This window comes from Suricata suricatta, chromosome 7 (assembly GCF_006229205.1).
Source record: "Suricata suricatta isolate VVHF042 chromosome 7, meerkat_22Aug2017_6uvM2_HiC, whole genome shotgun sequence".
NCBI classification, from domain to species: Eukaryota; Metazoa; Chordata; class Mammalia; order Carnivora; family Herpestidae; genus Suricata; species Suricata suricatta.
In genome coordinates, this window is record NC_043706.1 from 86,136,704 (window position 1) to 86,208,792 (window position 72,089).

Sequence of the window (72,089 nt, forward strand, 5' to 3'; positions counted from 1 at the left end):
TAATTATTGAGAAACAACTTTGGCCTGTCACTTAGCAGAGACAAATAGTAGCAATATTGAATATGATTGAGGAGATGGGGAACAAATGCTTTTATTCATTCTAGGTAGGAAGTTTCATGGGGTAGCTTTTTGGAAAGTATTTTTGCAACATATTTTCAAAGTTTTAAAAACTGGGTACTCTTGGGGCACCTGGTGGCTCAGTCGGTTAAGTGTCCGACTTCTGCTCAGGCATGATCTCAAGGTTCGTGTGTTTGAGCCCTGAACCGGGCTCTGTGCTGATGGCTCAGAGCCTAGACCCTGCTTTGGATTCTGTATCTCCCTCTCTTTCTCTGCCCCTCCCCCACTCAAGCTCTGTCTCTAGAAAATAAACAAATGTTAAAAAAAAACTTTAAAAAAATCCTGGGGTACCCCTTGATTTCTTTCTTTCTATAAATATGTTCCAAAAAAGTAGTTAAAAACTCAAATACATACAGAGTCCACCACTGCAATATTAGTTATAACCTCAAAAAAAACCTGGGAGTAATCTACATTTAAAACATTGAAGGGGTGCCTGGGTGGCTCAGTCAGTTGAGTGTCTGGCTTTGGCTCAGGTCATGATCTCACGGTTCATGGGTTCAAGCCCCACATCAGGGTCTGTGCTGACAGCTAGCTTAGAGCCTGGAGCCTGTTTCAGATTCTGTGTCTCTGTCTTTCTCTGACCCTCCCCAGCTCGTGCTATCTCTGTCTCTCAAAAAATAAATAAAAAACAGAAAAAAAATTAAAAAAAACATTGAAAAATGTATACCATGGTCCAGTATATGTTAAAAGTACATGCTTAGAAAAACAATATGGAAAATACTGTGATTTTATTTTTTATTTCTAAATTTTCTATCTATATTATTTTTCTAATAAAATAAATATTATTATAATAAAATAGTAGCAATAATTATCTCAGGCTGCTGAATTTGGGATGATTTTTATTTTCTTCTAAAAAATTACTTATTTGTTTCCAAAATTCTCTATAGTAAGCATTTTAAGTGCCTTATAAATTCAAAGAAGAAATAAAGATTATTTAAAAACTCATCTTGAAAGCAAGAATATATTCAAAATCCTTTCAAATTATAATAATTCTGTGAATCAAGAATGAACTTATTCATGTAGAAAAGACACTTGGTAGGACCAGCAGTCTTTAGAATCTGTAGTTATTTGCTTGATAACACTTATGGGATTTTGATTCATTGAAAGAGAAGATGGAATTGAGTATTATTCTTTGAACTTTCAAATATTCTTAAAATGCACTACAAATTTTTGAAGTTTAGAGATTGGTTTACAGAGCTCCAAACTTTACATTAAGCACTTGCAATATTTACCAAATGCTGTTCTGATAGATTCATAGTAAGACATTTGAAACCACATTAAATCTTTTTATCTTATTTACTTATATTTTTTCCACATTAAATCGTTTTTTTTCCAGAAATAGAATTTAGTGATTCGTCACTTATATATAACACCCAGTGCTCATCCCAACAAGTGCTCTCCTTAATGCCTATGGTCCATTTAGCCCATCCCCCCACCTAACACCCTGCCAGCAACTCTCAGTTTATTCTCTGTATTTAAGAATCTCTTATGGTTTGCCTCCCTCTTAATTTTTATCTTATTTTTGCTTCTCTTCCCCTATGTTCATCTATTTTGCTTCTAAAATTCCACGTATGACTGAAATCATATATTTTTCTTTCTCTGATGTATTTCGCTTAGCATAATACACTCTAGTTTCATCCACATTGTAGCAAATGGCAAGATTTCATGCTTTTTGATCACTGAGTAATATTCTATTGTGTATGTGTGTGTGTCTGTATACATATATATATACAAATATATATATATATATACACCTCATCTTCTTTATTCACACTGTCTTAAGAAATGCAAATCAGATGTCTTTTAGAAAACCCTAGCTAAAACCTAGGTAAAGTCAAAATGTCTGCAAACATTTTAATACACAAGTTTTATGGCAGTACTTTATTGCAGTCCTAAAAAAAAAAAAACGAGGAGAGGAGAAGTTTAAAGAGATTGTAAAGTATCTCAATTACAAATCTTTTCATGGTGTACATGAGAAATCTTCCTATACGTTAACATTTAGATATATATCTTTCCATGCCCATATGTGACTGTGGGTATAAATATATGTGTGTGTATTTATGTACATCCATGTACATGTATGTACACACCTGTATATTTATACCCACAGTCACATATGGGCATGGAAACTTCAAAAAATATATATACACACACAACACATACACACAGACACCCCAACATCCCTTCAAAGTATTGCCTTCTTTTCTTTCTATTTATTCCATCAATTGAGTGTTACCTGGACACCTGTTATGTGATAGCTACTTAAGTTTCACCAGTGCTAAGATGAGTTAGATATGTTCTGGTTGGAGGAATTTGCAAGTGTAGTGGGTAAGACAAGTACATAAATGTTATTACTGGTTTTGCTATTAATAATAGAGGACCCTACAGAGTAGTAAGTACCAACAAAGAAATGATTAATTTGGCTTACTTTGGGTGTGGGAGTGTAAAGAAATAGCATTTACATTGGGTCTGAAGAGCAGGAGTTTGTTAGGTGGAGAGCAAAAGGGTATTCTAGGTAGCAGGAATGGCACATAAAAAAGCCTGGATTAGTGAAAGGATACCCTATGTATTATGACTGTCCAAATTGTAACGTAAGTAGAGGAGAATGGCCGTTAGGGTTCAATTGTGAAGGGCTTTTATAGACCAGGCTATATTTAAGTCTCAATCACAGTCACCTGGGACATGACCATTATCAAGCCCCTCAAGGTTCAAGGGTCATCTTGTCATCTGTCTGATCCAGTTATCCCAGAAGCATCCGTTTGGCAATGCAAATAAGGCTGCCTCTGCGCAGAAAGAATCCTCCATTCCTGCTGAGGAAGTGCTTTCCTTGAACTTATTTGTCTCTTCAGGTGTACCTTCTTCAGAATCAAATAGTAAACAACACCCACAGTGCTTTCACGAGACCTTCTCATTTGCAATGACCCAGGAAACCCAGCTTTGTTAATAAGCACTGAACACCTACTCAGGCTGGCAACTGGGTCAAAATGTTAATTACTCTCCAATAGCCACATTTTTTTCTCTCTTCATTTGCTTTTTCACCTCCTCAGAGACTTTAATCAAGTTTGAATTTTCCTTACTGCTGAGACTAGTGTAGTGTTAAAAATAAGTTAGCCCTTTGCCTGTCTCCTGGGCACCTATAATCTCAGGCGTCATTAGATTCTCTCCCTTTCCAAGTTAATTATATTCAGTGTGAGCTTGAATTTTCAAATCCATCTGGTTTCTCCATCTCTGGAGATAGTTTATTTATATCTACTATTTTAAATAGAAAAGAGATGGAACAACAGTTTCCTCATACTCTAAGCATTTTGAGTTTGATGCAATAGCCATTTCCTTTAGAATAAAATCAGTGGGAAAGAATTTATTTCACAGCATCTCTGTCTTTAAGCACTGACCAAAAAACTGTCCAGTGTGACTAAGGCATGTCTCTGTTATTGTATCCTATAGGCACTTATCACAATTTATAATTATACATGTATTTCTGTGTTCACATTTTTGATGCTAAGCAGACCATAAACTCTGTAAGGGCAGGAAAATGTTTTGTTCATTAATTTATCTGAAACTTAACATCCTATATGGAGTATGCTAGATTCTCAGTAAATCTTTATAAAATAAAGGAAGAAAGGAAGGAATCAAGGTTTATAATAACTGCACTATTTTAGAGGCTTACAATTTTTTTTAATCACTAAGGGCCATTTTAGGAATTTTTATCTTCATGGATGCTATTTTGGTTACTTATTGCCATGGAACAAATTGCCCAAAGCTTATTACTTAAATAACAATTATTTTTCACAATTTTGTGGATTGGTTGAGTGGTCCCTTTGTTGCTCTCACCTGGGTCACTCAAATGACTATGAATGTTGGGCAGTCAGCTGGACTGTAAGGTCCTAGATAGTCTCAGTCACATCTGGGAGTTGGTGTTGGCTACCAGCTGAGTGCCTCAGTTTTCAGTTTTTCTCCACATGGCTTCTCCTCCTCTAGTAGGCTTGACTAGCTTTTTACATGGTGTCTCAGTGCAGGGTTCAAAGAGGGCACAGGTTGATGCTGCAAGCTCTCATTAGGGCCTACACTTTGGAACTTACACAATGTCACTTCTGCTACAATCTTTTGGTCAAAGGCAGTCACAAGATCAGCCTAGCTTCAAGAGATGAGGAAGTAGCCTATACTTCTCAATAGGAGCATTTATAGAATATTGTTCATGTGGTTTTCAATTTGTAGAGTATTTTAAAGTGATGATGATAATGAAGATGATGAGAGTGATGATGGCACTTTAAGTAGTTACAATAACCAGTGTTCTAAGTGCTCTGTTTACAGCTCAAAAAAAAATGAATTGGATGATATGGTCATCCTCAATTTATAGATGAGGAACTGAGGGTTAGAACAGTTAAAGAACTTGCTCAAAGTATTACAGCCTGTAAGCAGAAATTTAGTGATGCAAACACAGGTTGATTAACTTTATAGCCTATAGTTTTCTCTTCCTTCCCTTTCTCTCTACTCTTTATGAAGTAATTAGTCCCTGCTTTCTGTTATGTCTTTCCATGTCAACATCAATGCTGATTTAATGATTGTTGTCACTGGGTTGCTAATAAACAATAGAGTTGAATAAATAAGTTGATGTGTATGCATTGTTAGTTACTACTGATAGCCTGATTTTCGTAATTGCTAAAAGAATGGGTTCAGCTCTTTTTATTTTTAAAATTGATTTAAGAACAGACAGACAAAAACTCTATTTAATGAAGTCAGATTGCAGCTTGTCTTCCTCCTGGGTTATCATTCCAACTGGTAACTTTCCCATAGGCTAGAAATCTCAAAACAATTTCGTCTTTTCTTCTTCAGTCTGCATAACCAACTTTATTTTTGGAAAGTTTCTCCTGTATCCTTTTTTTGTATTTCTATTGGACATAACTTCTTGCAGCTCAGAGTGGGGTCTGTGGACCAGCAATAGTGGCTCAACTGGGAACTTATATGCAGAATCTCAGACTGCACCTAGAACTGCGAAATCAGAATCCACATTTTTTAAGAAAGAGAGAAGGCAAACAAAATTAGAAATGAAAGAGGAGGGGCGCCTGGGTAGCTCAGTTGGTTGAGTGTCCTCTTGATTTTGGCTCAGGTCATGATCCAAAGCAATGATCTCAGGTCATGGGATCAAGCCCCACATTGAGCTCCATGCTGAGCCTGCTAGGGATTCTCTCTCTCCCCCTCTGCCACTCTCTCCTGCTCAAGCTCTCTCTCTCTCTCTCTCAAATAAAAACTGACAATAAAATCAGAAATGAAAGGAGACATTACAACAAAAATAAAAAGAACAATAAGAACAAAGAATCAATGAACATTAGCAATCATATGCCAACAAATTAGGTAACCTAATAGAAATTTCTAGAATCATGCAACTTATTAAGATTGAATCAAGAAGAAATACAAAGCCTAAGCAGACTATTAATGAGTAAAGAGATTGAGTCATAAAACAAAACAAAAACCAACCAAACAAAAAATTCCTAATAAGGAAAACTCCAGAACCAAATGGCTTTACTGGTGAATTCCACCAAACATTTAAAGAATTAATGTATATCCTTCTTAAAACAGAAGAGGAGAGAATATTTCCAAGCATATTTCATGAGGCCAATATGCTCAGACACCAAAGATACAATAAGAAAAGTACAGGTCAATGTTTCTAATAAAATGAGATGCAAAAGTCCTCAATAAAATGCTAACAAACTAAATTTAACAGCACATTAAAAGGATCATGCACCATGATCAAATGGAATTTATCCCTAGGATTCAAGGACGGTTCAACACACATAAATTGTGTTATGTGATATACTATATTAACAGAATGAAAGGTAGAAAACACATGATTATTTTAATAGATACAGAAAAAGCATTTGATAATATTCAACATCCATTCAAAATAAAAACTCTCAATAAAATAGGTTTAGAAGGAACACAATAAAGGCCATAAATGAAAGGCTGGCAGCTAACATCATTCAATGGTGAAAAACTAAAAGCTTTTCCTTTAAGATTTAGTAAGAGGCAAGGATGCCCCCTCTTGACACTTCTATTCAACCTACTACTTAAAGTCCTAGCCAGAGAAATTAGATAAGAATATGAAATAAAAAACACCAAATTGGAAAGGAAGAAGGAAAATTAATCACTATTTGCAGATGACATGATCATATATGCAGAAAACTCTGATTCAGCAAAAACTTATATCTAATAAATAAATTTAATAAAATTGCAGTATATAAAATCAACATACAGAAATCAGTGGCTTTTCTATACACTAACAACAAGCTATCTGAAAAGGAAATTAATAAAATGATTTCATTTGCAATACCAACTAAAAGAATAAAACAGGAATACATTTAGCCAAAGAGGTAAAGGGCTTATGCATTGAAAATATAAAATATGGATTAATGATATTAAAGAAAACGCAGATAAATAGAAATATATTCTTCATCATGGATTGGAAATAATATTGCTAAAATGTCCATACTACCCAAAGTGATCTCTATATTCAGTGCCATCTCTATCAAAATCCCAATGGCATTCTTTTCAGAAAGAGAAAAAAGAATTCTAAAGTTCCATGGAAAAATAAATGACCCCAAATAGCCGAAGCAATGTTGAGCAAGAAGAACAAAGCTGGAGGTATCAAAATATATTTAAAAAGATACAGTAATTAAAACAGTGTCTAACTTGCATAAGACAGACATGCAAACCAATGAAATGGGATAGAAAGCCCAGAAACAAATCCCATGCACTTATGGCCAACTGCCTTTGACAGGGATGCCACAAACACACAATGGAGAAACGATAATCTCTTTAATAGTGTTGGAAAAACTGAATATCCACAAGCAGAAGGAAGTTGGACTCATCTCACACCAAGTGGAAATGTCAGATAATTGGTATAAAATCAACTTAGAATGGATTAAAGTCTTAGTGTAAGATTTGAAATGTGAAACTACAGGAAGAAAACAGGGAAAAATCTTAACATTGGTGTTGGCATTGATTTCATGGCTATTACACCAAATGTACAGATAATGAAAGCAAAAATAGTCGAGTGGGATTGCATCAAAGTACACAGCTCCTGCATAGCAAAGGAAACAGTAAATGGAGTGAAGAAAGAGCTTATAGAATGGGAGGAAATATTTTCAAACCGTAAATCTTATAGGGATTGACATCTAAAATATATAAGCAACTCAAACATCACAATAGCATGAAAATAAATAACCTAATTAAAAATGGGGCAAAGGACCTGAATAGACATTCTCCGAAGAAGATACGTGAATGGACAACAGGTAGAGAAAAATCTACTCAACTTTGCCAGTCACCAGAGAAATGCAAATTGAAACCACAGTGAGATATCATTTCATATCTGCTAGAATACCTATTATCCAGAGACAAAAGATAAACATTGGCAAAGATATGGAGAAAGGGAACCTTTGGGAGAATGTAAGTCGGAATAGCCATTATGGAAAATGGTATGGTGGTTCTTGAAAAAACTAAAAATAGACCTGCCATATGATTTAGTGATGCCACTTCTTTAAAAAAAATTCAATGTTTATTTTTGAGAGAGGCAGAGACAGACCACAATCAGGGGAGGGTAGAGAGAGAGCAGGAAACCAGAATCCCAAGCAAATTCTAGGCTCTGAGCTGTCAGTACAGAGCCTGACACGCTTGAAGTCATGAATGATGAGATGACCTGAGCCAAAGTTGGATGCTCAGCCAACTGAGCCACCCAGGAGCACCAGTGTTCCCACTTCTCAGTATATATCCAAAATAAATGAAATCATTATCTTGAAGAGATATCTGCACCTGCATGTTTATTGCAGCATTATTCCCAACAGTCAAGATACAGAAAAAACCTAAATGTCCATGAACAGATGTATGAATAAAGAAAATGTGATACACACAGATCTCTCTCTCTCTCTCTCTCTCTCTCTCTGTCACACACACACACACACACACACACACACACACACACACATTATTCAGCCTTTAAAAAGAAGAAAATCCTTTCATTTGTGATAACATGGATGAACTTGGAGGACATTATGCCAACTGACATAAGTCAGACACAGAAAGATAAATATTGTATGATCTCACTTATGTGGAACCTAAAATAGTCAAATGAATAGAAGTAGTAAATGGCATGGTGGTTGCCAGGGGCCAAGAGGAAGGGTGAATGGGGGAGATTGTGATCAGAGTAAAAAGTTTCAGTTATACAAGGTGAGTAGGTTCTGGAGAGTTAATGCTGATAATATTAACAATACTGTGTTGTATACTTGAGGCTTGCTAAGTGAATAGATCTTAGTGTTCTCACCAATAACTAAATAATAAATAAATAGAGTATGTTAATTAACTTGATTGTCGTAATAGTTTCACAATGTATACATATATCAAAACATCAAGTTGTACATTCCTAATTGTCAGTTATACTTTAACTTAGCTGAAAAAAATCCTCTTTTATTTACTTTAGAATGCCCCCACTCTAAAGAGAGCTTTCATACTATCCCTCCTTTCTGATCATATACTCTAATAAACTTCTGCCTGCTGCTCATTTTATTTCATGTCCACCTCTTCATTCTTTGACGTGGCAAGACAACAAATCCCAGGTAGTAAGATAAAAAAGAAATCCTGCAACAGTGCAATTTATTTCAAAATTATTTATATATTTTTCTCAATCCTGTGTGTGAAAAAATCAAACATTTTGTGAGGTGTTTAGTTAACTTTAATCCTTTTATATGATTCATCATTTATGTGTTTAGATTTAGGCATTTATTAAGGAGGAAATCAGTTGGTAGAGAATTGTTTCATTGAATGATAGAGATAAGTACATTTAATCTTAGAAGAAAATGCAATGATGAGTTGTCAGTGTATTTTTTTTTCTCAATTTAGTGATGTGCACTTTACCCATATGTTAGTATTTTTGAACTAACTAGGATATACCTTACTATTAATGTGAATATTTAATGTTGTATTTTTGGTTCCCAAAAGCAGTTATTAGCTTATTTGTGCATTTTTAAAATGTTTATTTATTTTTGAGAGAGAGAGACAGCTTGAGCAGGGGAGGAGTAGAGAGAGAAGGAGACACAGAATCCAAAGCGCCAGGCTCTGAGCTGTCAGCACAGAGCCCAACACAGGATCTGAACCCACAAATTGTGAGATCATGACCTGAGCTGAAGCCAGTCACTTAAACAACTGAGCCACCCAGATGCCCCCAAATTAATTGTGCATTTTACCATCAATTGTTATTTTAGAATAGAGAAATCACTGGAGATTGTTTTCTGGTTCACCCAAGTAGGTAGAATTCATCTATAGGAAACACAGGAGACACTGGATTTTTAATTCTTGAGATTGGGTAATGTTTTAGGCATTAACATTTTTTCCCCTAGTGGAGCCCAGCATAATATCAAGGAGATACATTGTTATGTAAATACGTGTTAAAATACAAACATCAAACATCAAGATACCAATTGAGCATAGTCATTTGAATGGTCTTTGCTGTATTTGAGCTAATTGCTGAAAGGGCAAATGAAACCATACTATCCCTACTGGGTGAAGTCATAAAGGGTTCATAGCTATGACTGTTCCTAGCCTTAGGCAAAGGAGGAGGCTACCGGTTCAGTGAACTAAATTTTTGGTGTAGAGAGATATCAACAAAAAACTGGAGATAGGAAGAGAAAATATTGTTAATTTCTATATTTTGCCTTGGGCTCATTCCATAGAACTCTGTGAATGAAGGGGTGCCTGGGTGCCTCCGTTGGTTAAGGTTCTGACTTTGGCTCAGATCACGGTCTTCAGGGTGCAAGAGCCCTGCATCAGGCTTCCTGCCGTCAGCGCAGAGTCCACTTTAGATCCTTGGTCTCCCCCTCTCTCTGCTCCTCCCCTTTCACATTCCTCTCCCACCTCAAAAATATTTAAAAAAAGAATTCTGTTAAATAAATGGAAAATTAATCTCTGCCATCCTGACAAAGAAGTCAAAGCAAATTATGAAGAATCAGCTTTTTTTTTTTTATAATTCTACAACTTTTAAAAGATACAATCTTGATTTATTCACTGAACTCTCAGAAGTTTGTTAAAGCCATTAAGTGCTAACTTTAATTTTCTTACTAGCAGTTTTTCACTGTCCCCACAGGAAAGGGAAGTTTGGTGGAAAGAACTCAGGACTGGTTTTTGGCTGCCCATTAGGGTTGGGTCTCTGGATACACAGTGGATGTGTTAAAAATAACCTGGTCTTTCTGGGGGTTATTTTTCTCATCTGTAAAGTCTGATAATCTTTAAACTATCTTCAAGTCCAGATTGCATGACCCCTGTGACACCATAACTCATGACAAGCAGTGATATCTAGCACTTCCAGTATAATGTAGGTGCCTAGATTTCTGAGAATCTGGTGTGATGAGTGCTTTTTAACTATTAGCCATATTTAGGGTACATTTTACTAATTCTGAACTCTATGCTTTGTTCAAAAGAAACTTTATTAAGGAAATAAGAAATCCTTAAGAATACAAGCTGTAAGCTAGAAGTAAATTAATATTCAAGCATTATTCACTGATTTATATTAATTGGTCAAAATTTAAATGAGGTACCTAAAATTGAACAAGCATAGAAGAGGGATGCAGTTATGATTGTAAGTGATGACAAATACCCTAGTATTAATTAGATATGGGAAACTGATCATTAAATTGTCTTGAAAATAAAGAAGTATACATATCATGGGCAAAAAATACAAAACAGAGAACCTCTATCTGTCAAACAACCTCATCAAATTTGCATGTTTGTGTGTGTGTGTGTGTGTGTGTGCATGTGTACACTTAGACATAGAAAAACTATGTAAAGCACAAAAATTAATAGTCACCCTTTTTATTTTGTACTTTGATTAAATGCTCAAGTTATTTACAACTCTTAATAAATGTATATTGAAAGAAATCACTGACTAATTTACATACTGGAATTATTTGAGGCCTACTGGAAATGCTATTAGAAAAATGTTGGTTTAAAATCATTTTAATCTTTAAAATCACAATATATTTCATCTTAAAAAAGGCAATGGAGATAAACTCTTCAACTGCCTTTCAATTACCAAATGACAACATCTGTTTATGACCCATGGTGTTGGGTCTTCAGATGTCAGGGTTGTTCACTGAATGAACCCTGACAGTTGCACCACAGGAAAGTGAGAAGGAAGGCCCCTGGAATTGTAGCCATGACACAGCTTTTTATGAAATTGTGAAGGTGCATGGAGGCTCTGGGTGTAGCTCTGCAGAGCTCAGTTACAGAACTAAAATGTCTCAAATGTGACCTATATGTCTCATGTTTATCCGACCTTTCATCCAGATATACGTTTATATATTACCTTGTTTCAAAATGGTCTCTAAAAGATCTGGAGCCGAATACATTGGGTCAAAAGGCATGTGTCTTGACAATTGAAATATAAAAATGGAGATTAGGTTGTTAAAAAAAAGCTGGTCTCTGTGACTCTTTCATATAAAGGGTTGATAAAAATGAGCTTAAGACATCCATGGAGCAAGTGATTTTATGATTTAAGTGGAGGAGGAGGGCTTATATATTTCATCCACAAAGTAACAGCGTTTACCTTTGTTGGGAATACAAGCTTTAAAAGCATTTCTTTCTTTTCTTTCTGTACAAAATACATGTTTTATACAAACCCAAAGAAAAAAGAGAGATATAATGAACACCTACAAATTTAAGGGCTAATTACTTTTTGTACTATTGAGCAAACATATACTGTAACCTAAAGAGAGTGTATCTGAGTGTATGCTTAACATCCTGAAGAATACTATTATTAAAATGCATGTACTGGTTTTTGTAATTCATAAGCATGAGAACAAAGCTAAATGCAAAAGAATTTTCTTAAACCATCAACTAATTTCTTAATCAGTTCTTTCCTTATGGTGCTGTAGGAGAAAGGAAATCTTCCCCCCACCCCCACAAATTATTGACACCCTCTAGTATGAAAATACAGGTTGCCAAGGTATGGTTTAAAAGGACAGAAACAGGCAGACCTGGATTTTAGCCCAGCTCTTATGAAGCTGCACAACATCAAGCCTATCATTTAACCTTTCTGAGCCTAAGTAAAGTGGGCTGATACTTATACCTCATGGGTTTGTTACATGTAACCTTATGTATTGCATACATTCAATACATGGTAACTGCTATGCTAACAGATGGAGCTGATTATTGAAGGCATGATATTGGATCATATGAAATTTTGTAGATAAAAAATGGCCAGATTTCCCCTCCTGGGAATCTCAAGAGCACTATTGCAGTGAGGCCAAAGAATAGATGAGAAGGCCAGATTCCTTGGTGAATTTTCAGTCAGTGATTATGGATGGCCCTTTTATCAGTGACTAGTTTATAATATGCTGAAATAACACCCATAACCATGGAGCTCAGGGACCTTACACTATCCCTTTCCACACTCCCAATGCAGATAAATATTTTACATCTTAATAAGTTAGCATATTACACTCATTGCATTTGAATGGTTACACTCCCATTCCATGCTACTAAGAGTCACAAGTACACAGGAAGGCTGGATATAGCACACTGTTTCACCCGCCCTTTCTAATAATATCGATAACATAGACAAGCCTATCTAGACTTTGGTGGTCTATGTACTCTCCTAAAAGCTTGATTTCAAGGTATTCTGGATATTGTTGATTTCCTTCTCAGTCACTCTCCTTTGCACTTGAGGCAGGCGTTTCCGGAAATTTCCACTCAGCACGATGTACAGAAATGGGTTAATGCTGCTGCTGGCATAGCTGAAACAGATGGAGACATAATAACCCACATGGAAAGCCAGTGTGGGCTGCTCCATCTGTAAGTTCACCAGTTGTATCACGTGATAGGGGGCAGCGCTTAGGATAAACACTGCCACCAGGACCAGCACCATCTTCGTCAGCTTCATCACTCGTTGCTTTGGAACACTGGGATTATAACTACAAAGGAAACATTAGGATAGACAGAGCATAAACAACCATAGAAATTATGGGGCAATGATTTCCTAGAACTTCCATTAACAGAAATGTCATGTAGTTGCCATGTGCCTCGTGGTGTGCTGCGATGTGCAGAACCTATTTTTCCCCAAAACACATAACTACAGTCTAGTTATGATACAATACCAGGCAAATCCAGATTGGTAAAATTCTATGGGATACCTGACCAGTACTCCTTAATACCCTCAAGGTCATGAAAAACAAGGAAAGAGTAGGAAACTGTCATAGACCAGAGGAGACCGAGGAGACATGACAACTAAATGCAATGTGGTATTCTGCATTGAATCCTGGACCAGAAACAGGACTTTAATGAGAAACATGGAGAAATCCAATTAAGGGTAGAGTTTAGTTAGTAGTAATGTACCAATGCCATTTTCTTTGCTTTGACAAATGCATCATGGTAGGTAGTATAGTCATGGAGAAACAAAGTGAGGACTGTCTAGGAACTCTGTACTATTTATGCAACTTTTCTATTAATTTAAAATTATTCCAGCGCTGCCTGGGTGGGTGGCTTAGTTGGTTAAGTGTCCGACTTCAGTTCAGGTCATGATCTCATGGTTCGTGGGTTCGAGCCCCGTGTTGGGCTCTGAGCTGTCAGTACTGCTTTCAGATTCTGTGTCTCCCTCTCTCTCTGTCCCTCCCCTGCTTGTGCTCTCTCTCAAAAAGAAATAAAGATTAAAAAATTGTTCCAAAATAACATTTTAAAATTCCCAAGTTTTATCATGTTTTATTTAGATATTTAATAGAAATTTCCCAGAGATGTAGTTGAAGCTGATGAATAAGCCCAGGGAATAATATTTTTAAAAAACATGGCAACTGAAAATTATTTTAAGATAATGATTCTTCTGCAGCTTATCAGAGTAGGCACCATCATTTCTCTAAGTTTTTGCATTTTGAGGGATAACTGGACAGTATGGAATTTGCTTCACAAGATACTCTTTGCATTTCTGAGGAAAGTGCTGGGAACAAAGTGATCTGCTTTGGAGAATGGTCTGAAAAGGGCTCGAGCATCCTCTCCAGCTGTCAGTGTCTTCATACTCCATTTGATTCTATTTCAACTGTCTCGCCAGCTAGGCTACCTGTGATACATTTAGAAGCGAAATTATTTTTCTATAACTGTGGCTGCTTCCCTTCCCTGTTCTAAACAGACCACCCTTTAAGAAGGCAACATTTCCAGAGAATTTCAAGACGCTAACTGGGAAAATATGTCATGGCTCAGTAGAATACCTAAACCTTTGGTCCCAGAGTTTGCCACAGATTCTGACTCATGGTTGAATTGATCACCTATTTGACTTCCAGGGAAGATGGTGGGTTAGGAGGATCCTAACCTTACCTCATCTCACAGATACACCTAGATAACACCCATATCAGTTGTAAATAACCCAGAAAATGACCCAAAGACTGGCAGAACAGACTCTACATAGTTGATAGAGAAGAGGGCACATCAAAAATGGTGGAAGGGTAAAGGTGTGGTCAGGAGAAAAACTGAAATGTAAGACTGTCCCCTGGAGGGCAGGAAGTGCAAGCATGAAGAAGGCAGAGGAGCAGACCCTACACCAGGCACCCCAGGCAGGGGCAATCTGAACTGGGAAGACGAATCTCCATAGCATTTGGATTTAAAACCAGAGGGGTTTTTCCAATCAGTGAGGCTTAATACCTGGAAGTTTAAAAATCAGCAGGCTCATCTCTGGGAGAGTTAGAGGGTGGTAGGAAACTGAGTTCCCACCCTTAAAGAGACAGCACAACAACAGTCCTCCATAGATACAGCATGGAAGCAGCAGTTTGAAAAATTAAATAAATAAATAAATAAAGTGATTATTTATTAATTTCAGAACATGTGCTGGAGCGGTGGAGATCATTAAGAGACTTCTTTAAGAATGAAAGAACTGGTGGTGCTATTTCCCTCCCCTGCACTCAAGCCTAGATAGATGGACACCTAGGAAACCAGCATGAACACTGTCAACCTAGCTTGCTAAAAGTGTCCCCCACCACCACGTTCTCCTCCCGACCTGCCTCCTTTAATATGCCTTTGGCTGGAGCCCATCAAAAGCACTGCCACAAGTTTGGCAGTGTGTAAGCAATCCTATCAGTGGCCAGCACCACTCCAATATGACCCTGTCTGGGGCAGCTGTGTGGCTCAGTTGGTTAAGCATCCAACTTCAACTCAGGTCACGGTCTCCCAGTTTGTGAGTTCGAGTCTAGCTCGATATAACAAGTGTTAATATTTATGCACCCAATATGAAAGCAGCCAAATACATAAAGCAACTATTAACAGATATAAAAGAAGTAATTGATTGGAATACTCTAATAGTATGGGACTTGAACACCCCACTTACATCAATGGGTTGATCAGATAAAAAATCAACAAGGAAACAGTGGCTTTGAATGACATACTGGACCAGACGGATCTAAGATATATTCAGAACATTCCATTTTAAAAGAGTGGAAAGCACATTCTTTTCAAGTGCACATGGAACATTGTCCAGAATAGATCAGGCCACAAAACAAGTTTCAACAAATTCAAAAAGATCAAAGTCATATTATGCATCTTTTTCTAACCATCTGCTTATGAAACCAGAAATCGACCATATGAAAATATCTGATAAGAGCACAAATACATGGAGGTTAAATAACATGCTACTAAATAATGAACGGGTCAATCAAGAAATTAGACTGGAAATAAAAAATGTAGACACAAATGAAAATGTTAACACAGTGGTCCCAAATCTTTGAGATGCCGGGGCACTCAGTCAGTTAAGTGCCCCAGGTCATGATCTCACAGTTTGTGAGATCAAGCCCCATATTGGGCTCCAAGCTGACAGTCCAAGAGCCTTCTTGGGATTCTCTCCCTCTCTCTCTGCCCCTCCCCCCAAAGAAATCAACTTTCTTTAAAAAAGGAAAAAAACCTTTGACTTTTAAATATGGAGAACAAATTGTTGGTTGCCAGAGGGGACTTGGGGGCGGGATGGGTGAAATAGGTGAAGGGGATTAAAAGGGGTGATGTGTGGGAGATCTAGTGATCTTGTCTTTCCCAGACAGATATAGTAATCTATTCTATAGCTGTTTATATATATTAATATATAAATATCTATTAATATTTGTCTTAAAAATCCAACATTATGTGTTCACTGACTTAGTTAACTTGGTATAGACAAGTAGAAAATAATTTAGATTTATTCATACAGTTTTACAGACAACTATTTTTAAAGGTTCTTCCCAAGTCTATTGTCTTAGGGTAAATCTTTGGTTTTATTTAGTCCTAATTAATCTCATCCTAAATATTCAAATATTAATAAGATTCTTTTACTCCAAATTAAAACATTAAACACAAAATTAGAAAGTTTTATATAGCATTTAGGATATTTACATACATACACAACTCAGCAAAGTGTACAAATAAAACATTTAAGTAACATTGATAACAAATATAAAAATATTCTTTTAATATATTGAGTTCTGCTTAGATATTTATGAAACTATTATATTAGATTTGCAACATTTATGACTGGGAGGTCCTCAAATAGCTGCTTCAGAACATGTCTTATTTTCAGAAAATGCCTCAAATAGACATTAATGCCTGTATGTCTAAATGTGGTATGTTTCAAGTGATTGTTGTTTAAATTTCTGTTGTGGATGTCTTAGGATCTCTGAATTGTTCTTTAAACAAATAAAACAAAATAAGGTAAAAAATACTTACCATCTGGCATCCTTATTCTGTTGATACATCTCCCAAGTATAGCATAAAATTAAAATATAGCATACCAAAATCAAAGGCAAAGGGAAAAAAAACGTTGTTATCGTCAAATAAAGTGTATATCTGTAAATGAGAGAGAGAGAGACAGACAGAGACAGAGACAGAGACAGAGAGCGAAGACAGGGTTGTTATATTCATAATGCCAGGAACTGTCTTTTACAGTTTATGAGGCATGATTCTCTAATTTTTCAGGGCTCAGGATAAAAGTCCTTGGAGAAGGACTTTTATGTAGAGAAGTCTTCCTCTTCATTATTTGCCAACAATTTGCTCTTTGTTCTCTAGCCAAGCCCAGCACTAGTGAGTACAAACAGGTGCGAATACATATTATTACCATTATCTTCTGTGTTATCTACAACACTACAGAACAGCAAGTAGCATTTATTATATAGTAGACACTGCTCTGAGTGCTTCACATATTTTTATCCACTGAATCTGGACAATGCCATGATTATAATTACCATTTGTATTCCCATGTTATAGAAGAGCAAAGTAAGGCACAGAGGGGTTAAGTGGCTTGCCTAAGGATATCCAGCTAAATAAGTAGGAGAGGTGGGATTTGAAGCCATAAGACAGTTGAGTTGCACAGCCCACCATTGTAATCAAGGCTCCAGATGGCCTCTCGATGGGCCTGTTGTGAGATGAGCCCCGTCCTTTCCTTGATGCTCCCCCGGGGAAGATTCTCAGGTAAGCCAATTCCAGTTTTGCACAGATGCCAGGTGTCCTCCTGCCTGGAAGGAGCTTGGTGTTGGTGCAAGAAGGCAGCCCACACCGGGTGGGTGTGCACAGGGTGGCAGAGGGAGAGCACCTCGGAGCAGAGGGACTCTGAAAGCCACATGGTGGTTCCAGTCTCAGTTCACCATAAGAACTTAATTCTAGGGGGAACAACAGAGGCTAGAACCTCAGAAAATAGCCCTTATGATAACCAACCAAAAACAGCAGATACAGCTGCTGGTACAAAATAGTTAATCATTGTTATTTCTTTGACACAGGCTAAGTCCTCTAGTCACCTGAGGTTGTGCTGTTCTGTTAAATAGGTTGGGGTACATACTAATAATCTATCAGCCCCCAGTGATTAAATATCATTTCACCTTTAGACTGGCAGATGGCTTTTGTTTGTGAGTGCAGCCAGTGCTGGTGGCAGAAAATGATGAATACGGACAATCAATCCTACTGATGCTGTGGTCCTCTGGAGATTTTTGTTACTGAATTTGTAGCCTTGCAAGGGCCTCTACCTCCATCCCTCTTGGGCTGTGACTACCTGATGCAGAAACGTCTCCTCTATTTGACAAGTGGTGGATGGGAAAAAGGAATCTTTCAGATTGACATGAGATTATATAGAAAGCACCTAGCACAGTATGTAGCCTATAGTAGGTGGTCAAAAAATTTTAGTTATAGACTCCAATGGTGTGTTCAAAATTTCAAAAAATTTTTGACTTAATTTTTCTTTTCAAATTAAAATGTGAGAAATAAATTGTATTGGCTGCTTATTAGTTACCTAGAGCTGCTGTAACAAATGACCACAAACTGAGTGGCTTAAAGCAACAGAAATTTGTTGTCTCAGTTGTGGAGGTAGAAGTTAAGGGGAACCTGGGTGGCTCAGTCAACTAAGTGTCCAACTCTTGATTTTAGCTCAAGTCATGATCTCATGGTCATAAGATCAAACATCATGTTGGGGGTCTGGGCTGAGTGTGGAGCCTGCTTGGGATTCTCTTTCTCCCTCTCTCCCCAACTCTCTCTCTCTGTCTCTCCCTCTCAAAAAAAGTATGAAAATAAGATGCTGGCAGGGCTGGGTTTTTTTGGAAGCTCTGAGGGAGAATCTATACCTGCCTCTCTGGTAGTTTCTGGCAATCCTTGGTGTTATTTCACTTGTAGACACATCACTCCCATCCCTGCCTCTGTCTTCACAGGCTATCTCTCTCCTCTGTGTGTCTCTTCAGACCTCGCTCTCCCTCGGAGGACACCAATCACTGGATTTAGGGCACACTTGGATCCAGCATGACCTCGTTTAATTAGATGATATCTGCAAAGACCTTATTTCTAAATAAGGTCACATTCACAGGTACTGGGAATTAGGACTTGAATATATCTTTTGAGGGGAAAAGCAAACTCAAACCAAACTCCAGTGGCACACTGATAAGGTTGGAGTCTTGGTAACACCTAACCCTTTTGGAAAATTTACCCCTCCCTTGATTTTTGCATACCCACTGTGTCTGGTTGTCATGGATCTTTAAAATCCATATTTAAATACATTTGTGTCCACTGAGGCTACAGAATTAAACTCCAACTCTTTTTCTAAAGGTTACTCTCCCCTTAAAATCAAACTACTGACTTGATTGTGGAAAGCAGAAAGCAAAGTGGGGAGACTGCCCCTTAGAGGGTCCCCAAGGACACTTACGCGGCTGCTCACATGTTGACAAGGAGGATGAAACACTTCACAACTTAATTCAACTCTTTTTTTCTTAAGTTTTAACAACCTACCGGAGCACATCGTCAGGGGATGTTAAATCAAAAGCACAACTCTCCACGCCATCTTTAAATTTGATGATCTTTGAGTAGACCCAGACAGGCAATGCCAGAATAAAGGAAGCTGCCCAAAGGCCCAAATTGATGCGGATGGTCTTGTACCTCGTTCTCCAACTTGTAAGTCGAAATGGTTGGACGAGAGCCAAGTACCTGCAAAGCCAGTTAAGAAGGGTTTGGGAACAATCAATAAACCACTGAGCTGCCAGGATGAAAGGTTCATGACAAGAGTAAATTATTAGTATTATTATCTTCCCTGAAGCACACCTCTATCAGGGTAAAAGAAAGTTCTATTTTTTAAGAGCTGGCTGGTACCTGTAGAGAAAACAACTCTTGACACTGCAAGTCTGAATAAACCACTCACTGAAATAGCTCTCACTTCCCCGAACACACTGATAATGGTAAAATTCTGCCCTGTGCAAACTCAGTCTTTACAAAAATGGTTCCCGTGTAGGGTTGGGTTCTGAAAAACTCTGTCTCTGAGCAGGGATTTCCTCTAGGAGGGAGGAGCCCTCTTCCCAGTAGGCTTTACTAACGTGAAGGCAGGAAGGAGGCAAGTGCACTGGCTGGTAGGAGAATCCTCAGCCAGGATGAGGTTCTGGGCCATTGGGACAGACATTTTGCCCAGATGGCTTTCCAGTGGGGGGCCCCAGGCTCTTGGAAGTTTAGTTCATAGAAATCATAGTGAGGATAAACCAACATGACTAGTACAGACAAGGCAGATTTCTCTGGGAATTGGGGCTGGAGGCCAGAGAGGGGAAATGGGCTACTTTCAGGGGGAAGTGGTTTTCTTTCTTTTCTTTTCTTTCTTTTTTTTCTCATTTTTTGATTCAGAAAAAAAGCATCATCATTAATTAAGCTTGATGTCCTGACATGTCAAATGTATTTGGTTCTCCAGCAAATCTGAGAATGTTTCAGAAACAACTGAAAGCTAAAAGGTGAGAGGGAGCCTCGACCCAGAAGAAAGGGTATCTGTGAAAGCACAGTTTTGCTGGAGGTGGGGAGTTGGAAGGTAGTATCCATACACATTAAGTAAATGTGAAACACATTTTGATGGTTATTTAATTTTTGTAGAGCTACTTAAGATTTCTAAAAATAAAAAAAAACTTGCTTGTCCCCTGTTCTTTTAATTTTGCTTAAGAGGCAGGACGTTTTAAGGGACGCTTGGTTAAGGGACCCCTCGGCATTCAGGGAGATGCTTGTGGCCCCAGGTACCCTAGCTGCTCCTCTTCTGCACACTGCACCCTCATCACCTGTGGCTGAGGAGGAGGACCCCTCCCTCCCTCGTGTACAGTCATGAGGTAGTGATTGTACAGCAGTTCATCCACCATTCTGTCTGGGATGAAAGGATAATGGGGTCATGGCATCAATAGATTAGGGACTCTTCTCTGGTTATATCTTTACCCAGCAACCTCCTTCCCCCACCTGAAAACCCCTCACTGGTTTTCCATTGCCTTTCAGATAAAATTCAGAATTCTTACCATTACTTGCAAGGTCTTTCTCCACTTGCCCCTGCCTGTCACTCAGGCTGCAGCTTGTTCACTGTCTCTCTGGCCTTCCTTCAAACTCTATCCCCTTTCAGGGCCAGTGCATGCTGTCTTAACCTGCCTGAGAATCTCCCTCTGTTTCTTCTTGCTCTTCCTTTGAGTCTCCTTTTAATAATAGTCTGTGTGTCTCAGGGCACCTTGGTGGCTCAGTTGGTTCAATGTCTAACTTCAGCTCAGGTCATTGTCTCATGGTCTGTGGGTCTGTGGGTTTGAGCCCTGCACTGGGCTCTGTGCTGACAGCTCAGAGCCTGGATCCTGCTTCGAATTCTGTGTCTCTCTCTCTCTCTCTGCCTCTCCCCAGCTTGTGTTCTCTCTCTCTCTCTTTCAATAGTAAATAAATAAGCTTTAAAAAGTTATTAAAAATAGTCTGTGTGTCTCAGAGAAGCCTTCTCTGACCACTTACTCCATACAATGACTATAAATGCAGATGGTGGGCGAATTCTACTTTTCCTTCCTAGTATATATCACTGTGTGGAAACACATTTACTGTGTGATTCTTCATTTAATGTCTGTCTACATCTTGGGAGTGGAAGCCCCATGAAAGCAGGAACCTTGACTGTTAGTTTAAAGCTCTTGTATCGCCAGTTCCTGGCCTATAACAATAAATATTTGTTGAATGGGAGATTTGGCTCCTACTTACTGACTTTTGATGTTCTAGAGAATTTATTTACAAAAGTAGCCATCTATGAAAAACTAGGCAGCTTTCATCTGGAGGTATATACATTTAATATTTTGGATGTCTACATAATTTTTTGGTATTGATTAGGAACCCACTACTGAAATATTTCATACACCTATAGTTATTATTAATCAAAGAAAGATGAAAATTATCAGATGCACTTGAAATTTGTGATTTGTTAAATTGGCAATATTTAAATGACTTAAATGTAGAAGTGCCTGGGTCACTCAGTGAGGTAAGCATCTGACTTTGCCTCAGGTCATGATTTCAAAGTTCATGAGTTCAGCCTTGCATTGTGCTCTTTGCTCTCAGGGCAGAGTCTGCTCCGCATCCTCTGTCTCCCTCTCTGTCTGCCCTTTCCCTGCTTGCATGTGCATGTGCTCATTCTCTCTCTCTCTCTCTCTCTCTCTCTCTCTCTCTCTCTCTCTCTCTCTCTCAAAAACATTTAAAATGGCTTAAATGTATAAGCGATAAGGCTTACTAATGGCACTGACATGGCCAATGCCATGGTTATAGCCTTGCAAAGAAAACTCCACTTCTGTTTGACAAAACCTCAGGCTTTGTTGAAGCTTTATGCATTTAGTACAGTTGAAACTATAAGAAATGCTGAGAAGGAAAAGGTTCAGTTTTACAGACTCTTAATTGCTCTCCTGCATGTGATCCTCTAGAGTGAGGGCAGAGAGAAGGTAAGTACCCAAGGGTCTTAATTCTAAAATAACATTTTAGCATCTTGTGTTCATTAGATTAAAAAAGTGACATGAAGGGGTGCCTGGGTGGCTCGATTGGTTAAGTGTCAACTCTTGGTTTTGGCTCTGGTCATGATCCCACAGTCATGAGATCGAGCCACACCTCTGTGCTGAGTGGGGAGCCTGCTTGGGATTGTATCTCTCCCTCTCTCTGCCCCTCCCCCTTTACTCTCTCTCTCTCTCTAAATCAATAAACATTAAAACGAGAAAAAAATTAAAAAGTGACATTCAGATATATAAGACACCATGCACATGTACATACACACTCACAGAAAAGAACCTGTGAACATTAGGGAATATATACAGCGGGTCTGTTCCAGTGGAGACAATGTCTGTTCACTTTATTTGCAGTAAGAGGTTTACAGAAGAGCTACAATTTCCCATCTTTAAAGAAAGGCCAAAACTCTCCTGCCTTCAGGGTACAGGATATAAAAACCTTTTATTATCTCTGAGAATGGGCTTGTGATTGGTAAGACCTGTGCATTAGATTGTGTTCCTGCAGGTGGGCCTGCCCTCTCCCTGCGTTGGAGCATGGCCAAGCTCACCAGGCTTTACCTAAGACATTGTGAGTGATGGCTGGCATCAGATGAACCAAACAGACCTACATTGATTTTTTTTAAACATTTACTCACTTTTGAGAGCCAGAGTGTGAGCGGGGAAGGGCAGAGAGAGAGGGAGACATAGAACTTGAAGCAGGCTCCAGGCCCTGAGCTGTCAGCACAGAGCCCTACGGGGGGGGCTCCAACTCACAAGTCATGAGATCATGACCTCAGCCTAAGTCAGACACTTAACCGACTGAGCCACCTACGTGCCCCTAAACTGATTTTTAAATGTGCTCTCAATTATAAATTGAGAAGCAAAATCTATATTTTGAGAATTCTTTTGCGGAAAAGCAATAAGATATAAAAAACGCATTAAACACCACCATCATTATTCATGTCTGATAATGATCCACTGAATGATTTCTATGAACCTTGCTCTTCCTTTGTTTATTCATTTGAAAAACTGATCATCATTTCCTCACCCCAAAGACACACATAGAATGGTAATGGTAAAAGAGGCAGAGCTCAGGAAGAGGTCATGGATGGACCCAGGGAAATTTAATATAGCACTCGAGACTGACAGTCATTCATTTGTCAGGTTTTTTTTGAGCACCTATACCAGGCACTGTCACACAGACACTTGGGATATATTAGCAATCAAGGACCCTGCCTTCATGGAATTTACATTGAAGCATAGAAGAAACTGAACAATAAACAGTACACACACACATCCACACAAAATATAAGTTAAACTATGTAATATATTGAAAGCAAGGGAGAAAGAAAAAGTAAATCAAGCAAGAAGGGGTCCAGTGTGCTGGGTTGGGGTAGGGATGGGATGAAGATGGATGGAGATTTTGCAAGGACATCTTAGGTTGCCTGCTTCCTGAAGAGGTCAGATAATAAGGTTGTTACGACCCATCTGCCATCCCTAGAGACAGCCTGGATCTGAACTGGGCTCCACCACTCACTGGCTCCATAAGTGCTCACCATCACTATCATCTCCTTGAATAACATCAGCTTACATGGTCGGTGAATATGGCTATGGAACATTCCAGGTCACAGTCCGATGCATTTCCAATGATGTTAATTAAATATTAGTATTTGTATTAACTCGTCATAATGATGGGTATAAAAGATGTTAAATATGGTCTTCCTGGTACTGTAATATCTCTTTATCACTATCCAGGAGCCCAAACCTATTCCCCAGATTCCTTCCAGCTGCTAGGTGATAACAAGAGTCTATGAGACATTGAACATACCAGAAACAGCCCTGGACAGAGAGTAAGGAGATGTACTTCAGTTCTCAGTTCTGCCATTGACTCTCTATGTGCCTTCAGAAAATACCCTCATGTCTTAGGGCCTCAGTCTCCTTATTGCAAGAATGATGGGGGGGCACTTATTCTGGTTTCCAACATTTCATGATTTCAAGATACATTTATCTTGCAGTGAATTAGAAATAAGACTGAAGTAAAAAAGAATGAATAGGAAAAAGATTTTAGTGTTTTAAATTTTCCATTAAACATATAGTTCTATGAAAGTTGGAAAATATATTCTTAAGCCCTACCATAAAATAAGCAATGTAAGAGGAACCTTGCTGTTACAAACCAGCAGGTGTTGCTTAAATTGGAATGAGCATGGGAAAGCACAAGCACTTCTCAATTATGCGAAGCCATTTCAGAGTTTCTTCACGTACCTGTCCACACTCATTACAGTCATGATGGCAGTACAGGCAAACTGGTTGCAAGTATCCAGGGATGTTATAATGGTGCAGAGAGGCCCCCCAAACACCCACTCTCCTCCCCGTGCCCACTGATGAATTAGAAAAGGCATTCCAATGATGTGGACCAGATCAGCCACAGCCAGGTTGCAGATATAAATGTCAGGAATAGTTTTTTTCCTGGACCTGAAAGAAAAGCAGGGAAACTGATATTAAAATTATGCACCTTCTTCAATTTATGCCACCTGTTGCAATTCCCAAGTTACCTAAATGCATTTTAAAAGGAGTTAAAAGAAAACCTACACAAATGAATGTATGAATGCCTAGTCTTGTGTACATTTAAACATTTTGAACTATATATCTGATAACTTTCTGTGGTGGTTTAAAGATATGTCCACAAATTGTTTGATGCTGCTTTCAAAAGATGGAGCCTAATTATCTCCTTTTGAGTGTGGTTAAACTTAGTAACCCACTTTTCACACATGGAATATGGTGGAAATGACAATGTGTGACATAAGGACATGAAGGTATTATAGGCCTTTTCCTTGCTCTCTCTTGGATCACTTTCTCTGGGGCAGCCATCTTGGGAGGATGCTCAAGCAACTCTAGGGAGGTCCACAGGGAGAGGAACTGAGGCCCCCTGCCTACAACAAGCACCAGTCTTCCAGGTATGTGAGTAGGCTACTTTGGAAGAAGACGATCTAGCTCTTGCCAAGAGTACTGTTGTCTGGGAGGACAGGAACTGAAACTTTGTGACAGACCCTGAGCCAAACCCACCCAGCTAAGCTGCTTCTGGATTCTTGACCCTTAAAACTGTGTGGAATAACAAATGTTGATTGTTTTAAACCACTAAGTTTGGGGGCTAATTTCTACATAGCAACACATTATACCAATTCCAAGCTCCCTCAGGCAAAAGGATTACTCCTTACTTATCCCTACCACCAAAAATAGCTGAACATGGAACAGGAATGGTTTGCATTGTACAATGAAGCTTAAGTCATATACTAACAGATCATTGTTAAAAAATTTCAACTGTTACTTAGAAATATTCCAATAATATCTAACCCAATAGCAAAGGCTATTAATTAAGACCCTGAAATCCAGACAGTGTGGAGAAGAAATCAGAAAAAAGTAAAGTGTTAGAGGGCACAGAGAAGAATCTCATGGTTCCTGCTGGAGGGAGTGCATTTGATGCTGTCTAGATGTGGCACTCTTCTCTGTAGGCATAAGAATTTTCTAAGAGCAGAAATTTAAATTTAAATTTCAGTTGTCCCATGGGGCATCTGGGTGGCTCAGTCAGTTAAGCCTCTGACTCTTGATTTTGGCTCAGTCATGATCTCATAGTTTGTGAGATGGAGTCCTGTATTGGACTTCAACCTGATGGCACAAGAACCAGCTTGGGATTCTCTCTCCCTCTCTTTGCCCCTCCTCCATGTGTGTGCATGCTCTTGCTTTCAAAATAAATAAAATAAACATTTAAAAAATTCAGTTGGCTCCTATCATCAAGGACTTAGGACATTCAGTAATAAACAGGTAACATCTTTATCTGGGAGATGCTATTCATTAAGTAAACAAATGTTTTATTGAGCACCAATTCTGTGTTAGGCATAATATTGTGCTCTGGGGCTGTAAAACTAAATGATCTATAAACCTAACATCAAGGAGCTTGTAGTCAAGATGTGTATAAATGAAGATTGCTGCAGTGTGGTATGAGAAAGCTAGAGCAGGCACAAGGAGCACACAAAAGGGGCCCCTGCCCCCTCCCCTGGAGACAGTCAAAGCAGATTTCTTGGCAGAAGTGGCATCTGAAGTGAGGACAAATAAGACTGTAAGGAGCACATAAAAATTAGCCCTAAGATTATGCTACAATTGTTAGTTCTCTCTGAATACATGGCTTTGCTCTGTGGTTTTGAAGCTAGTGTGTGTCTTCATTATCCATGAGCTGAAAATTCTACAGCCTGTGAACTTTATTTCTAAGCCATAAAATCCTTGTGTGAGACGAGTCGGAGAGGGTATTCTCTCCAGATCCTGGCAAGCACACACTGTGTGGGAAGGTACTGCCACTGAGTACTTATCAACTGCACTCTGGGCATGGTTGATGACACTATAAAACATGTTGGTTCCCTGTCCCCGGCAGGTTGGTGACTCATATAGGAAAGACCCAGAATGAGAAGAGATTTTTTTTTCCTCCATAATATTTTATTGTCAAATTGTTTTCCATACAACACCCAGTGCTCTTCCCCTTAAGTGCCCTCCACCATCACCACCACCTCTTTCCCCCCCTCCCCCTTCCCCCTCAACCCTCAGTTCATTCTCAGCATTCAATAGTCTCTCAAGTTTTGCATCCCTCTCTCTCCCCAACTCCCTCTCCCTCCTCCGTTCCCCCTGGTTCTCCATTAGGTCTCTCTTGTTTTCCTGCTAGACCTATGAGTGCAAACATATGGTTTCTGTCAAGAATGAGAAGAGATTTGAACAAAAGATCATGTCAACCGAAAGAGCAGCCAAGTGACTGTCCTTGATCTCTTATCCTCTGTCCTCTCCAGGCCATTGACAGTGGGAGATGGTGAGGGGATAGGGAAGGAAAATATCTCATAGAGGTCAGGCAGAAAGAGTTCCACATTAAAAAACCAAAAAAACAACGTAAGACACCATAATACCCCCCTTCATAAATTTTAGCCTATACACGGATGTTATTTCCACTTGCATTAGGATATAAACTGTAAGTGGTTGCTTAGGGTCTAATTGCAGCACTTAGACTCATGGCCCTTGCTCTTCTTTAGACAGGCACCCATCATCTACTGATAATGAATTGTGGTAATTCCATGGTGGAAGACAGTGCAAGCCATTAAGTGGCAATTTAAATGAATTAAATAAGGTGTTTCTAGATGATATTCTGAATAGAAAAAGAGAATTCTGAAGCAAATGATGATCTGGGCGTAACATGATAGAGCAATAAAAACAACACATTATATTTATATTTATTGTTGCTTTCTTAAGTAAGAGTGACAGCATAGAAATTTTTTAAAAATTAGGAAAAATTGTAAAATTTCTACCTATACAACTTGCATTCTTTTCTTTAGGTCTAATTTATTTCCAGATTTTCTGTTGCCAGACAGCATTAGATTTCTGTCATGACTCAAACATTTAAAATAAAAAATGTACATTAGTGATCATTTTAGCTAACATGTTTCCCCTATGGTTAACATGGCCATATCTAATGCTCACTAATTTGAAGAATGATACAATAAATTATGGCATTGCACAGTACCCTACAATAAATTATGTAGTTGTTATAAATCACAGTTTGCAATATTTAATCAAAAGGGAAACATAGTGATTAAGTAAAAAAAGTCCTAATTATGTATATAGAAAAATTTATTTAACATTTAAGTAATTTATTTCAACATTTGTTTAAAAATATGCTGGAATCATATGTTAAGTAATTACAATGATTATCTATTAGATAATAGTAGTATGACTATTATTTATGTTAAAAATTCCATTAGCAACATGTTTAGGTTTTATGGTCATAAAGAACAACATATGCTATGGATTAAATAAAACTAGTAAAAACATAACACCACACATGCAGGAGGCTGCTTTGCTGATCAATCTGCTCTCAAGTCCTTTTCCCACCCTTCTCTAGCTTTGTTCTTAGGTGTCCTTGCCAACTGGTTTTGGTTGGTTTTGGCCAATAAGGAGCACTGTTGGAGGGAAATTGGAGAACGGGAGGAGAGGAGAGGCCCTGGCAGTGGCTGGACATCACCCATGGCACCGTCTTCCTCCTATAGCCCCTCTTCCGTGGTCCCAGATCCAGTTATGGCTACAGCTCTCATCAGGTGGTCTAGATTCTGGGGGTCCATAAAAGTACCTATTTTCTTATTTCCATCCATCTCAGGGCTGGGAGAGGGGTGGTAGTGTTAGGGTGGGAGATGGTGGTAGGACATGGTAGAAGCTCCTGATTTTTAAAAATTTTATTTCTTTTATTTTTAAATGATTATTTACTTATTTTGAGAGAGAGTGAGAGCTAGCAGGGGTGGAGCAGAGAGAGAGAGACAGAGAGAAAGAGAGAAAGAGAGAGAATCCCAAGCAGGTTACATGCTGTCAGTGTAGAGCCTGACTCAGGGCTCAATCCCATGACTCCAGGATCATGACCTATGCCAAAATCAAGAGTTGGATGCTCAATGCACTGAGCCACCCAGGTACCCCTAAAGCTTCCTGCTCTTGTGTATCTTTGGGTTGCCTTACCAGCCCCTGTCTGACATTTAACTCTAGGTGAATTAAATTCTCCTTGTGAAAAAACCCCAGTGCATTAGTAGTGATTTTGTGAAGCACTGTGCTGAGAAGAATTCTGAGGCTTCGCACAGTCACTACTTACAGGACAGATCTGTGCACAGATTAGAGATGACTGCTATGGATGGGAGAGTTCAGGGTAGAATAACGTATTTGCCAACCCTGCTCTAGATACATAGTGTAATACAGTTGAAAGAGAACCTAATTGGCAATTCCATTTTTATTTCTATGCCCTCCTTGTGTCTTTGGGAAAGACATCCAACCCCTTTAGATTCCAGAGTTGTTTGACTAATTGGACCATTGCAGTGAGGCTCTCTCCACAACTTTCCAGATGTGGGTGAAAGATTCTACAGCATCTGAAACATATGATATGTGTGCAGCAAGAGTATGGTCAAACCCAAGAACTTAAATATGGCTGACACTCTGAGAATGGCTGAGGGCTGGGTCAAAGGGAACCAATAGTTATGATTTAAGCTGGGTAGAAAAAATGAAGAGGCTTTGTTCTAAGTTTTTAATCTCCCTATCTGTTTTATCAGCTGGTATTCCACCATTAGATCATCAGTGTTCCTGAGGCTCCTGGGTGGTTCAGTGGGTTGATCATCTGACTTTGGCTCAGGTCATGATCTCATGGTTTGTGAGTTCAAGCCGTACATTGGGCTCACTGCTGTCAGTGCAGAGCCTGCTTTGGATCCTCTGTCCCCCTTGTCTCTCTGCCCTTTCCCCACTCACACACATGTGTTCTTTCTCTCTCTCTCAAAAATAAACATTAAAAAAAGAGTATTTGATTATTAGTATTGCTTCAGGTTAATGTACTGACCCTCTTGTAATCTCTGTATAAAATGTAGATACCACTGGGAGGGTTAAAAGTAAGGTGTTTCAGAATTCATGATTAATGTGAATTAAGTGACTTGACAATGTCAGGGAATGACAGAACAGGGACTTTTTATTTATCAGGAAACAGGGCATTCCTTAGAGAATCTCTGCCCATGTGAAGCGGTCTGTCAGTAGACAGGTGAAAGATGTGTTCAGGAGGTGGGGGTAGGGAACTGATGGAGAAGAACGTCCTCCCCTTTATGGAAGTAACCCCCCAGTGCCCACGATGACTGTGGAGCAGAGTTGTGTAATGGAATTGAGTTTACTAGTCTCTCTGAAGAGTAAAAGGGAGAAATGATTATGTTACAATTGGCCCAGTTTCCCTCCTACATTTTCTAATCCGACTTTCTTTTGACCTGCTGTGAATTTAAAGTGTGACCAACTAGTAATGATCTGGCCTCACTACTTTATAGTCACCTTCCTAATGTACAAATTGCTTCTTACTTTATAAAATGGCTACATAGAATCTCTTATTCTGGAAAATACATCTTCCTTAAACTTATTTTTTTCATATACATTCAGTTCTTTACATAAAAATATTCATCATAAATGGGAAAATTACTAAATCATCTTTAAATGTATCTATTTCTCCTTATTTTTAGTGTAATCTTAACATTTTAATTAAGCCACCCATCTGTTAAGAAGGTGACAAATAAAAGATCATGGCAAGGCATGGAAAAAATATTAATATAAATTGCTTAAAATTTTTGGAGAGCAATTTTCCAAAAACAAAGTGTTAGATAAATGCCAAGCCAAAAAATAATTAAAATTAATTTACTTTCAAATGACTTTTGAAAGACTAATATATTTTTGGACAGCAATTTACAAAGAAAAATATTGAATTCCTAGTAATAAAAGTTAAAATTAAGTTGTTCCCAGTTGTTTTTTGAAAGATTAAAAGATTTATCTTAAAAGCTTCATTAACATGTATATTCTCACATATTATCTATAAAACAGTAATGACAAGAAGAAAGGACAGATTTTTCACAACCATTGCAAATAAATTGGTCAGTATGATGGCTCAGGGTTTCTTTTTTTCCAGTTAGATGATTACTTTTATGTTGAGAATCTGTTTCCAGGAATTATAGCTCAAGTAGTGACTTTTAGAAGAGTTCACATTCCACATTTCTTCATTTTTCCAGCTTTGTCTCCAGATAAGTAGATAGAGTCAGGCCATTGTCTATCGGTATAATTATAGGGGAACCAGGAATTTTCTCCAGCCCCAAAGATCTCTTGAACAGCTTGTCACAGGGCCTGAAATCTAACACTGAAGAGTCTTTGAATATAAAAATTGCCTGTAAAAAATGCAACCATTTCTGCAGGGCCAACACATGATGAGAACTTGATTTCTTACCAATGGGTCCAAGGCTCTATGGATGTGAGACATACTATGTGTATCTCCAGGAGAGGACAGTAGTGATCCTGAGGGGTAGGAGGGGAAGATGGAAGGAGAAGTGGGCACGGGCAATGGGCAAACAGGGGAGAGCAAGAAACATGAGGTTCTGACTATAAACTCTCTACTCGGCGCTATCCCTTCCTTGTGGCTTCCTGAGAATATCTGATTACTTCTGTTTTCCTTACTGGAACTTAATATTGGAAGCATCTTTTTATCTTTCTCTTTATTGTTTTTAATATCTTGTATTATTTTTCAAATTATTTTATGTGTTTATATTTTAGCTTTTCTAACTAGTCTATGAACTTTTTAGAGTCCGATGCTGCCGCATTTCTTTAGTATTTATGTAACCTTTAGTGATGGGTTTGCAATAGGTGTTAGCAATATATATTGAGTTGAACTTCTTACAGCACTTAAAAAATTATTTTAAAGTGCTTGATATTCACAAATGGTTTATAGGACACAAAAAGAAATGCTTGAATTCATTATGAGTAGAATTCTAATATGCTAAATAAATTTTCAATTATGGATGATGTAAATACCATTGATATGCTACACTTAACTGCAGAGATAATGACAATAAAAATTGAGGGGCACCTGGGTGTCTCAATTGGTTAAACATCTGACTTTTAATTTCGGCTCAGGTCATGATCTCACCGTTCATGAGTTCAAGCCCCATATAAGGTTCCACACTGCTGACAGTGCCGGGCCTTTTTGGGATTCTTTCTCTCTCCCTCTCTCTCTGCCCCTTCCCTGCTTTCTCTCTCTCTCTCACTCTCTCAAGAAAATTAATAAACTTTAAAAAAAAGCAATCATTAAAAAAAAAATTGAAAGTGGGCTGGCTGATAAGAAGCCACTTGGGGAATGCGACCAGCTTTGAGCTTTCTCTGGGATAGTGAAAGTCATCTCTATCACCATCCTTTGGGTTGCTCTTGCTCTTAATTGATTCTGTGAGGATTCTTCTACCTACATAATAAATCCAATCATTTTTCTAGTTTTGATGATTTGTTTATTTGTTTTTATTTATTTTTGTAATGTTCATTTATTTTTGAGAAAGAGACAGAGTGCGAACGGAGGAGGGGCAGAGAGAGGAAGATAGAATCTGAAGCAGGCTCCAGGCTCTGAGGTGTCAGCAGAGAGCTCAGCAAGGCTCAAACTCACAAGTCTTGAGATCATGACCAGAGCTGAAGTCAGATGCTCAACTGACTGAACAACCCAGGTGTCCTTTTTTGTTTTTATTTTTATTTGTTATTTTTTTGTTTTTATATTTGTTTTTATATTTATTTATAGCACCCAAGTCAGGGAGAGGGGCAGAGGGAGAAAATCCTAAGCAGGCTCCACGCTTAGCATGGAGCCCAACACCGGACTCTATCTCATGACCCTGGGTACATGGCCTGAGCCAAAATCAATAGTCAGATGCTCAACTGACTGAGCCACCCAGGCTCCTCTGTTTGTTCTTATTAATGTGGAGAAAATAACCTGGAATTTGGAATCATGGGATCTGAGTTCAATGCCAGGACTGTCACTAGCTGTGTGATGCTGGACAAGTTATTTTCTCTCCTAAGCTTCTTCCCCTAAATGCATGTAATAATTGTACTGCTACTTTGGATTAAATGAATTTGCAACTGTGCTTTGTAAGAGTAATATGCTACACAAAAGATTGTTGTAATTATGTGTTGATATGCTGAAAATACTATTACGTGGTACTCTCAAAAGTGTTTTCTTATAGAGAAACATGGACAAATATTTTTTTATGATGGTCATAAGCATGATTAGAGACCAGGATAATTAAGTTTAACATCTTATGTTGATTAAAAGAAGTAAAACTTAAATATGAAAATAATCAGGATAGCAAAAATATCAAGTAGTGATGGGGCATATGTACACTAACTCTGAATCCTTGTCTCAAAACCCATAGGAAACTAGTAATCTATTCCTGTTCTCCAGGTTGAATGTTCTGCCCTGGGTTTAAGAAAAAGGAGGAATTAACTGAATGAAGTGGGAGATGAGAAGCAAAGGCAGGAGGTTCTAGGGAGCAGATGTCTCTCAGTTTGACCTACATGAGAGTAGTCTACACTGAAGGGAACAGCCTACTATTTGTGACTGCTGGAATCTTTGGGTGATCAGACAGAGTATCTCTCTTGCCCAAATGAGTGAGAAATAGTCCCTTTCATCAACTGACCAGGGAAACTTATTAGGATAACTCTTATTGCCAGAAAACAGAGTAGTTGCATGGGATCCATTTCTAGAGTACTCTAGGATGAAACTATGTATTAGGGATTTTTAAAGTTTATTTACTTTAGCAGAGAGAGAGAGAGAGAGAGGAGAGAGAGAGAGAGAGAGAGACAGGGAGAAAATGAGCAGGGAAGGGGCAGAAAGAGAGAGAGAGAATCTGAAGCAGGTTCCATGATGTCAGCATGGAGCCCAAGATGGGGCTTGAACCTACGAACAAGGAGATCATGACCTGAGCTGAAACCAAGAGTCAGATGCTTAACTGACTGAGCCACCCAGGCGCCCCTGTATTAAGATTTTTAAAAGCTCCTCAGGTAATCTAATATGGAGCTAAAATTGAGAATCACTGCTCTAAAAATTCCCTAATCCAGCAGGAAGCATTGCCATAGGTCTTTTCATTTTGAGTTCTACAACTCAGATGTTACTTAATACATGATGAGAATATTTATAGAATCTTATTTAGTTATTTTAACCAAATATTCCCAAAACTGATTATTAAGAAAAATCCTATAGAGGGAAAGGAATTAATTGAGGGAGTATAGAATGTGCCTAAATTTCAGAAAAGAGTAAGAAGCTCTTACCTTATTATAGTGAATACAATGATGATGTTGCCAACCAGCCCCAGTGAACAGATAATCCCAATCATGGAAGGGAGGAGAATTGTATCCACAATGCTGAGCCTTTGATAAGCAAACTCTTTATTGCAGGATTTGTTCAAAAGTTCAGCAGAGGTGTTCCAACAGGATAAGTGAAGTGAATTCATTGTTCATGAATTTCCAGTGGTTAAAGCTGTGAAGGAATAGGATGTAATTTATTTAATGAATTTTCAAGGCAGTTCCGTGACCATAGCTTTGCTTTAACTGAATTAAAAAAAATTTTATTGGGGCCTTCTTTGCCCCAAGAATCCATGCAACCTAAGATTCCAGGTGAATGAACCTGTCCATAATGACCTTACAGATTAACAGAGGGGATATGTAAACAGAAAATTACAGAACAGTATACTGCCATAGTATGCATATGTTATCATACCTTTTCATAGTGTATTCTTTGAACATTGGTGATATTTACTCAGTACACCCTGGTACTGCTGGGTTACAGCTGGTATCTGTTATTGGTCTGTGTATCTACTTGTATTGGCTAGTACCCCTGCAATACTTATGTTGTTAAATACATCGTCTTTGCAAAAAAGTGCATGGGGAACACCAACTCTGATTATTTAGGAATGGAATGCAATAAGACTTCCTGAGTTGATTCCTGGACAGTCTTAAAGGAGGAATAAGAGTTAGCTCAGTAAAGGACAATGTAGGAAGGGAACGTGTTGTAACCAGTAGAAGACCATGTACAAAGAATAGTTATGGCACAGGAAAAGAATGCCTTAAAAAAGCAAGACACAAAACCCAATAGATCTGGAAAATTATTTGCTTGATAAAAGATACTCAAAAATGCTAAGTCTTGTTTCCGGTAATGGTTAATTGGATAACCCAGATTAACACTCTCATTGAGAACAATAAAATTTGCTGGAGAAATGTATATATGTATATGTATGAATGTGTGTGTATGTATATGCACATGTGTGTGTATACAGCAATTTAAAAATACTCAATATCTGAAAAGTTACTGGGCCCTCCCTGACCAGTGTTTGGATGATTTCTTGTAACTGGGAGATAAGCGGAATATTGAAGGACCAAGGCTATCTTTATCTAGAAGACACTTATTGCTGCTACAACCATTTGGGCTCTGGTTCCATGTCTGTAATTGTGTCCAGAGAGAAGTCAAGGCCCACAGCCTACTAAGGTGGGGGATTTTGCAGGAGAACACTTCCTCTGAGCTGGAACCTCAGGGGTTACAACCTCAGGTCTGGACCAACTGGATTTAGAGTTTTCACTCCTACCTCTAAAACCATTGGGAGCTGCTGAAATAGCTGCCTTGCTACCTTTGGAATAGAGAAGAAAATGGAAAGGAAAAGAAAAACAGATTTCCTTGGGGTTGTGGCTTCTAGAGACCCTTCCTTAGGAGGGTCCACAAGAATTCTCTCTCAGGTTTGCACCCTGAGTAAGCAAAGCCTAATTAGACCAGGGTCTCTCAAGGCTGATATGGTTCAAGAGTGTGAAGCCCCTAGGTACCAGACAGATGCAAATGCAAATCCTTTTTGAAGGGGAAAACAGTTATCCTAAGGCCTCAGAGAACTCTCAAAATATTTTTTTAAGGATAATGGCCAGCAAACAAAGATACAAGCATTGTTTATATACTGCTTGATATGGATTAGACTTAAATGTCAAGACTATAACTATATAACTACAAGAAGAAAATGTAGAGAAAAAGCCCTTCAACACCAGTTTTGACTCCAGTCTTTTGGAAATGATACCAAAAGTTCAAGGAACAAAATCAGAAATAAACATGTGGAACTATATCAAACTAATGAGCTTCTGCATAGCAAATGAAACAGTCAGCAAAATAAAAAGGCAATGTATGAAATGGTAGAAAATATTTGCAGACATTGCATCTGATAAGTGGTTTTTATAAAAAATATACAAGGAACTCATATAACTCAACTGCAAAATATAAGCAGTACATGAAACAATGGACAAAGCATTTGAATAGACATATTTCGAAAGAAGACATACAAATGGCCAACAAACACAGTAAAAGATACTCAACATCACTAGTCATTAGGGAAATGCAAATCAGAACTACAATGAGATCACCTCACATTTGTCAAAATGGCTAAAACAAGAAAAGAAATAACAAGTGTTGACAAGGGTGTGGAGAAAAGGGAATTTTTTTGTGCTATTGGAAGAAATGTAAATTAGTACAGTCACTCTGGGAAACAATATAGAGTTTCCTCAAAAAATTGAGTAATAGAATGGCCATGAGATCCAGTAATCCCCATCCTGGGTATATATCTGGATGAAATTAAATCAGAATTTGAAAGAGATATCTGTATTCCCATGTTCATGGTAGGATTATTTACAACTGCCAAGAAATGGAAACAACCTAAGTATCCATGAGTGGATGAATGGATGAAGAAAAGGTCACACACACACACACACACACACACACACGTGAATATTATTCATCCATTAAAGAGAAAGAAAATCCTGCCTTTGGTGACAAGATAGATAGAACCTAAAGAGTATTAGGCTAAGTGAAATAAATCAGACAAACAGAAACACTGTATGTTCTCACTTATATGTGGAACCTGAAAAGACTGACCTCATAGAAATAGAGAGTAGAATAGTGGTTGCCAAGGGCAGTGGTAAGAGGAAATGGGGAATTGCTGTTCAATGGGCATAAAGTTTGGGTTGTGCAAAATGAAAAAGTTCTAGAGATATGCTGTATAACATAGTGCTTATTCAACATTCTACACTGTACTGATCACTTAAAAATTTGTTAAAAGGATTAGTAAGTTGTGTTATTTTTTTTTAAATCAGAATAATAATAAAAAATATATGTGTGACAGCACAAAATGGGGCAGAGGTCTGTTTCATGTTATACATATTTCAGTCAGTAGTCTATTGGTAAAATATGTTCAGGAAAAATAAAAGTAGCTTGGAAATTGAAAAAAAAATATTAAGATAGCAAAAAGACAAGCCTCACAGGATATTTCTAAGACATATGACTAAGGCTTTTGTTGAGAATATATAAAATATGTATATAAACCCATAAGAAAAATATAGATAGTTCAACAGAAAAATGGCCATAGACTTCAATAGGCATTTATAAAACAGGTATCCAATGGTCAATAAACATTTTATAAGGTATTCAATATCATTGGTCATAAGGAAAAGGCAACTCAAAGCCACAATGGGATATCTACATACACCTACCAGACTGGTAAAAACTTTCAAGTCTGAGAGTTCCAAGTGTCGGTGAGAATAAGAAGCCACAGAACAATCCCCACCAGTGGGAGGTATAAATTCATATACCACTGTAGAAAACACAGAGGCATTATTTATTACAGTTGAATATAATATTATCCTGTGCCCCACAAACTTCTCCCAAGATGGTATATACCTATAGACACACGTTCATATGTACCAGGATGAGTGCTCCCGAGTGTTCACAGAAATAGTTATTTTAAATGTCTTAAACTGAAAATAGTCAAAATGCCCATTAACAATGGGATGGATAAATCAATTGTGATATATTCACACAATGAAATGTTTCACAATACTATAGGGAACAGACTACAAGTACACACAGTAACATGGATGGATCTAATGCCTTAAGGTTAGGCAAAAGCAACAATTCATACAGTATGATTGCATTTACACAGAATTTAAAAACACAGGCAAAACTAATCTATATTATTAGGGATAGATTTAATCATGGTAAAAATATAAAGAAGAGGAAAGGGTTTTATGTATGGTTCTGCAGGTTATATTAACAGTGAAAGTTTTTAAAATGCAGTCCAATATCTAATCATATGGTTTCAGGACAATAATCCAAATCTCTATTAACCATAAAAGTTCTTAAAATACAGTCCAATATCTAATCATATGGTTTCAAGACAATAATCTAGATCTGTGTTCTTTTCTTCTTCATTAATACTTACCTTATGCTCAATTTTCCTACTTTGCCCCTGTTTTCTTTTATTTTTCTATCCAGTTATTTCAAACATTAAAAATCAGCTAATATAAATGTTAAGTTTGATTGTGTTTCTGTTATGCAGAAATTCAATGTCAAAATATATGCAAAAATCTTGCAAAAGAGCCATTTTCAGGTAAAACAGTTATATATGACTGACTGGCTGAATCACTGAATAATCTCACATAGAGAAACATATTCACAGTCAGGTACCTCATGTTGTTTTAAAAACAACAAATACGACAATTTGAAAAAGCCAAGATGACTAATTTATTTTAGTTTTTATTATGTTACTTAGGTCATGAAAAACCAATTCTTTAAGAAAGATTTTGGGCGATACACAAAAATCTAGTGTTTAGTAGGTAAAAATGAACTTTTATGATAATTGCTTTTTAAGCATTTCTGCAAGGTCAATAAGGAAAATATGGATTACATATTCAAAATAACAGGTTTGGGGAACACATGCACTTTTGGAAATAATTTAAGTTTAAGACATAGATAAACAGTTTCCAATGAATTATGTATAGCAATATCTATTAAATCCCAAATCATTTATGTATTTAAATATCTCTTCTACAAATATAATCTGCAGGAATATGACTCACCAAGTTTTAACCAACAGTCATGCTAATAAGTATGTTCCTAAGACTCCTGGCCTCACAGCTAAGATTTGGGAGTATAACTAATATGGCTAAATGTTATTTTTTCTAACATTTAACAAAATTTTTTGGCAAAATCAGAAGGCTCGCCTGTGATTGACAACATTTAGGCTATTAAAATCTCATCCCAAATCTCTCCAGCCTCAATTTCCATCTCTCTTACTTTTTCCTTTATTCGTCTCCCAGCTCTCAAGTTCTCTGAGGAAGATAAGAACTTCAGAGAGTGGCAAAAAGAAGTTATCTGTAAAACACATATGATGTGGAAAGAACCCTGAAAGTAAACTATCACCTTTAATCTAAAACCTTTGCTCATGTCATTACAAACCAGACAAAGTTAAGAACCTGTGACCTTGGTAGTTACTGTTTTTCTCTCAAGTTCAGTTAAATCCTTTGTTGAGCATCTCCTGGAAATGTTGCAATTTAAACTAAAGGCAAATGAGTGTATTTGTAAAAATTCTATACAATTGAAATTTTATGAATCCTTTGGTCACATTTATAAGAAATTTCGTGCTTTACCAATTCACCTAATTTCCACTTTGAGAAATTCATCCATTGAATTATTAATTCATGTCAAGGAAAATAACCTTCTTGTCCTTTACCTTGTCTGGTTAGCTATGGCAGGTGGTGACCTTCTGTTCCTCTATATATATGAACGTGAAAAAAGCTAAACATGAAAAGTTACTGTTCAACAATATTTGGTGCTTCATAAGGCTTAGCAAATACCCTACTTTTATCTTTCTTGTCTTTCTTTCTTATCCTTATACCATATTCTTATCCTATCCTTAATAGACACTTCTCATTAGTTAAATATACAGAAACCAAATATTAATTCACTGATGGTTGATAAATATTAGCTATTAAAATTTTTAAGCATTATTTATTTAAATTATGCTCATATTTTAAATATTGTTAATATTTACATAGAAAGCTTTTTTTTTACAATCTTTTATCCAAATACTCTCAATTCTTTTCTTTTATTTTTTTAATGTTTATTTATTTTTGAGAGAGAGACAGAGATAGAGAGCATGAAGGGGGGAGGGGCAGAGAGAGAGGGAGACACAAAATCTAAAGCAGGCTCCAGGCTCTGAGCTGTCAGCACAAAGCCTGACATGGGGCTCAAACCTATGAACCATGAGATCATAATCTGAGCTGAAGTTGGATGCTTAACCAATTGTGCCACCCAGGTGCCCCAAGAATATCTTGATTCTTAAGCAATACTTCATTACATCCAAGGGCCATTTTCATCCAGGACAACTCCCTTTAATTGTATAATGAAAATCAGTGCTTTCTCGGACTAATTTCACTTAGCATAAAACTCGCTGGGTCTATCCATGTTGCAAAAGGTAGGATTTCATTTTTTTGGTAATATTCTATTGTGCATATATACCACCAGTTCTTTATCCATTCGTCAGTTAGTGGGCACTTGGGCTCTTTCCATAATTTGGCTATTATAGACAATGTTTTTATAAACATTGGGGTGCACTTCACTCGTATATGGAATTTATGAAACAAAACAAACAATCTTAGGGAGAAAAAAGGCAATCAAGAAGCAGACTCTTATCTATAGAGAATAAACTGATGGTTAGCAGAGGGGAGGTGGGTGAGGAGATGGGTGAAATAGGGGATGGGGATTAAGGAGGGCACTTGTGATGAGCACTGGGTGTTGTATATGTAAGTGCTGAATCACAAAATTGTACACGTGGAACTAATATTACACTGTATGTTAACTAACTAGAATTTAAATAAAAATTAAAAAAAAGAAAACCAGTGTTAAATAAGAATAACTTAATAAACACTCCTTTGCAGAAAACTATCTACATTATCTCTATCAACACTCTAGGGTATACCTATCCACCCAGGTATTATATGAAAGTACTTCCACCTTGAAATTTCTAGGCGTAAAGCTTTTTCATTTATTAAATTGCAAAGTTTGACACTTATTTGAAATATAACTCCAGAAAAATGGTTCCAAATAGTTGAAGACATCTTTTTGCAGGAAGATTTTCTCCTTAAAAAAAAAAAAAAGGAAATTTATGCTTGTGAGGTTGGTGTTGAGAGAAGACTGACAGTGTCAGTGTAATGTATTCTGATTCACATTGTGCATCTACATACACCGACATCTTCATACATACACAATGTATTCATGGTGGGTAGGACAAGCAAATGGAGGAATGAATATAGAGGAAATTAGATGTTTTTTTTTTAAAGAAAAAGTATTAAAAAGTCTGAAAAGTGATAAGAAAATGTACATGGCAAAGAAGAGCATGATGTAGAGAATAAATCAAAAGAACAGATGATGAGTTTACTTACATTGAAGTGCTTTTTCACACAAGTTTGATTATTTAAAAAATGAATTTGAACATAATAATACTCAACTATTTTTCAATGAACATAATCATGTTGATGGGATTAAGTGGATCTAATGAGCCCGCTTTATGGCTACTTGTCTTGTTACTACTTTCAAGTTAAATATCAGAAAAAAATTATATGGGAAAAATCCTGCTGCTAATAACCAGCAAAATCAATAAGGATGTTTCAATAGCCCTAAAGCACAAAAGATAACACATTTACCTGATATACCCCTGCCCTGTACCCCCACACCTATAGGTCTAAGTTGTGTAACTTGTTCTCCAAGTTATGGCCCAACTAATTGGGGCTCATTATTTTTCACTTGACTCACCTATCTCAGTCCATTCTATGAAAACCTCTCTATGGGGAATATCTCTTTTAATTGTCTCCAGGCATTCTATATTTTATGCCACTTATTCATTCAACAAACTTTATGATTTCCACTTCCTGGAGTGATTCTAATATATAAGGGCTATGGTTTATGTAAATGTACTGAGTTCTGCCACTTACAATCCGTAACTTTGGTTAAGTAATCTAAGTCTCAGTTTCCCCACTGGTGGAACAGTAATAATAACAGTATCTATCTCAAAGTATGGTTGTAATAGTTAATATGATAATATGAAACAGTGTTGAACATAATGTGTTCTAGTAAGTGTTCAGTTAAACCTGTCATCATCATCATCATCATCATCATCATCATCATCATCGGCAGGAGACTTTCCTTATGGTGGCGTAGAACCTGAGGATGAGGATGGAGTGACAAGAGTTGTAAGAATAGGGGCTGTGAACCAAGACAGGGCTGAGGCTCCACTTTTTAAGAAATATTTATTTTTGAGAGAGAGAGAGCATGTGTGTGAATGGGGGAGGATTAGAGAGAGATGGCGACAGAGAATCGAAGCATCTCATGCTGACAGCAGCAAGCCTGATGTGGGGCTCAAACTCACGGAACAGTGACATCATGATCTGAGCAAAAGTTGGAAGCTCAACTGACTGAGCCACCCAGGTACCCTCCACTTTTTAATATTTAATCTACAGTGAGCACCTTTAGAAATTGTTATAAGGTAAACTGAGGCACATTAAAATTTTTCAAGAGTTTGAGTGAACATCGTTTGGAATCAAGTAACACCAAACTGAAGGTGGCCGGGAGCACCACACCTTTAGGGGCAAGGGAAAAGATTTTTATAGAGAGGATGCAGAAGCGACACAAGGAAATGATCTGAGTGGCTTAGCTTACACTGTCCCCTTTGGGAAAGCCTAGTTGTCTGTTTGTGACTGGTTGTTCTTAAGTGTTATTTTTCTCGGATTCAGGGGCATTGACTTCAGCTTAGGGTTTGCTTTGCTTGCATAGGGTACCAAGGCAGTAGGGCCACCTCAGTCTACTGGCCTCCTTGTTTAATTACTTTATCAAAACATAGTGCCAGTTTTAGCTCAAAACACTTCAGGCAGTAAAGAGAAGCGGAAGAAAGGGGATCAGTCCCATGGCCCCAGCTCTATCTATTGAATGTCTATTTCTGCCTCTCTTCCCTGAATAAGTAGAGCTGAACACTGTAACCAATGTAGACTACACAACTGAACTTTATGTTCACCCTTGACTGATACAAAGGCACTTCACTTTTTATCTCAAACATTCACACCATCTTTCATTTGAGTTCTTTTTCTAACTAACCAGAGAGAAGGTTCTCTTCCCTGGGAATGATGAAGAAGGTGGATCTCACAGCTTGTGGTGTGACGGTTAGGAGCAGATGCAGACTTGTGGGTCTATTATATTATACAACGGGGAGGGTGCGCTTTAAGAAAAAACAAAGTTACAATTACAAATTTCAGTGCAAATGTTTTGTTTTAGAATGAGAAAAGACATGACATATTACAAATTTTAAAAAGCTGAAAATACCCTAAACACAAAATTCAGGATAAAATAACATAATATTTTTATTAATGGCCTAACACATACTTTTCTCCTACATGTTTTGGTTGCATAGTCTTTAATTATCTCTTCAAATGACAACACACATAAAATATCTATGTCATAGTTCATAATCTATGGCTTTAGGAAACTAATTTTGCATAAGCCTCAACCTTTTTGTCTGAGGTTGCTGTAAAGTTTATTTATTTTGAGAGAGAGAGAGAAAGAATGAATGAGCAGGGGAGGGGCGGAGAGAGACTGCACTAACGGTGCAGAGCCTGATGTGAGGCTTGAACCCACAAAACCATGAGATCATGACCTGCAATGAAATTAAGAATTATATACTACACTGACTTAGCCACCCCAGCTCCTCCGTCTGATGGTTTTTTTTTCAGCCTAAGGAAAAACCAGTTATAATCTGGTGGGCACTGACTGTGCACGGATTTGAGGAATTTCTGTTGGCCTCCGTGCTCTAGGAGATGCAGCCGCTGAAGGCGGTGACTGGTGGGAGGGAGCCTGGCTGCTGGAGGTGCTGCTCCCGTAGCCCAGCTGCTCCGCGGCTCCAGCCTTCAAACCAGCACCTACTCACGCTGCTGTTCCAAAATGCTACCCCAGGTGTGGCTGCGGCAAGCCAGCCAACGCTTTCATCTTTCCGGAAGTATCACCTGTGACTTTCTGACAGCATTTCCCAGCTACCTCATGTTTACCAGTGCCCCTACCTGGCCTCCAGCTGTCTTCAAGTCCCCCTTCAAGTACTTCAGCTCACTTTCCGGCAGCTTTTGCACCAGCGCTTTTCAGTCTATTCATCCGGACTGCTCAAGCCTGGCTAAGGTAAGGAGCGCTGGCTGGGATCCAAGGCCTGCTGCTCAAATTTGTTTTACCTTTAATATAATGGATTTGCATTCTTTGCTAGTGTTCTCGCTTCATACACTTGCTTGGCTCCTTGGCACACACATTTCTTTGTCAGCTACTCATATATTTCACATCAAAAGTGATCTTAGACATATAGAGACTATAGTGCTAATAGTTACCTGACTTACTGATTGATTTTAAGTTTAGTTTCGCTTGTATTATGGAGTTAAATATGGTGGGTTTGGTTTGATGTAAGTAAATGCTTAACTTTTGAGTGATTACGGTCTGGGATGCAGTCTGACACGTTATCCCACTCACTCATGAATCACTCTCCAAATGTGTGAATAAAAATTAGTCTTCCTCTGCTCAAGCATTATCTAACATTTTAATTAGCACGTTCACAATCTCCTTTGACCTTGAACTGTATTAGCTGGAAGGGAATGTTCTTTGCAGATTTAATACAGGTTAGAGAGTCCAGACTCTTACGTTCTAGGCCTTTGTTTTATAAACTCTTCAGATTCTTTGGAAAATTCCGGTTTATCATTTTGCCAGAGAAGTTCCTTTCTTTTCTTATCTAACAATTGTTGGAAATACATTTTGAAGGGAATATACTCTTTGCTTAGGAAGAACGGAGTATCTGTGACATTGTTGGCAGGGGTTGTGGTGTGGGATCAGCTAGAGTTGGGCTGTGTCACTACTTTCATGGGTCCTCGCTTTGCTTTCATAAGCCCCTTCCTCCATAAAAACTTAAAATTATACTTTATAATTGTATTGGTCTAAATACAAATATAACCCAGGTTAGGTTCTATTTATTTTTCCCTTTTGAATTTACAAGAAATTAAAACATTTTCATTGGCCTCTAGAAGTTTTGTGGGCCCTGGACATTATGGCTTCTGTGTCTAATGGATGCGTCATTTCCACGTATCTTTATATTTTAAAAAATAGAACAAAGTATTGACTTAGAAACTCATGTCATGCTATTCCCTCAGATTTGAATGAAGACGACTCATTTACTTACTTACTTAAAAACAAGGCTGTTACCAGTCAATGGAGCCACCATGAAGCTTACTAGATGATGAGTAAAATTTATCATGCTAACATTCAGTCTTGGGCCGTATCATATGTTTATTTCTGAAAATAAATATAAACTGAATGTAAACACATCTAATGTGTGGTGAACTCAATACAGCCAAAGATTGAGTGGGCAGGGAAAAAAAAACCACTCTGAGAATCAACTTCAGCAGATTCCAGTGTTATGTGACAAATGTACAGAGATTTGTGAAGGAAGAAAGAAGGGAACGGCCCGTCTGATGGGCCACAACCCAAGGCAACATTTCAGCAGCTCCAGGAAGATGAGGCTCCACCTACTTGCTTGATGATACTTGAAACTAATTTAACTAAGAATGCAGACTTTCATATCCATTGTGGAAATATTGCTTTTAATGTAAAACCCCTGAGAAAACGAAGTATTGTTCTAAACACATAATGCGGAATTAGGAATTGCCATCTGTACTTTCCTGAAAGCAGGTTGTATTGAGGGGAAATGTCCTGGTTTTGCCTAGCTTTTAGAATCTGGAAGAGGGGCGCCTTGGTGGCTCAGTTGGTTGAGCATCAGGCTTCAGCTCAGGTCATGATCTCACGGTTCGTGGGTTCGAGCCCTGCGTCGGGCTCTGGAGCCTGGAGCCTGCTTCGGATTCTGTCTCCCTCTCTCTCTGACTCTCTCCTGCTCACGCTGTCTCTCAAAAATAAATAAATAAATAAATAAATAAATAAATAAATAAAAACAAAAACAAAAAAACATTACCCCCCCAAAAAACAGAATCTGGAAGAGGCTATGGGAAATCAAGATGGTTTGTTAGAAGCAAAGGTCATCCACTGGCCTTCCTTGAAGGAAGACCATAGCGTGGTGGGGGTGGGGTGAGGAGGATGCAGATAAAGGAGGCCAGGTACCTTTCTCCACAGTTTATACTATAATTAGAGTAAGAGAGCAGTAGACTTTCTGAAGCAGTGTTAGAAAGTCCTGTTCTGATGTTGGTTGGAGTGTAGACTGGATAGGACTGTGGAGAGAAGAAGGTGCCGTGGCTAAAATTAGGCCAACAGAACCTGCAGGGCTCCTGGTACGATTGTGCAGGTTGTGCACTGTGTAAGGGTGCCACATCTAAGGGAGGGTGGCTTATGTACTTTGTAGACATCATAGGTTTGTATATTTATTAAAACACTTTTCTGGCTGATGGTAGTGGAATACTTTGTTTTAATTAGATTGGCATATTTTGTTCATCTTCTCACAGATGGGAGTCAGGGGGAAGGAGAGATTCTCTAAATTGCAGAAAGGCACATTTAGGTTAGTATCCTTGTACTCCTTCAGGAAGCTCCTTAGCCTGAAAACTTTCCTGCATTTTCTCCTCATTGAGAACAGGAGTCCTGTTTCCCTGCCCATGGTTTTTTCCTATCACGTAATATAGGAGCACAGTTTACCTATGAACTTGAACTTTTCCCAGAACCATGGTAGTCCCTAGCCAAATGTGACTGTTGAGCACTTGAAATAAGTCTTGTTTGGATAGAGATGCATTGTACATGTAAAATACACTGGGTTTTTAAGACAAAGTGTGAAAAATATAAAATAGCTCCTCAATAACAAGTTTATATTGATTATATATGGAAATGATAATTTTTAATATAATGGGTTAAATAAAATATATTAAAATTAATTTCATCTTTTTTTATTTTTAAATGTGCCTACTAGAGGGGTACCTGGGTGGGTCAGTCAGTTGAGCATCAGACTCTTGATTTTGGCTTAGATTGTAATCCCAGGGCAGTGGGATCGAGCCCCATGTTGGGCTCTGTGCTAAGCAGGGAGCCTGCTTGAGATTCTTTCTCTTTCTCTCTCTCTCTCTCTCTCTCTCTCTCTCCCACCCCTCCCCCCTTACCTCCTGTGGATGTACTTGTATGCTTTCTTTCTCTAAAAACTAAAAAAATAAAAAGATTGTTAAATGAGGCTACTAGAAACTTAAGTTACATATGTGACTTGCATGGTGGCTAATATTTTTGCTGTCCAGAGCTCTGCCTCAGAAGGCTGACTAGAAAAAAAGATCCTTGATAATAATTTATACAATAATCATTTACATTATCACCAATTTAGTACCCTTTAGTTAATAGAATTCTGATCCACTTCATATTATTTTTAAGAATTACATGAGGCATAATCTTAAAGAGGGTAAAAGAAGAAAATTTCTGAAAAATGTGTTTCTTCATGGCAAAGATGTTAAGTTGAAAAGAAAGAAATGTTTTTTATGACCTGGAACTTTGCCCAGATAATCACAAGCTTTTATTTTGAGAAAAGTGTTGTTTGTTCCTGAAAATCTGCTAGCATTGTTTAAGTAGTCTCATATGAACATAGTGACTTATGTTTGGTATAGATTTTTGTTTAATTATATCATTTCAATTTATATACTAATTATGGTTTTACAGTTGTATTATTTTGAATTTTTAAAGTATTTATTTATTTTTGAGACAGAAAGAGACAGAGTTCGAACAAGGGAGAGGCAGAGAGAGAGGGAGACACAGAATCCAAAACAGGCTCCAGGCTCCAAGCTGTCAGCACAGAACCCAATGCGGGGCTCCAACCCATGAACCGTGAGATCATGACCTGAGCCGCAGTTAGGTGCCTAACCAACTGAGCCACCTAGGTGCCCCTACAGTTGTATTATTTTGTAATAGTTTATTGTTTTGTAGTTTATCTATAAATTAAAGAAAAAGTAAGCATTCTAAAAGCATACTCACAAGTTTACTCAACCAACTAGGGACTTTTGTTAGATACTAGTTTCTAGATATATGAGCTTTCCTTGGAACCACAGATTCTCCTAAGGGCATGAGTGAGATGGACCAAAGGAGGTCAATATTGGATCTGGACTGTTCTCACGATGAGTGGAGATAACCTTGTCTGGGAACATCTGCTTGCCAGGGCAAGGCAGCCCTGAGATTGAAGCTGCGTTTGTATGGAAGCGTGTGTGTGTGTGTGTGTGTGTGTGTGTGTGTGTGTGTGTGTGTGTGTGTGTGTGTGTGTGTGAGAGAGAGAGAGAGAGAGAGAGAGAGAGAGAGAGAGAGAGAGAGAGAGATATGAGATGTGCGGGATGAGGAAAACAGAAGGGCGAGAGGGAGAGAAGAGAACTTTCTGATATAATCCTTCTAAGGACTAGCTATTACCACCAATAAAATCATCTATATTGGGATTTTCAGGGTTGAATCAAACGACAATGTAGAAGAATTCTTTATTGTGTCACTATTCAGTGTTCCATATATAGGTACTGCTCACATAAAACTAATTTCCAAAACATCAAAGAAAAGATATATTCCTTCAGATGGTACAATCCCAGAAGGGATGCATGAAATATTTAGTATTCGTTTCTGCTGCTGGTTTTATGATAAAAAGTTATTATGTATTTGACTAGATGTCAAGATGAGGTTGTGAATTTAACAGAAGAAACTCTTAGATAATTTATACTTCTTTCAAATAGGTCAAGTGCTCATAAAAGAAGAGACATTTTAGTCTGACAATCAGAAATCTACTACAGTAAAAACAAGGCTCTTCCTAACTGCTAATCTTTACATGGTCATCAAAGGAAATGCTTCATCTGCTTGTTTATTTTTATTATTGTTATTATATTAAATTTCAGAAGTACAGACTGCCCTAAGCTGTGGTCCAAATAAAAAAGTAGCAGTTCATATATCTATCACTCATTATTCTATATTGAAGGCAAAAACAAAAACGTCTTATTTAATAATAAAAAAATAACCATGGGCATCTAACCTTCCCATCTCAGACACCTGAGCCCTCAGCCTGGACAGAAAAATAAAGTTGTTTGTTGCTGAAAATCTGCTAGCATTATTTAAATAGATTCCTATGAACATAGTGCTTTTCTTAATTTTTATTTTATTATTCTTCTTTAGCACACACTTGATTTTTTTCATAGGCTTTTTAAGACTTGGACCGTTCTGTTTCTAGAGTGAGTTGAATGATAAGTGGTGTTTATGAGGAAGAATGCTTGATATGAACCCAGCCACAGCCTAGGAAACATTTCCGAAGCCTGAAACCACCGACCTATTAAAATAATTTCACAAAAGATAAGAGGATTTAGAGTCTTGTGTCATGATTAAGAGTGTAAGTTCTGGAGCCTGAGTACCTGACACTGAACCTGACTGACACTATCTGTGACCTTGGGCAGGTCAATTTAATTTTCTATGACTTAGAATTTTCATCTGTAAGTTGGGGAATAATAATAGTACCTACCTCCTGAGGGTTGAGGATTGAATGAAATAAAGCATTTAAGGCCCCATGCCAGATGTAGAGTAAGTGCTCATAAATATTAGCTATGCTTTAATTCTTCTCACTGCTCTATGGCCATAATCTTTAAAGAATTTGTGCAGAAAATGAAATGGACAACTACTAGTTTATGCGATACATTTCCATAACATGCTCTTAGTCTGCTGAATTTCCAATGATGGGATGATATCTGCTGTTATGGTGGCCTACTCTTTTCTCCAAACTTCATGTCTGCCTTCCTTTTGCTGGTACCATCTCTGCCTCCTCTCTTAGTCAGACTTGCCCCATACACAAGTACACTGTGTGGCTTTAAGATTTCAGAGGGCAAAAAGGGACTAGTCACTTAAATAAGCATTTGTAGATGGAAGGGGGCACTTCTCCTGCCCCCTCACCATCTTCTGTAATTGCTTCTTCTGTGTATCTAGGAGATTGTTGTGGAACAACGTGTAGGAGGCTTTACAGATGTTTTATTTACTAGAGTTGAGATGAAATTGATTGGTACTTTTCTGCTAAACACTTCCCTGCAGAGGTAAGAGTTTCAAGGACAAAAAAGAGGGTGGCCATATTGAAGAGATGTTTTAATGTTGGGTGTCAGCTTGTGACTGGAGCTGTTTCCCCCAAAACTGTGGTCTGGCCTTTGGGAAAATCCTTGTCCTCGATGGGGACCTCGCCAAAGGTGTGTGGGTATAAGATTGAGGATGCTGGGACTGAACCCAGGCTCTGCCCTGCCAGGAGTGAGAACATGGGCAAATTACTTAACCTCTTTTAATCTTAGTTTCCAATCTGCTCAATGAGAATAATACAGCCCATCTCATAAGGTTGTTTGTGGAAATGAGATGGTACAGATGAGGCATCTGGCACATAGTAACCATGAGATATGTGCTGGTTCTCGCTGTTGTTACTATTAATTTTCTACCTAGGCCTTTGCTCATGTTCTCTCTGCATGGAAGTATGTTTTCCTCCTGGATGATGTGGAGAACTCTTCTTCTTAGGAACCGCTCATCTTCTTGGAGAACTATCCTCTGATTTATTTCCAGTGCTGTGAGTCTCTCCTGCCTCTATGCTGTCAGGTTTGGTACGTACCCGTCATTTTTAGTGCTGTGTGCACATTTCCCTTCCTCCAAACTAGGTTATGCCGAACAGATGACATATGTCCAACAGCTGATCTTTGACAGAATTAACAGTTTCTCTCTCAAGCCCTAGTCCTCCTGACCACTTCCCGTATACCCTGCTTCTACTTTCCTAGTCTAGACTCTAATTTCATGGCCCCTGAGACCCCTAGTTCCCTGCTCATCATTGTGTTCTGTTCAGATGTGCCTTCTTTGGATTCTCCTCCTCATACCCCCCTGCTGCCATCAGGTAGGACAGGTTCCTCTGAGTCTAGGTCTTTCATAGTCCATGTCAAAGCTGCCTCCTAAGTTAAGCCTTAGTTTATGACTCACACCAACTCACCTTTCCTCAACTTTACTCAGGATGACTGTCCAGAACTGCACCAGTACTGATGCATATAACAAATGTTCCATCTCAAAAGGTGTTTCGTGGTGAGAGTGGTCTTCCTCAAGGTGTATGTAGCATTATGTAGATGTTAGCAATCTTGCTTGGTAAAAGGATTTCTCTTGCTCCTGTGTCCTCATGCTTAGATGTTTGTTCATAGAGGATGTGATGAGTAGAGAATTATGTCTCAAAGTGCCATCCGAACCAGCAGAATATGCATGGCAACCATCCCTCCTGTAACTAGGACCCTCTCCTCTTTTATTACACGGCTCTGTCTGCTACTCTACTTTCAGAAGCAAGCCTCCTAGTTTTTCCGAAAAGAGAATTTGAGATCCTCAGTCTAGCTCTTACCTCATCACTCCAATGAAACCATGCTTGTCAAGCTTCCATAGTCTGATGGTTGGCTAAATACAGTGAATTCTTCTTATTTTAGTTGACTTCCAGGTAATAGCTAGCATCATTGCATAGTTCTTCCTTAAAATACTCTTAGTTTTCTTTTTACTCTCTGAATGTCCTGCTCAGTCTCCTTTACTGATTTCTTTTTGCTTGCCAGTCCTTAAAGTGCTGAAACCCCCCATTGTTTGGCCCTAAGCCACTACTTCTTAGCCCTCCTCATCCCCTGCGAGGTCTTACCTCTTCCTGATTTCAGTGACTGTGTGTGTGTATGTGAATGTCTGTATTATGGCCCAAATGATCATCATGGTGTGGATGAAGATATGTATTGAGCTCTTATTACATGCACTTTAAGGATTTCATTTGCATTAAGTCATTTAATCATCACACTAAGACTATGAGGTAGAATGGTTATTAATCCTGTTTTACAGATTAAGTGCAGAGTCAGGAACTGACCAAACTATCTGGCCTTGGATCATGCACTGTTATTCAGTACCCTGCACCACCTCTTTTGGTTTTAGATTTCTGTCCTTATTCCTGAATATCACCCTAGGATTTCCCACAGGCACCTCAAATAATATTTATTAAGAACTAGACTTACCATCCTGCATGTACTACTCTTTCTCCTGGGTCCCGTAGGTCATGGATGGTACCACTTCTACCCATTTGGCCAGGTCGACACCTGGCCTTTTCTTTGCCTTCATTCTCACCTGCTGTTTAATTCAGTAGCAGATTGATTATCTCCATTCTGTTCCTTTCCCCAGATCCAACCATGTTTTTCTGGCTTCACTGCTACTACCTTGATTTTGGACATTAAGTCCCCTTTTGTCTATGTTACTGTAATAGCTTCATAACTGATTGCCCTGCTTCTTGTCTTGCTCCATCTGCACTGAACAGATGATAGGCTTAAATGCCCGTCAGTGCCCGCAGGCTGGAGGCTCACCGCCCCGGCGTGGCTAGCTGGCACACCTGTGCTTTCTCTGCCGCCTCGGCGTGTGTACCTGTTCCTCACAGTGTTCGTGCAGTCCCTGGAGTCTTCCACGAACTGCTTCATCTTTGTCTCTTCACATTTGCCCTTCCGTTTGCCTTTAAGTATCTGGCCTCTCCTCTCGACTCTGTTTTGGTTAACATATTATACACTTAGTTTTTAGCTTTGAATGTTTTAGTGCTTTTATACTTTCGATACTTGTTTGGTCTGCTTGAGTATATTACCCTTTGACTCACATGTATCACATGTGAAACCTCCCGTCTTCTTTCCCTCTTCCTCTTCCAGGTTTTGATAGGTGGGTAATTAAAAATTTTCAGGGTGTATAGCGGGCCATTCTAATCCTTATACTCAACTTTAGGATTGGTTCTACAGTTTAATACATTCTGGACCTCCTGCCATTCCTTTGCTGTAGGTGAGGAATTTGCCAAGAGCCCTACAAAAAGTAGATGGCAGGCCTAGTATTTAAATCAAAGTTTGACACAAAATTTTATGTGTTTTCTATTAACCCTGCTTCTTTTGAAAGGAGAAACACATATATGTTTGAAAGATAAACTGGGGTGTTTTGGTGACTCAATCAGTGAAGCGTCCAACTTCAGCTCAGGTCATGATCTTGTGGTTCCTGAGTGTGAGCCCTGTGTTGGGCTCTGTGCTGACAGCTAGGAGCCTGGAGCCCGCTTCAGATTCTGTGTCTCCTTCTTTCTCTGTTCCCCTGCTCATGCTCTATCTCTCTTTCTCAAAAATAAGCACACACATAAAAAAAAAAAGATAAACTATACTGAAAGCAAAAGAGATCAACATAGTACATGAGAAAAGTAAGCAAAAATGTAAAAAGAGATAAAAAGGAAACATGATAAAGTAGAAATAAATAAATATGTGAAAGAGACTAAAATTCACTTCAGTGGCACAAAACATGTAAAAATAAAAATTATTTTAAAAATTCTATGTGGGTACAACAGATTATATATATTTTCTGATAAGATATTTGCAAGTCAATAATAAAGTCAAATCAAACAAGAGATGAACAAGCCTAGAGAGGGTTAATATTTTTTAAAGGCATTACAATAGGTTAAAAATCATTAGACATAATCTACATTCCTTGGACAAAGGCAGTTATAGACTTTAGCAGAGTATTTAACCTATTTGATCTCATTTGAGATCAAATAGGTTCTCAGGTTCTAGGTCCTTCCCATCTTTCTCCACAGCAGCCCCCTCATCAGATAAGCTTTTCTCCAAGGCTGGTCCCTTCATGGGTACAAGAAGGAGGCAGCGTCTCCCAACACCATACCCTCATATAACCATAAAGACCAGAAAAGAAACCATGCCTTTTTTGTGGACATGTTGGAGAATGGGCAGTCCTTTCCAAGCAGCCTCTCCTGCAAACTTCTCCACAAGTATCAGTGGCTGGAATTGTGCCATTTGCTCACTGACAAAGTCATACACAGTAAGAGGAGTACAATTACAGCAATTGGTCTAAAATAATCTAGATTTCCCCACTGTTCCCCCCCCCCCCCAGGGCTAGGGATGAACATAGACTCACTTGAAGCACACAGCCATGCAAACCCAACTCAAGGAGAAGAGCATAATCAACCAGTAGCATTTGTCATGGGTAGAAACACTAGAAAGACTTTCCCCTTTCCTTTGACTGGTCTGCCTTTCATTGTTGACTCTCAAGTACCAGTGAGGATCAGGATGGGCTAGGTGAAGACATACAACTTCTTCTTCTTTTTTTTTTTTTTTTTTTTTTTTTTTTTTTTTTTTTTTTGCTTGTAACAGCTGATTGGGGCACAAGTTGCTATTATTAGGTCTATAACTTTTTTAATATAATGAATGACATACTGATTTGTCTCCAAGGATGGTCATAATAAATATTTACTCATGACTAATGTGAAATTTAAAAAAATGTTTATTTATCTTGAGAAGGAGAAAGAGAGAGAGAGAGAGAGAATGCAGGGGAGGAGCAGAGAGAGAGAGAGACAGAGACAGAGGGAATCCCAAGAAGCTCTGTGTGGTCAGCACAAAACCTGACATGAGGCTTGAACTGATGAACTATGAGATCATGACGTGAGCTGAAATCAGGAGGTGGATGTTCAACCAATTGGACTGCCCAGGCACCCTGAATGTGAACATATCGAGATATTTATGAGTCAGTGAAGAGACCAAGCTTAATGTCCCCTGATCTAAATGGATATTTACATATACATGCATGTGTAGTCACGCTTACAAACACACCTGCGAGTCCAGTGAGAAAAAATAAATATAAGGTACATGTTGAAAACAAGCATTTCCAATGGCTAAGGAGGGTTCAATGCATGTGTACAGAAATATATCCCAAATTTAAAATTACTGCCTAGATTTTCATGAAAAAGGGGAAGACATGAAAACCAACACAGGGAAGTTGTGTCAATTATAATAATAAGCAAATGTATAGAATATGTATAATGTGCCAGATATTGTACTTAGCTCCTTGCACATATTATCTCACTTAATTCTTACAATCACATTCATGGCAGATACTACTATTACCTTCATTTTGCCAAAGGGGCTACTGATGCTAAGAGGAAAAGGACATGACTTAGTTCTCCCTGATAATGAGTGGTAGGGCCAAAAATTAATCTTCTTTCTGTCTGTCTCCAAGGCTGTGTGGTTGGTCTTTGACCTCTACTGAAAAGATGGTGGACAATAGACACACCTCCCCTGAAATGTTCCTTTCCTGTTAGGAGCCCACAATGCTCTGAAGAGCCTCTGGGGACACTGGGTTAATAGACTATACAATCATTGCTGCTTGAAAAGAATAAAGAAACACTTTGAGAAAATTACATGTTATCTCATATAGAAGCTCTTTATAAAGAACAAACAGTATAAATTCCCTTCTAGATTTTGAAAATATAAAATATTTTAGGTAGAATCTATACAATGAAATGTTTTAATAGTAAATAATTTTATGCCATTTCTATTTGAAAATATGTTGTTTTCATATGTGTTCTATGAAATAATCTCCACCAAAGAGCACATCTTTTCTTTTAAATTTTTGAATAATTTTGTTGGAGGAAAATATTCATCTAGACTTTAGAAAAGAGCTTCAATATATGAATTTATTTAAAAATTTTTAAGATTAAAAGGCATTTTTATGCCAGTTTATTTGCAAGTTCATAGGCTTAAAAAAAACCCCAAAACTACTACTTTAATGAACTTGAGTGATTAGAAGACTGTAAAATGAGTAGCTCAAGTTTTTCAGAAGATTTGGGGCTCCAGGTACATTTAGGACAAAGTGGGAACCAGCTGATGAGACTTCTTGTTTTTGATGACTTTGCAACCCAGTAGTACTTACATTACATGCTTCAAAACTGTGGCAATGAGCTGCTGAATGTATGAGACTGAAGTTTAGAGTGGCAAAAGCTTTGCCAGTGTTTTACATGCTTTACATAAATCCCTAAGGATAAAACTTCTTCTAAGAAACATGGTTTCCATCTAGGTCTTTCTGAATGTTAGCATCACAAAATAAACACTCTATCGTATGTGTATATTATTGCAATGGATGATCATGCCAGCTATTTGGATTCATGAGCAATTCTATTAGACTTGAATATATAGGCCGCCAGCATTTTTCACAGAACTAGAACAAAAAGTCCTAAAATTTGTATAGAATCATGAAAGACCCCCAGATAGCCAAAGCAACCTTGAAATAGAAAAGCAAAGTTGGAAATATCATAATACCAGACTTCAAGTTATATTACAAAGCTGTAGTAATCAAAACAGTATGGCACTGGCACAAAAATGGACATATAGATCAAAGGAACCAAATAGAAAGCCCAGAAATGAACCCACAACTGCATGGTCAATTAAACTTTGACAAAACATAAAGGAATATCCAATGGGAAAAAGACAGTTTCTTCAACAAATGGCATTGGGAAAACTGAACAGCAATGTACAAAAAGAATGAAACTGGGCCACTTTGTTATACCATACACAAAATTAAATTCAAAATGGATTAAAGACTTCAGTGTGATACATGAAGCTATAAAAATCCTAGAAGAGAACACAGGCAGTAACTTCTTTGACACTGGCCCTAGAAACTTCTTTCTAGATATGTTTTCTGAGGCAAGAGAAACAAAAGCAAAAATAAACTATTAGGACTTCATCAAAATAAAACGTGAAGGAAACAATCGATAACTAAAAAGCAATCTATGGAATGGGAGCGGATATTGGTAAATGACATCTCTAATAGAGGGTTAGTATCCAAAATATATAAAGAACTTATAAAACTCAACACTCAAAAACTAATCCAATTAAAAAGTGGGCAGAAGATGTGAATAGATATTTTTCCAAAAAAGATATACAAATGGCTGACAGACACATGAAAAGATGCTCAACACCATTCATCATCAGGGAAATGCAAATGAAAGCTACAATGCGATGTCACCTCACACCTGTCAGAATACCTAAAATCAACAACACAATAAACACAGGTATTGGTGAATCCTCTCACCCTGTTACTAGAAATGCAAACTGGTATAGCCATTCTAGAGAACAGTATGGAGTTTCCTCAAAGAATTAAAAACAGAACTACCCTACGATCTAGCAATTACACTTCTAGGTACTTACCCAAAGAATACAAAAATACTAATTCAAAGGGATACATACAGCCTGATGTTTATAGTAGCATTAGCTACAATAGCCAAATTATGGAAACAGTCCAACTGTCCATCAATAGAGGAATGAAGGTGAAATACAATAGATTATTACTCAGCCGTAAAAGAGAATGACATCTTGCTATTTGCAATGACATGGGTGGAGCTCGAGCATATTATGCTAAGTGAAATAAGTCAGTAGGAGAAAGACAAATACCATAATATTTCACACATGTGGAATTTAACAAACAAGACAAATGAGCAAAGGGAAAAAAAGAGAGGGCAAACCAAGAAACAGACTCTTAACTATAGAGAACAAACTGACGCTTCCCAGAGGGAAGGTGAGTGGGGAATGGGTGACCTATGTGATGGGGATGAAGAGTACACTTACCTTGATGAGCACTGAGTAATATATAAAAATGTTGAATCACTATATTTTACACCCTTAACTAATATTATACTGTATGTTAACTCTATCTGGAATTTAAATAAAAACATAAAAAAGACTTGAGTATATAGAAAGAGTTAAGAATTGTATTATTTTAATTAAATAAAATGTACCAAAGTTACTTTGATGTGTACTTAATGAAATACACAATTGTTTCCGTGCTGCACGGTAATTAGCAGCAAGTCATAAGAAATCTTAAAAGGACTGTCATTTTGCCAGCACAAATTTTTTGTCGGCACTAATTTTACACAGTCAAATCTAATTTCTAAAACTTCTCTATAATCATCCAATTTTCCCTGGTTGAGAATCATTCTTTCTCTTCCTCTCTCTCTCTCTCCTTTTGCTTTTCCTCCCGCTCTTTCTCAAGATGAAGGGACCCCCAGTTCTGACTTTGCATTCATACTCATCACTCCCTCCCCCTCCTGGTCCTCATCCAGGGATCCAGCTGCTTGGAAATGCCAGGCCTTGGATTCTGCAGATCTCGAAGCAGTGCCTAGTTTGGGCTATTAAATGTGCATCTCCTGCTTTATTCGTAGGGATCTTTATAACATCCCCATATTTTGGTGTGGGACAGACAGAAGAAACCTGGAATGGGGTGATAACGTGGTGCTGCAGGGAAAGAAAAAGTATGTCCCAATGTATTTGACAGTTTGGGGCAAGAGGAATGAGCACAGGGATGGAGATAAAGGATGCAGAATCAGAGGGGAGTAGAGCGGCCCCTGGGGTCCACTGCCTCTGTGAGAGACCCTGTGTCCATACATGTCCCCGAGGCATAGGTCTTCCTCCTGGAGAAATCTGGGACATGGGGAGGCAGGGAGAAAGGAGCCACTTGGGCTTTTCTCACCAGCCTTCACATGCTCACCTTTCTGGAGGAATCAGGTAGATTAGGGCCCAGTCTTAGTCCTATCACTTCCTAGTTGTGTAACTTCCACTAGTCACCAGCCTCTCCAAACCTCATTTTCCCCGATGATGGGTTCCCCATTGGTGAAATAGGAGTGATACTCTCTACCTTATACAGTTCTTGTGATGATTTAATGAAACGAAGCATCCAGTCATTGCCTAACACAAAGTTGGCTCTTGACAAAAGTTTTTTTCTTTTTTCTCCCCTGAAGTATTAAGCCTTCCCACCCTGTACTACCACAGTCTTTCCCCATCTTCAGCTTTCCTCAATTTCCCCCATCGATATTTATATCATTTCACTTCTGAGATCAGAATGTTAAAAATAAATGTACAAAGTTTAGGGGGTGAGTAAGTATGAGACAAAAGACATTGGTTCCTTCTCCGTGGGTTGCTGACTGGAGTGTTGCAATGCTGGAGAGGGTGTCATGATGAAAGATAGAGTGTCTTCAGGGCACAGGAGCACTTTCTATCTTTTATCCTTTGTGGAGTGGAAGAGGCGACTGTCCTTCCAAAGGCCCCTGGGGCCTCTGACCAGACACGGCCCCAGCCATCAGATCTAATGTGCTCCCAAAAGTCCTGCTTGGGAAAGCCCTGTATCTTACTCTAGGACTAACACAGTAAGCTGGGGAGTTGGGGGTGTCTCATAGGACCCTCGCTGCACCTTATGTATTTAGCTCATCACTTGTGGTAAGTGCTACAGGCTCACTTCTGGACTGATACTGGACTTACCACTATACTGCAGTAGACCTTCCCCCCAAATCCTTCTCTGGTGTTTGGGAATAGCTAAGCTGATACTAAAAATGAAATTGGTTCTGTCATAGCATCTTGGACCCACACAACTATTCCTGGCTCCTCTTTAAACTGCTTGGTGGTTTACCTTCCCAACGTGATCTCTGTTTAACAATCTACATTAACATTTCAGAAACAATTGGTGGTCTGTGTATCGATGGTACGAATTCCCTAGGCTAGAAAAACCCTTTTCTTGGAATTGGATTGCTTTGGGCAGTTTAACAACCAGTGCCAGGCTAAGAGTCAAACAATATTGCCTTTGTAATTATCGTGTTGTGGCACAAGACAATAGATGAGGGCATGTCTGCTCTGCAAAAGGCAAATTCGACTGTGACATTTAAACAGAGGTCATGATCCAAATGAAATACAAATAATGGGTTACCAACCCAACCTAGTCATATCCAGCCAGTCAGCACCCACCCCCATCCCTACCCACTATATTATACTAACAAACATATTTAGGGAGAAAACCCCCCACCCCCAAATCTACACTGAGCTAAATTCAGTGAAATTTGTGTGCATCCCTCAAGTGGACATAATTCCATGTTTACGCCAGATTCTTTAGTAATAGCTTCAGGGGCATTTTAATAAGATTCCACTACATATGAAGATACCAGACTTTGGGGCAAAACCTTATTAAGAAGCATAAGAGGGGCGCCTGGGTGGCTCAGTCAGTTGAGCCTCCGGCTTCGGCTCAGGTCAGATCTCACGTTCGTGGGTTTGAGCCCCGCGTCGGGCTCTGTGCTGGCAGCTAGCTCAGAGCCTGGAGCCTGCTTCCAGTTCTGTGTCTCCTTCTCTCTCTGCCCCTCCCCCTCTCATGCTCTGTCTCTCTCTGTATTAAAAATAAATAAAATATTAAAGAAGCATAAGAAAGCACATCGCTCTCTCAATTGCTAAGGAACTTTTAGAAAGAATTTCTCAAAGGCTCTAAGGAGCTCCAGGCTAATGTGCAAAAAAGTCCACACCACCTCCTTCCCTCTCACCGCAATTCCCCTATAACTGGGAGGCCATCAGAGGAGTTCAGACGACCCTGCACCCCTCATGTGACCAACGAGTAATAGAAAGTTAACCAAGCGGGGAGGAGGCTTCACAGAAGGCTGCCCAAAGGGGCAAGTGAGCACGGAATCAATCAGAGGCAGAGAGGGGATCTACCAAGGGCGTGGAACTGTACTTGGCTTTTCTAGTTCAGAAAAGGCATCCTGAACTCCTGGTTAGGAAAACAACCCAGTGATCAATTCTTCACCGTCGTCACTCTAGTCCACCCTTTCTTACTCCCGGAAAGACAGGTGCACAAGCTCTGTCGGTCCATCCTTCTGAGCTGAGGCTTCCCTGAAAGCCATAAAGCTATTTCTTTACCGAGTATGAAACGAGTCGCCACCCGCCCCCTCTGTCCCGCGATGCCCCCATAGAAGCACACCCCGTACCTTCCGGCAGGGAGAAGATGCTCCCCGAGATCCGTCACCTGTAGGTGAACCCTCCCCTTGGGAGGAGCAGCGGGTGGAGCCGGCAGGGACCGCCCCCCTACGGAGACAGCTGCACCCCGGGCGCTCCCACTTTCGGCGCCTGTGCCTCCGGGCTCCGGCCAGCTGAAACGTCACCTGAGTGCTCACTGCCCTCCCAATGGAGTGACACGGCGGCGAGCGCCCTTTGGTGAGGGGCTGGAGACTTCGCAAAGTCCTTGATGCAAAGCCGCGAGCAGCCAGCCGTCCAGCTGGTGGAAGGTGGGGCGGAGTGGGGGGTCTGGATCCGGAGCGGGGTCTGAGACCGGTCTAGAGCCTAACCCTACCAGTTTCCAAAGGGAGTGTCAGGAGAAACACCTAAAGCCCCAAACGGGGGTTTACTCAACATTTAGCCACTTCATTCAATCAGCACCTTTACCGAGCACCTTTTGTGTACCCTGAGACCTTATAGGAGCTTGGGAGGCCCAAAGGAATACAATGTTAAAAGGGCGCTGCTCTCCACAGACCTGCTGTTGTTTCTAGTGACTGGTAATCACTTAGGTTCCTGTGAATATTTGTAGGTGTTTTCAGCTAAAGAGCGAAAGAACAGAATTCTGACTTTTTAAAAAATTTCAACAAATGTTTATAGATGTCCCAAAGATTCAAAGGGAAGGAGGGAGACGAAACCTACAGTATCACCAAAGAGCTGGTTTCCTTTTAGGAAATTTGGCTTAGCCGATTAAATCTCTTTGGTATCCCCCAAACTGTAAACACAAAGCAACAAGCCTGCTTGATAGTAACCATGGGTATCATGCTTTCCTACTGATCAAATTTGATCAGTTGCTACTTAGCAAATAAGGTGACATTTATAAAATTGGACCTGGATCACTTCTTACCCAAGAGAGCCACACAGAGTCCTGAAGAGAGACAGCCCTGATTTTGTCCCTTCCCATCCTTATCGTTTGCTCTTAGGCATTTGACCTTGGGCAGATTTGTTAATGTCTTCAACTCTCAGTTGCCCATGCTGTGGAATGAGGATTGTAAATACCTCTCTCCTAGGCATGCTGGGAGGCTTCATTGTGATGGCATATGCAAAAGCCCTTAAACCATGCCCCGCAGATAGTAAGTGCCCAATAAGTGGCCCCAATGATAATTAATAGTGATTTTAGCACCTTTCCAAGTCAGCCTTCCTTCAATAAACTGAGTGGTCAGTGTGCTGTGGTGAATGTCCTGTATTTGCATATTAGAAAAATTAAGAAAACTTGAAAGATTAAAACAGTCAACAGATCAGAGTTTCTTAAAAGCAAGTATGGAGTCATTGATTATAAATTTTAGAACTGGAAGCTACCTAAGTGTTTATGCAAAAAGATATTGCCTCTCAGTGAGTATGTGCTCTAAAATCTCTTGCAGAAAAGCCAAGGGGATGAGTATGGGAAACGAAATTTAAAGAGACTTAAAGAGAGTGTCTAGTGGGAGACTGCACAGCCACGAACCTAGAAGGGTGTGTGATTATTAGCAAAAGTGACACGTGAGATTTTATCATAGTACCTTTGAGGAAAGAGGGGGAAAAAACCCGTACCTGATCCATCTCTTAGGCTGACTCTTACCTGTTCTTGAAACTTCCACTGCAATGTCCTTGTCGCAAAACCTTTACTATTTCTCTATTAATATAGCAACACAGCCTACCGAGTTCATACACCTTATGTGTTCTCCAGATTAAATTCTTGAGGCTTATTTCCCTGTATGACTTTATTATCTGAGATCAGATTTTGAGTCCTTTCCAAGTAAACTCAAGAGGGGGCTTGTCTTGTAGTTCTTACTTTGGAGGTATTCATTTAAAAAAGGCAGGGCTCTCTGCAATAATAATTTTTGCCACTTCAGTCCTTTGTTCTGGTGATTGAGAATGATGGCAACAATCAAATCCTGTCTCCTTGTGTACACTCTACATGAGGGCTGAATAAATCTTTTTGTTGTTGTTGCCATCTTGTAAAAGTGAAGAAATCAGTTTTTGTTTCCTTAGCCCAATACATTGCCTTGTATGTTACCAGGCATAGGCAGTGGAAAGGCCTGTGCTAGAGACCACTATTTGGGAAAACGTCACCATGTGAGATTGAACTGCATCCTTGTTTGTGTTTGACAGTTTTCACAGACACTGAGGGAGGATATGTCGCTTCATCTCATATTGTGGTGGCACTTGTATATATACGTTATAAAGTGTCATCACATTCTAATTACAACTTTGGAAGATGTATAGGATGGTTTTCATCCAATTTCACTGATAAAAAGCTGAGGTAAGAGTGGGAATAAATGAGAGGCAGTGAGGTAGAGGCATAATCCAGGAACAGAATCCCATCCAGTTCTTACCCGAAACCAGGAGTTCTATTGATGATGTCACCTGCTTTAGGGAGCACCAGCTGAGCTAGAATTCAGAGTTCAACCCCATCCCTGAAACATCTGTGCCTTTTTATTTCAGCTGGAAACTGCACTTGGGGGGCAAGGTAACTACTTCTGTGTTACTGTTCTGCTGGCCCGATTTTGTCCCACCCTGGACACAGATTTCTGACTGTGCTTATTCGATAAACTTTCATCTGATTCAAGAAATTTTGGTAGGGTTCACTGATTCCGGTCTTATAAAAGCAACAAAAGGATGAATGACTGACCATACCTGCTAATGTGAGTGAGGTCTGTTGTGGTCCACTTACGAATAAGTGCAGGTGGCAAGGGCGTGCAGTGCGTCCTGGTGTTTATTCCTGCTCATTAAAGGCATGCTCAAGGATGTCTCTGTGCTGACCTGCCATGGCTTTCTTCTGTGGACCCTGGCCTGGGCTGGGCTGTCTCTTCTCTCCATAATACACTTGCTGACAGCTTGGTCTTTGGCTCTACACTTAATCAGAGCACAGGCTCTCAGAACTGAATTCTAATCATTTACTTCCATAGAAGGATCTGCCTGCCTTCAAGAAGTTTAATGGTGTTCTGGCTGAGGCTAGGGAGAAGTGCTCTCTTCCCAGCCTGAACCTACTGCGTTCACATTCACTCTAGTGGTTGAATCCTTTTTAAAAAATATTTATTCATTTTTGAGAGAGAGATAGAGATAGCATGAGCAGTGGAGGGGCAGAGAGAGAAGGGGAGAAGGAGACAGAAGATCTGAAGTGGGCTCTGTGCTAACAGCAGCAAGCCAGGTGCAAGACTCATGAACTGTGAGATCATGACCTGAAGTCGGATGCTCAACTGGCTGAGCCCCCCAGGTGCCCTTAGAGGTTTAATTCTTAGTGAGCTATGACAGTAGGAGGAATTTTAAAGTCCCATTCACAGGAAGACTTTTTCTTTGCTAAGAATCTAGCAGTGGATGCTCGTGTAGATTCTGACATTCTAAAACTCCCAGACTGCGGCATCTCTGGATGTTCTTGTTTTATGTGATTTCATGCCTGCTAACATGACCATTGTATAAACACCAATGACATATGGCAATGTTTCTGGAAGTATGTTCTGTAGAACACTAATACTGTTAGATGATCTATAAACAAAGGGTCTTATGGTTGTGATAGATTGAATTATTGGTCCCAGCTCTTTTACCCCTCTCTGGATCTACTTCCTCTTCATGCCTCATCATGGACAGAGCATATTTCATTACCCCTTTACTTTGGGCCTGGCCAGTTGATTTTGGATTAGAGACAGTGTGACAATTCTCAGATGGGGACTTAGGAGTTTTATTGCCCCTTTTGTCCTTCTGCCACTGCCTGAGGACATGTTCTGGCTAACCTGCTGGGCTGAGGAGGGTGAGAGGAGTGTGAGCACGCAGATCCACAGATGTGCAGCTTGAAGCAGAGCTGTTTTGGTCAATCTGTAACAGATCTGTGAGAATAAAAGATTGTTTTAAGCCACTGAATTCAGGATGGTTTGCCATCCAGAATTACTGTGGCAATAGGTAAATGACATAGTCGTCAAAAGGATTTAGGACACAATGTGTGCTATATAACTTCTCACTTCCTGTTTAAGAGTCATAATGCACATCGATATATTAAAGACTCTGAGAAGGACCGCAGTAACTATCACTCCCAAACTCATTTCATTTATGTAACTTTATGTCATAATAATATCCTATAGAATACACACTTGGACATTTTTAAAAATTATTAAGGGCAATCTATATAAATCCTAGACTTGCTATTAAGAAACCTGAAATGAACTCTTAGAACAATTGTCAATGATTTTCAAGCCTTACCAATCAATTAGAGTCTCTAAAATTTTGCTTATTAGTAAGTTTCCATTTACCTTCTCATGACTACTGAATTTCACATCAATGACTTGTATTGTATGGCTCCAAATTTCTAAATGATTAAAAGGTATTTTCCACTGCTGTTGCCAGCCATATTTCAGAGTGATTTCATGATCAGTATAAGAACATTTATTTTAAAATAAATGAGCAATGAGTTAAATTGATCAATTTTAATTACTTTCATTTGTGTTTTTCCCCCCAAATCACATTATCTAATATTTACTATTCAAGTTACTATTAAAGCTGTGTTGGAGTCAAAAATGAGAATGAATTACCTGAAATACTGGTTAATTCCTGTTTCTTTTCATTTTTGAGAAGTGTGGATCACATGTAGGAGAGCTGTTATTCAAGCCTAGCCACAATGCCAAGCACCAAAGAAAACACAGGGTTTCAGGAAACATGTAAGTAACAACTCACTTTTTATTTATTTCAGTAACTATTGTCATTGTTGATATCTGTTTATATTCTTTAAGAGACCTTGGTGTATATATTAATTTCAAACACTCACGAGTGCTTATGTTCAAAACTCATCATTGGCAATGAGGTACATGCAATAATTTATACATTATTTTATTCCAATTTTTTGAAGAATGGTCATAGATTTTCAAGTATGCTATTTTAGCAACCATAAATCACTATGACCTAGAATGTCTTAAAAGAAAATGAAAAGTCAGTTGACCTTTTAGGACTTTTCCTTCTCTTAGGTGAACTTCTTTCTTTACACCGTATTTGCCTATGGCTGGTTGGTCTGTAGTAAGATGTTATCTATTAACTGAAGTGTGTTAGTAAAGCTTCATTATTCTTCTTAAGGCATTTCAGTGGTACTTTTTAAGGACATGCTTAAAGACACCCATATTCAATGATAAAATGATCTCAGACTTGAAGAACTTAGTGTATAAGGGTAGAAAGACAAGTGATGAACTTGACGATATTCTGTTCAATATCTCTCAGTCATATCTTGTGTGCAGTTGTAAATTCCTGGGAAATACTCTTAGGGATAAGCCAATGATAAAATTGGGATTTCACATCTTGAAATGGTTATAATTTGTTGCTTAAGGGGGTTACAATTACTGATGTAACTTAATTTGCTTTTCTTGGGATTTAATAAAGTTGTGTCAATATAAACTCTTGGAAATTTTTGAATGGAAAATTGCAAAAGCTGATCAAACAACCAGTTAGGTAGCTAGACATAAACCAACCTGCCATTCAGCCATACACTCAACCACTCATCTACTCAGTAGCCTGCCAACCTACCAGCCAAACAACTAACTAAAAAGACAACCAAGCAGCCAATCAGCCATTCAACTAACAAGCCAACCCATCTACTACACACCAGTAATTATTTTAGGCACTGGGGGCACAAAAATGAATAAAATATCATCCCTGCCAAAGAAGAGGGATGTTTGGAATCTTGTTGGAAAAATAAACAATAATTATAGTACAGTATGAGATGGATGTATGATATGCATTTCTAGACATAAGCAAAACATGTTAATTGAGTATTCTTGAAAGAGGTCTACTGTAATGGGTTTGCTCATTTTGGCGACCAGAATTTTGACTGGTTAGTGAGGTAGAAAATACTCAGTCTCACTTTTGTTATTTAAAAAAAGACATAAGAGGTGCTTTAATTTGAGTTTCAAAAAGGACAGCCACAAAGACTAACTGTGAATCACTGCCTTTAATCTTTGGAATAAAAACCACATACTAATCGGTTACCCTAAACATCACTGTACATGGTAAACTACACACAGAATAGAAAGAGGGCATGGGTGCTAATATCCAATTCCATCCTCAAAGTAAATTGACCCTGGATTAATCCAGTTGGTATTTCTCCTCTTGCATCAGGTTCAATAACCCTCCCTCAGGTCTCCGGTCCTTCCTGGGCTGAGATAGAATTGCCAGGACCTCATTTTCAGTCTCAGCTAATTCTTTTGTTCAAGTTTCACTCTTAGTTCAGAGTTTATAGGGACAACTGACTTCCAAAATGCTCTAAGAAGTGCATTCTACTTATTACTCAAGTTACTATATATTTCAGTTTGCTTAGGACAATTCCAGTTAATGCCTTTGTGTGGTTATTAATAATGTCTAATGCTAGTGTTGTGAGAGCCTAGGATAGCTACCTATGTGTCCTACTTACCCTATGGGGATGGGATGGGAGTGCTTGCCTTCAAGATTAGGTGTAAACTAGAAACAGAGAAGAAATGTGGATACCATGATACTTCCTGTAGAGCATCATTAGTATCTAACTTGGGGGCAGTAGCCTAGAATTCTAAGGTTTTACCATTTCATAACCCCATCACATGAGCTTCATGAACATACAAATACACACATGTGCACGTGAGCATGCACACACACACACACACACACACATTCTCTGAGAGCACAGAAGGCATGACTAACTTTGTGGAGGGCTCTGAGAAGACTCATCACTAGTGGTTTGAGTCTGGTTTTGGAAAATGAGCAGAGAGGCAGGTAGAGAGAAAACATGTCATCCTATAGTACAAATGTATGCAAGACGACCATTTGGTTGCGTCTCTTTACCACAAGTCTGAATGTGTATGTTACTGCTTATGAGTCATAAATGTGCAAATATACAGCTGGTTCTATAGAAATGTACTAGCAGACATGTGCTCAATGGTAAAGTTAGGAGTCCACATACACGAAGGGATTTTTTTGCAAAGGGATCCCCCCTAGTAAGTCCATTACCAGGTTCCTACCAGGTAGGAACAACCTCACTTCATCCAGCTTTGGGTAGAAAGTTGGAGCAATCATTTGCATGTGCTCCATTGAAAGATACCTCTGCAGTCTTCAATTTTTTAATGATTTTTATCTTAGAAAGATCCAATTCTTAAAATTTTTTTGATTGTTTACTTATTTTTGAGACAGAGACATAGTGCTGAATAGGGGAGGGGCAGAGAGAGGGGGAGACACAGAATCCAAAGCAGGCTCCAGGCTCTGATAGAGTCTGACACGGGGCTTGAACCCATTAACTATGAGATCATGACCTGAACCGAAGTCAGACGCTTAACTGATGGAGCCACCCAGGTGCCCCAGAAAGATTAAATTTTTAATTTCATTGCAGTAATCTACAGGAGTTCATTTTTAAGAGAAGTTATAAAATACTTAAAAGCTCACATTTTTATATTTATAGCACTTATATTTTTAAATTGTTGTTTTAATAATTTATAAATGTTCTTCATTTTACTAACACGGATACTCAGAAAATGGTTTAACTTATCCCAGTTTTAATAAAGAGTCATCATAAACCCAAAGGGAAAATTGAGGAGAATTCACCGGTTTACTATTTGATTCTCAATCCTGGAAAATTTCATCTCTCTTTATTTCAAAGGTGTAAGGTGTCCTTGTGTACCGAGCAAAAATACACCAAACAGTATAAGAGGCATAAGTTATTTGACAGATTCTAGATCGCAAAACATGTGAAATGACCTTAAAATTTAGAGGCACATTTCATACCAGTCTTAATAAGTATAATTTTAAAAAGTTTGGAGGGACAACATGGTAAGGAAGACAGATCTGGGTATTAGTCTAAGTATGAATTGGAATCAAGTATAAGGACTCATTTTATAAGTTTCATGCTATGTGAAAAGTCATTTAGTGTTTCTGAGTTTCAACTTCATCATGGATAAAATAGGGAAAATAAAACTTGCCATACCTACTCTACAAGGCAAGCAAGTGTTAAATATCACACATTATTAATATAGATTAAATATAAATAAAGATAAATATAAGATTAATATAGATTAAATATAGATTAAATATAAGAAAGTACTTTATCAAGTGGTAGTTGAGGGGTTTGTCCTTAAGTCTATTGAGAGGTATTGTACTCGTGGAGATAACAAAATATATCTACCTGCAAAGTTGAGCTTCTTAGTCTGGCTCTCTTTCCTTTGGCAACTACACTCCCTCTTTGTAGACTAAACCAAACAAGTTCATGTCAACAAGAATTTATTTAAAAAATCTGTCAGGATATAGTAATGGGGATGAGGTGGGCAGAGGGCACTAGTCAATGGGCACGAATATGTAAATTCTATACCACTGGTTCCTGCTCTTGCCAGTGCCTGAGATTATTGTTGGGCATAAAGAAAAGTAAGACAGTTCCTGCACTGAAGACTTCATAATGCAGTGAGGGAACAGGCACACACATAGATTAATTTCAATAGAATTGTATAAATAGTATAATAAAAAGACAGTCATAGAGGAATGTGGAGGCTCTTTGCTGTTTGACTCTCACAAGGTTTAAAGAGATATTTTAGGCCCTCAAAATATTGCATGTAACAGAAAGCCTCTGTAAGGACCATTATGGTAGAATTTGTGGGATTTACAAATGGATCAGAGGTATTTGCTTGTAGTATAGAGATATAAGCACAGTTTTATTGCAGAACAGACATGTACCTAAAACCTCATTATGTCAGTTACTTGCTCTACAGTATTTTTGAGACTCAACTTCTTTATCTGTGACACAGGGGTAATAATACCTAGCTCAGTTCACTGGAATATAAACTCTACAAGGACAGGGACTTGGGCCTCTTTTGTTGATTCTTTATCTTTATTATTCAGAACTCAGTAAACACTACCTGTTCTCAATAAATAATTGTTGATTCTGTTGAACAAAGATAGTTATTTACCTTTCCATCTTCACTTGTCCCCTAGTTCTTTAAAAAGCCACAATTAAGTCAAGGAGAGATTGGAAACAGTCCACTGGTTTACTATGTGCTTTTCAGTTCTGACTCACTTCATCTGTCTTCCAAATGGCCGTTTCAAAGGTACACAGTATCCTTATGTATTGAGTGAAAATAGCGTTCTTATACAGGAGAAGGTGAAAGGTGGAAGAGCAGACTGTTAATGGCACTTGTGACTATCCATGTCATCTGTCATCTTGCAGTGCCCATCCACACTGAGAAATTTGCAAGCATCTGAAGATGAAGCTCTGTCTATAAAGATGGTATCAGCATTCTTACTTTTTCTGTTTTTCAGTGTCTTAGAGTTTTTTTTTCATAAGTGTTCAAATTTTCTGAAAATAGCATTTCTCCAAATTGTCAAAGAGAAAATTGCAAATGTGCTGGAATAGATAATATATCAGGCTACACCTTTAATGCAATGCTCACTTAATGGGTTGACATGTTTCTCATTTCACTGGAAAGCTGTCACACTAATGTTACCCTAGAGAGTTGGTAGACCTCCACAACTTGAAAGCTGGGTCTTGGAAAGGCAAATACCTCACCAATGATTCTAACACCAAGTGTAGTTCTCACAAGTGGACATGTGGTGGCAGTGCCAACTAAGTCCAACCTAGTAAGTCAGGGTACACACCTATGTGCCATCTCTAACTTCTCTTTATTCATTCAAATTTTAGGACCTATCAGAGGTGTTTGGTTAATTTCATGGGTTAGGATAAACTTTACTAATTGAAAATGAAGCAATTAGTGAACATTTTAATAAGTTTCATACTCTATGACATTAGGACAGGCCCATAGTTAGGGGACACCTGGAAAGATGAAAAATGAACATTTCTGCAGTGTTCTAGGGTCATCTTACCTCCATTCTATATCAGTCACACACTTTCTGGGCCATATCCCAGAACTAGTTATCACCCTGAACTTCTCCACCTCTGAAATGTGAAACTACTCTCTGATCACAAACACCTTTGTCCCCTTTTCACTGTTACTGCAAAGGCTGTGTTCCATTTAGACCACAGTCTCTTAAGTTCTTTTCTTTACTCCTTGATTCAGTCCAGGCACTAGGGTCCATCTAGCATCCCTTCCCTCCATTAACCTTTTTCCTTTTTGATACTTCTGAAGGTTGTGGATCCACACACCCCAACCCCCACATGCCAATTCCTTTCCTTTTTATATTTTCTAGCATCCTTAGCTTGGGGTGACCACAGGACTAAGTTCTCACCAATAAACATGAGTGTAAGTGATTTCTGCAATTCTACCTCTCTTTTGAAAAGAATATACCTTGCTCTAGACCTCCTCTCTCTCTTCCCCAGGAGGTAACACACAGATGAACCAGCTAACCAACTTTGACTACACAGATGGGGGTGTGCTGTAGGAAATCAGGTCCACGAATAAATTCATGGATCCAAGTCTTCTGATCAACTTGAACTTTTCATCTTGTGACTATTAAGTGAGAGAGAAGTAAACTTCTATTTTATTTAAGCCATTGTGAGTTGAGGTCTTTTTTGTTATAGCTGCTTAACATTTACTCTAACTAATATAGGACCGACCTGGAGAATCCCATGCCTAGATCAACCCAGTTCTCTACATCCTCCATGTTTACAGGTTGAGAGCTTCCTGTGGTAAGCAGAACACACTGATTATCTCCATTACACAGAAACAGTGGCTTTCCTCTTCACTCTCTCACACTGCTCGGGCTCTCACACTGCCCGGTCGTCTTTTTTCACATCCTTAGTTTGCTCTCCTATTCTCCTTGGTAGCTTTTTAAACTGTTCCTAAAACAATCTTCTGCTTTACAGAAAAAATAAAAAAGATCAGGAAGTAACTGCTTCAATTCCTGCCCCAGTCAATATAATTCCATGCTGCTGACCTAACATTTTTACCTTCTGTCATAATGGAATTTCTTCCCATCCCTTCCCTATGCCTCATCCTTCCACATGTGCTGGGCCTTATGTCCTTCTATCTTCATGGGAACTAGATTAGAACCATTTTTTTAAATGTTTATTTTGAGAGAGAGAAAGAGTGTGTGCATGTATGGGAGGGGCAGGGAGAGAGAGAGAGAAAGAGAGAGGGAGAGATAGTCTCAACCAGGCTTCATGCTGTCAATGTAGAGCCTGATCTGGGACTTGATCATGACTGTGAGATCATGACCTGAGCTGAAATCAAGAGTTGAATGCTTAGCCAACTGGGCTACCCAGGCACCCTTCTATTTACCTTTTCTAATCAAAATTTAAATGTTATTCCCCATTTTATATTTTTATTTTTTTTAAGTTTACTTATTTATTTTGAGAGAGAGAGAGAAAGAGAGAGAGAGTGAGGGAGGGACAGACAGAGATGGAGGAAGAGAATATCAAGCAGGCTCCACACTGTCAGCAAAGAGCCTGACTCCGGGCTCACATTCACAAACTGCAAGATTGTGACCTGAGCGGAAATCAAGAGTCGGATGTTTAACCTATGACCCACCCAGGCACTCCTCATTTCCCGTTTTTTTTTTTTTTAATTTTAAGTATTTTATTGACTATTGATATTTATCAAGGTGGTTAAAGGGTGAATGGAGTCAATACAAATCAGTGGTGGGGTATATTTCAAACAAATAGACTCAAGGAGCATCTGGCTGGCTCATTAGGCTAAGTGTCTGACTCTTGATTTCCGCTCAGGTCATAATCCCACTTGTGAGATCAAATCCAGGCTCATTTCCTGGTTTTAAACAACAACTTAAAATTTTGCTTTGGTCCCATCAAGCTAATGTCCTATCTTTTTACTTTTTTTCTTAAAAGTGTGTGTTTTCTATATATTCGCATATATACTGATTTTTTTGGAGAATCTTATTTAGGAGCAAAAATCTGTGCACTGATGCAGGCTTTCTTTTGAATAACTGCAGCACAACAAATGGTTCTAAAGCAGACTTTTTGGGTAGTATATTCACAAGTAGTTTGATGAT

At 38.6% G+C, this 72,089-nt stretch overlaps 1 protein-coding gene across 1 annotated transcript; it reads right to left on the reverse strand.

Moving 5' to 3' along the window:
• Nucleotides 1-12,754: 12,754 nt before the first annotated feature.
• On the reverse strand, nucleotides 12,755-34,189 carry MCHR2 (melanin concentrating hormone receptor 2). The gene is made up of 5 exons (XM_029945613.1): nucleotides 34,008-34,189; nucleotides 24,612-24,821; nucleotides 19,360-19,554; nucleotides 16,825-16,944; nucleotides 12,755-13,070 (listed from the first exon to the last, which is right to left on the reverse strand). The coding sequence occupies exons 1-5, from the start codon at nucleotides 34,187-34,189 to the stop codon at nucleotides 12,755-12,757; spliced, it is 1,023 nt and encodes a 340-aa protein (XP_029801473.1).
• Nucleotides 34,190-72,089: the final 37,900 nt, after the last annotated feature.

Bases quoted from the DNA above. Each gene is read 5' to 3' on its own strand.
- MCHR2 (XM_029945613.1), bottom strand. From the start codon at position 34,189: ATGAATTCACTTCACTTATCCTGTTGGAACACCTCTGCTGAACTTTTG. The intron at 24,822-34,007 runs GTAAGAGCTTCT...CTTTTCTTTCAG, and splicing joins ATTGTATTCACTATAATAAG to GTCCAGGAAAAAAACTATTC. The intron at 16,945-19,359 runs GTAGGTTGTTAA...TCTCATTTACAG, and splicing joins TCCCCTGACGATGTGCTCCG to ATATACACTTTATTTGACGA.